At 39.4% G+C, this 72,089-nt stretch overlaps 2 protein-coding genes across 3 annotated transcripts; both read right to left on the bottom strand.

The window, feature by feature from the left end:
* Window positions 1–33,009: 33,009 nt before the first annotated feature.
* On the bottom strand, window positions 33,010–41,764 carry tmem200b (transmembrane protein 200B). Its single transcript, XM_082186925.1, has 2 exons — window positions 41,102–41,764; window positions 33,010–35,416 (listed from the first exon to the last, which is right to left on the bottom strand). The coding sequence occupies exon 2, from the start codon at window positions 35,378–35,380 to the stop codon at window positions 34,169–34,171; it is 1,212 nt and encodes a 403-aa protein (XP_082043051.1). The 5' UTR covers window positions 35,381–35,416; window positions 41,102–41,764; the 3' UTR covers window positions 33,010–34,168.
* Window positions 41,765–42,454: 690 nt separating this feature from the next.
* On the bottom strand, window positions 42,455–48,711 carry srsf4 (serine and arginine rich splicing factor 4). Of its 2 annotated transcripts, XM_082186923.1 has the most exons (7): window positions 48,547–48,711; window positions 47,332–47,474; window positions 47,038–47,100; window positions 45,541–45,653; window positions 44,077–44,285; window positions 43,806–43,871; window positions 42,455–43,645 (listed from the first exon to the last, which is right to left on the bottom strand). In XM_082186923.1, exons 1-7 carry the CDS (start codon window positions 48,651–48,653, stop codon window positions 43,150–43,152), a joined length of 1,197 nt encoding a protein of 398 aa, XP_082043049.1. In that variant the 5' UTR covers window positions 48,654–48,711; the 3' UTR covers window positions 42,455–43,149. The 2 variants fall into 2 exon arrangements, with proteins under 2 accessions (XP_082043049.1, XP_082043050.1); XM_082186924.1 differs by lacking the exon at window positions 47,038–47,100 and having other exon boundaries at window positions 48,547–48,710.
* Between the last annotated feature and the right edge of the window lie 23,378 nt (window positions 48,712–72,089).

Here is a 72,089-nt window from a genome sequence, read left to right as displayed (position 1 = left end):
GACTTTTGACTACGCTCCCCTGTCTGCCGTGTACATAACCCGGTTTTGTTAATTAAATGATCTGATCTGCCGTTGGTTTTTAGTTGGTTTTTTTTGGAAGAATGTATGACTTTTGGAAGTGCAATTTGATTGCCATATGTTATTTATTTTTTTATTTTTTTATTTAACCTTTATTTAACCAGGTTAGTCTCATTGAGAATCTCTTTTTCAAGAGAGACCTGGCCTAGATAGCAGCACAAATTTGATCACACAATCACAAAATAAATACAAAAGAGGCAAAGACAACTCAAGTGCATTTCAAATTAAATAAAAAGTGACATTAATTAAAACATTTGCACTTGTGGATGGACTCATGTTCTATAGTTTTAACACAACGTTTAAAATCATTTAAAGGACAAGTTCGGTATTTTACACTTAAATCCCTGTTTTCAGATCGTTTCTGATGAAATAGAACGGTTAAGATTGAAATTTGGACACATGCTGCTGGCCCGAGAATTAAGTCAATGGAGTTGGACAAAAACTATGATAAAACCTGTTTCGCAACCGTCTGAAAACAAACCAGTCAGCATCAGTATCTGATCTCCTTGCTTTTGCCCAGGCTACATTTCTCCCGTCGAGCAAATTAGAAATCTCAGAAGTAAACCAGGGATTGTCCCGCCCCTTAATTCAAAATTTTACGAATAGGTGTATGTCTGTTAAGAATATCAAGCAAATAGTTTTGAAAGAAAGTCAGGGCTAATTCCACATCATCCATCAAGGCAATTCTACTCCAGTCAAAATAAAATGAATCATATAAAAAACCCTGCTCAACAAACATTTTCATATTTCGCCTTTCAACAATACGAGGTGCAGACTTGGGCACCTTAGTATCTCTAACAGCAGCAGTCACACAGTGATCACTCACATCATTAGCAAAAACACCTATTACAGAGTACTTAAAGGGGGCATTGGTCAGGGGCAAATCAATGAGTGATGATTTCTCCGGACATTTAGGATTTGGCAGAGTAGGAGTGTTAATTAATTGAGTCAAATTTAAATTGTCACACTGCTCTTTAAAAGCATCTGATATCGGCCTTAGCCAGTCCCAGTTCAGATCACCAACATCAATAGTGTCATTACAAATAACTTGACTTAACAAATTTGATAGTGTAGATGAAGAGTCATTTGATTCAGACCGAGTTCTATAACAATCAACCAACCTGATATTGTGGTCTTTACAGACTTCAGGGTTTAAGGCCAAAAACTCAAATTGTTTACACACTGATTTTGAGAGCACAAAAGTAGAGTTGAATTTGCATTTGATATAAATAGCAACACCTCCGCCTCTTTTTGGGCGATCTGAACGATACACATTATAACCATCAATGCCAATATCTTGGCTAGATTTATTCAGCCAGGTTTCAGATAAAACAACAATGTCAGCATCAGTTGACCCGACCCATAAATTATCCATATCCAGTTTGGACATTAAACTCCGAACATTGTATAATACCTAGGCCAGACCTTGATTTAAAATCTTCAGGTGTATCACATAGCTTAAGGCTATCAGGGCCCGGATTAGGCTGAATATTTCCAGAGATTAGTAATAAAATAATAACAAGGAGTCTGGACTTAGCTGATTTGCAGCAGAAAGTGCCAGATCTAGAATTTAATGATATAAAAAAAGCAGGAAGTGAGTCTGGATAGACAATAAACCAATCCTTCAAAATGGAGAGGCAGTGAAGGTGGAGTAGATTTGTAGCCTTGTAAACAAACAGAAATGAGTGACTTGCCCCCTGGGATTTAAGTTGGACAGTGGAAAAGTTTTCAGGCCTTTAGACTACATAAGGGAACTGCATATGGATGGACTCATGTTCTGACTGCAAATGGACAATCCCACTGTTAAGGGAGATCAGAAAGATAAACAAGGCTAGATAAAACTTCATTTTTAAAACACTAGACAGACAGCTTTGTGTAACAAAAGGTGAAAATAGATAATGCAGTGAGTAGTTAACAGGAGACCGTTAAAGGAGAACTCCGGTCAATTTTAACATTGAGCAAATTTTTTTGTAAATTTGGAGTGCTGTCAGTACAGAGAACAACTACAAAAATCGGTGTTGCCTACACCGTGTTATCCTCTTTTTAAAATTTGCACCCTGTTGACTTAAATGGGGCAAGTTTTAAACCTGCTTTTAGCCTCTTAACATCCTTGATGTGTTATTACAAGTGCACAGCCATGTGAGTGATTCCTTCAGAGTGAACACGGTGAATCTGACTGCAGTAGATGTGAAAGATATGAATAAAAGTGATGTTAATTCAGCCAGCGCACATACCTGTATTTACTTCCTGTTTTCGGTCGAAGTCCACAGTAGTCGATTGTCGAGTTCACAAGCGTGATCATAGGTCGTGATCATACTCGACAATCGACTACTGTGTTCAATGTTAAAATTGACCGGAGTTCTCCTTTAAGTTGAGGCAAGTGATGGCCCGATTGTGGTGGAGGCAGCTGAGGCTGAAACAGATGACCGTCCAGTGTTGGAGACAGCTGAGGCTGTGGCCGGTGACAGCCTGGTGGTGGTGGAGGCAACCAAGACCTTAGCAGACGACAAATGCGGTGGTGGAGAAGAAGGCAGCTAAGGCTGTAGCTGATGATAAGTCCGGTGATGGAGGCAGCTGAGGCCGTAACAGACGACAAGTCCAGTAGTGGAAGATGCGGCTGAGACTGTAGCAGATGACAGCCCAGAGATGGAGGCAGCTGAGGCTGTAGCCGGTGACAGCCTGATGGTTAAAACAGCTAAGGCTGTAGCCACTGAGGCTGCAGCAGACGATAAACTGGTTGGATGGAGGGAGCTGAGGCCGTAGTAGACAGGCTCACTAAGGTGGTGGTAGTGAGGAGGTTAGAGCCACAGCTGAGGTAGGCAGAAGCCTGATAAATGGGTTTTAGGCAGGCAGCAGCTTGGTTGTAGAGGCAGTAGCTGGTGGCGGCAAGCAGTGAGGGCTGTAACTGCAGCTAGTGGTAGCTAGCTGGTAGCAGCTATGAGTAAGCCACCTACTTTGCTGCAAGTAGTACTTAAAGTAGTGCTTAGAATTGTTGCAGTTGTTGCCTGTGGAAGATTCTAGTTGATTGTCAATGGCTAGTAACAGAGTCTAAGTTTAAAACAGGTGGAAATTAGCTGTTTAGTAGTGGAGTGTGGATTAGGCTAGAGGTGGATGAGCCAAAATAAAAGTCCATGTAGTGTAGGCCAAGGCACAAAAAGGCTACTAGCCCACAGCTAGCTAAGCTACACAAAAAGACTCCAACAAATCCAGTTTGAAGACAATTCACCAATAAAACACAGTACTGTGCCTCAATGTCAATCAAGGACTTTTTAAGGTTTCTCTCACCCATCCGAGGCAAACACACAGATGTAGTGGTGATGTACCTCTTGCTGTTCCAAAGAATGATGCAAACTGTGAGTCAGTAGTGCAGAGATCCAGAGGCCCAAAAGTACCAGGAATCAAGCGAGTAAACTCCACAGCGGAACACAGTAATCCACTCAGTATGCTTTAAAAGTCCATATGTTGTCATTTTCAAGGTTAAAAATTATATTTAAAAGAGATGCCATTTCCAAACAAGAAACAAACAATACAGGACAAACATAGTTTCTGCCATCTTGGATTAGGGGCGGGGCAACCATATGCAGTTTTAATAAAGTTGAATTAGCTAACCTTCTATGTCATTGTTACTCTTCAAAGTGTACACTTGCATGTGTTGATTATACAACGTTACTACAGCCCTGTCGCGTCTTACAATTTTACGTTGTTACAATGTTGAGCACGTAGACAGCGACGTTGCCATAGTAGGAATTCAACGTGCCACAGACGTTGCCACAACGTAAATGTGTTTGCTGAGCAGTCCCGTTCTGGTGTGTTGGAGGATAAATGGCAGACAAAGACTAAAGAGTCATTGACTGAAGCTTTGTGGCAAAAACAATTTAAAAAGCGAGGCTCTCAACGGAAAAGAAAATAAACTGAGAGAAGAAAGAAAACTAAGACAGACAAGAGACAAGAGTAGCTTGCATGAAGCTGTTCGGTCATAACCCATTTTCATATGATCTGATCTCAACTAGATATTGGCTATCAACAAGATAGCCTTTATCACAGTATATAATGCTATAAAATAATATAATTTATTTTTTAATTGATATTTGACTGATAGCATTATTTATTTATTTTATTTTTCAAGATTTCTATAGATATTGCAATATATTGTCATCATGAATTCTTTTGGCCACGGTAGTGAAAAATCTGGTATCGTGATCTAGTTGGGACCATTTTTTTTACAAGCATGCATGGTCTTAATCCTGGTTAGCTAGACTGGCTAATGCCCAAAATGACAGGGTCTTTGGATTTAGGGTCCTGAGTGTTGACTGCTTCTTTGTCAGTTTGAACAAGTTATCTGTCTGATTCTCTCTTCGTTCCTACACTGGAATGCTGTTGAATCAAGAAACATGTCTATAACTATACGTTTTATAAAATGAATTGTAGTCTGGTACCTTTTGAAATAGAACAATGAACAAATAGCGTAGCTAGAAGATTTTGCATTCACAGTATGTTTTGGGCCTAAAACCTAACCTCCCACTTAGCTGCCTCGTTGGATCCAGTGTAAGGTAAGTGAAGGAGGATGAATGAACTGTCCTCCTTCTCTCTGAAATGTAGGTGGCTGTAATAAAGCCATGTCATAGCCAATGATTCCCGGGAAAGAGAAAAATAAACAGATTATATTTGACAGGAGGTTAGAGGAACAGAAAGGGATCCTATGATTCTATTGTTGCCACGAATGGGCAACTTGCTTTTTCCCTATGCTAAAAATACAAGCCAAAAAAATTAAGAAAAAAAGAAATAAATAAAAAAACAGACTCCCTTGGTGTCTGTTTAATTTCACTGTCAGTTGCTGCATGGGCTGAAGGATTGTTAATGGTGATTCACTTCTAATGACCAATAGCATGGCACCCACTGACTCCTAAAAAGCAAAACCACGATTGCATGACTTTAACGTCACCATCACTGAGCTTCCACCGACTCTTTCATCCTTTATTTAAAAACGTTTTCCTGAAAGTTTGAGTTAGAACGGTTTGCAAGAACGGGTTAGTAGATGAGTTTATCTATTTGGTGTGATGACATTTCATGTCCCTTTTTCAAGATAAGTCAAAGCTTTAAAAAAATCACTTGTGTTTTTTATGTCATAGAATGAAACTTGATACTATTTTGAAATCGAGTTAATCACAGACCTTATTTCAGGCATTCACCCATTCAAAAGAAAAAAGAAATGTGCTAAAATGCTAATTTCTGGGATTTTAGCCTACACAATTATGATATTCTTGCAGCACTCTACTGAAATAAAATAAAATAAAATATAAATATTAGATTAAAAAAAACTTACACTTAAAACACTTGGCAACTAAATGAAATAAAAAATATATACTAAAATTACTAAAACTAAAATGGTAATAAAAATAAAGATAAATAGAAATATTAAGAAAAACTAATAAAAATGATAAAATCACAAAACAAAATGAAAAAACTTAAACTAAATTGTAAAAAACACAACTTGAAAAAAGTTGAAATGACTGATTTTGTTGTGTTGGTTCAGCAAAAATCCACACTGTAAAAATCTCGTACAACAAAAAAACTCTTAGTACTAATTTCCCCTAGCTTTTTCTTGTTGACTCAACTTTTGTAAATAACAGTTATATGAACTGAAAATAAGTTGTCTGTGACACACACACACACACACACACACACACACACACACACACACACACACACACACACACACACACACACACACGCACAAAAAAAAAAAAAAACCATTTAGTTAAGTCAACTTGACATTATTTGTTTTCTGGAGAGGTGCAACTATTCTGTAACAAATCTTTTGTAGTTGAGCCAATTCAAAACAAAATGTCTATTGGAAACAGAAGTTCTTATTAAGAATAAGGTTCAGATGTAGATTTTTTATTGAAAATGTTTGGTCCCCATTTTGGTGATGAGCGTTTCCTTGAGTTGGGCCGGACTCTTGGCATTTTATGTGAGTTTGTGGTCTTTGTAACAGTGTTTAACAGAACACATAATTTGTTGCAAAGAAAGCCATAAACAAAAATGATCAGCTGATCTAAATAACAGCATCATAAAGGGGGATAGTTCACTATTCTTATTCCTGAAAAGGAATTATTATTATTATTTATTTATGAATAATATATTATATTTACCAACAAAACTTTAATGCAACAGATCAGACATTCTGAATTTTGATTTTTAAATACATTGTATGTGCATGAAGCATGTCACCATTGTTGAGATTCATATGCTGATTCTTGATGTCTGTGTGTGTGTCAAAATACATTTTTCCCTTATAATGTATTTTAAAATCAGAATTCAGAATGTCCGATCTGCTGCAAGAAAGTTTTGCTGGTAAAATATTCATAAATAAATAATAAATTTTGGTCAGAAATAAGATTAGTGATTTATTCTAGTTTATGAGGCTGAAAATTTGATAATCTTGGTTTCTTTTTTCTTAGCAACAAATTATGTGTTTTGCTAAACACTGTTACAAAGATCACAAACTCACACAAAAATCCAAGAGTTAAACTGCCCAACCAAAGGAAATGCTCATCACCAAAATGGTGATGACCAAATGACCAATGATTTTTTTTGTATCACAGACAACTTATTTTCAGTTCGTATAACTGTTATTTACAAAAGTTGAGTCAACAAGAAAAAGCTAGGGGAAATTAGTACTAAGATATTTTTTGTTGTTCAAGCTTACTTTTTTTTTACAGTGTAAAACTGAAAAGCTAAAAAAATAAAAGCTAAATAAATATATATGTAATACTATAATAATATAAATAATACTAAAAGAACCCTATTTATCTGTAATTTCTGCACTACAATGTCACTAAACATCACTGATTTGAATTTAATTTAATTGAAATGTGATCATGTGACAATTTATAGTATCATACTGCTTCAAATGTAAACTGTTGCATAATGTTTTACATACTGCGACAGTGGGCAGTACCATATTATTGCATTCGTATTACATACGTTTCCACACCTGTCACCAAAACTCTCCCTCTGTCTTCCATTGCTTGAACAAACAGACAATCAAACTCACACCACTGTTTGAGTCACAAGTTGACATGTCAGACTGACTTAAACAGAGCAATGTTTCAAAAAATCCACAGTGCTTGCACTTTTCATAAGTCAAACTGCGAATGGCTTACATACAGTTTCCTCTGCACGGTCACAAAAGAGCATCAAACAAATTACACAGCTCACATTAAGCAACATGAGCAATTCTGACTAAATTACAAACACGTAAACACTAAGGTTGCTGGCTCAGCCTCTCAGATCATGTAAAGTGTTGATGTAAGAAGAGGAACGTAATCCTTTCTGCCTTTTAAGGAGCTGAGGTAAGTGAGTTCCTCTTTTTAAGCACTAAAATTCAAGTGTGACAAATGATGGTTTGGTTCGAAAAAACTCAGCAGTTTCACTCCAGTGTACACAATGACATAAGTTTGATATCACTGCTGCCTCTCTGCTTGCCAGTACACTCACAGTCTTTCTTTAATCTTTTGTCCTGTTCAGTGTTTTTATCTCTATGTATTTTTAGTCCTACATTCTGTTGGCTTCGGCAAAGTGAATCAGCAGCCAGTACAAACACAAATACTCAATGGCCTGTGGTGAATCAGACTCCAAGATAGCTTTGTGTACTGGGAACAATAACAGATGTTCCAACTATTTCTATCCATCTGCAGTATGAGCAGATGAAGATATCCAGGATGAAAAGCCATGACCAACTCGTGTTATGGGTGTTAAAGATCAATGACCTTAGGGAGAATTCTGGATTGAGATCACAGATTTTTTAGATGCAATCGTGTTCATTTTGCTTGAAAAAGATAAAAAATTGGACACCATAGGCTTTAAAAGTTATCAAGTATTCAACTAGCATTTATGAAAAACCTAATTTTACATTTTACATTGTTATGAATTAATATGTCATGGGATGAAAATATCCCAAAATATGTAAAAAGCTGCTTTATTCTGCATAAGGTGAGTCAAATCCTCAAGGGGTGCCATGTTGAGGTCACATAACCAGTTGAATACAAACTTTTTTCTCAGTAATTATTCAGAATTATTCTGAGTGGATTAGTAGCTATTCCAAAAAAATATTCCTTTTGCTATTATTTTTCTGTACTGATTTTGGTTATTAAACATAATAATTACAATAGTTATTTTTAGTGTTTGGTCTTTAAGGGTTAATATATGTTAACACTTTATTTTGATGGTCCCACAATAGACATTCTACTGACTATTGTCACTAACTGCTCCGAGACTTGGGTGAAGATCCAAACGCAGCTTTTATTGGGACAATTCAGGACTTTTTAATGATTTGTAAAAAAATAAATATAAGAATAACTTTTATATTGTTATTAATATTTCAAGGTGAACACTGAAATATTTCTATTATAAAAGTTAGTCTTATGTTTACGTTTTTAGTTTTCTAAAATATTAATGATTTAAAAAAAAATAAACACAAGAATAACTTTTATATTGTTATTAATATTTCATGGTGAACACTGAAATATTACTATTATAAAATGATTCTTGTGTTTACTTTAAAAAAACAATATATACTATATATAATAACTTTTATATTGTTAGTAATAGTTCATATATATATCATCTTTAGATTTTTATTTAATTATCATCTTACTAAGATATATTATTGGGAGACAGAGAGTGACAACCATTATTTAAATTAATTTTATGTAATTACTAGTCTGTTATTCTATTAAGTCTTAATAAGGATCTCATTTATTTACATTACAAGCGATCAGAATTTCCTCTTGCTTTTTGGCCATATAAATAGCAGCATCTGCACCAAATTGCATCATTTTTACTCAGTTTGGGCCTCTGGGGTTGTTTTTATTCTCCTCGAGAATGAACTTCATGTTCTCCTATATCATACTATATGCAAACATTTATTATTATTTAAAAAAAAAAAATTTAAAGGTTCAATATAAGGTATTTGATATATATATATATATATATATATATATATATATATATAGAGAGAGAGAGAGAGAGAGAGAGAGAGAGAGAGAGAGAGAGAGTAAGTATGTTCATTTACTCATCATTACTGCTTGAAATACTTTAAGCATAAATGCTTTCATCATATTGCAAATAATTCAGGTCCTTTTCCAAACTTCTTTCACTGCCTCGGAAGTAGCGCTAGTTTATTTTAAAGGAATGTAAATTAAGATATTCCACTAATGTTCTTATCTCAGTGGAATGATGTGTCAGGGGATGGCAAATGGCATGTTGCTTCCTCTGCTGTGTCTGCCTGCTGCCTGCGGACCACCCAAAACACATGCAGATCACAGATGAGAGGCTGATGGCTGACTTCCGACCTTCTGAACGACCACAGCACATTTTTTTTGCAGAGCAGGCATTTGTGGCCTCCGTAAAAGGAAAGTAGCAATGTTTCTAAACGCATATTCACATCCAAACAGTTTTAAGTCTAGTATAAAATGAAATAAAAAATACATTTATGTATATGTGTCATGTTCCCTTTTGGCTTAAATGACAGGCTTACTGCCTTTGCTCATGCTTTTTTATTAACTCATTATGCAGTTAGTGTATCTGTATGCATCAGGGTCTTGTGTCACAGTGAAGGGGGTTTTACCTTTCATTATCCCATTTATTCCATAGCTACTTGCCAGGTAAATACATGGCCATGAAATATTAATTTGAGAATTATTTTATTATTTGAGAAGAAAGAAAATATGAATGAAATACAGGATAAAAAAAATATAGGAAAATATGAGCAATGCTAAATAAATCATTAAGGAACTTTTTTGCCTTGGTCATTATCACAAAATAAACCCTGACAGGCTGATCGGGACTCCAACATGAAGCAGGATTAAATGCTATATAGTTTTACTTGATTGACAATTCACATGAGCATTCTTTGGTTTCTGTGGATTAAACAGTATAATCGCATTAAGCCCCAATGGTTGTTTTTCAATGGTTGGACTTGTTCCCAGGATTAAAAGTCTTTTTAAAGGCTCACTTAAAGCTTTTCTAAAAATGATCTGCTTGCACAAATGCATGCTCATATTGATTTTCACATTATCAGATTTTTGCTCTAGATATATAGATAGTGCTGTATCTGCTCAGTGAGACAATAAATGTGGGTGCCATTAATACATTTTATCATAGAAATGTGCTTAGAAATGTGCTAATTAATACAGCAGAACTCAATGGATGGGCACATCTGCAATGAATCCTGTTGTGGAAACATGTAGGCCTAATATTTCCCAGGAACACTGATCATACTTATTGTTGGTAGACATTAGCTGTTATCCAATCATTAGTTCTTGTTCTCCAAGAGTCCCGATACAACAGTTCACTGTTTGGTATCACTCAAATTTTCCAGTGGATATTTGTCAGTTACTCTTTTTGCATGTTATCATTATGGAATTCGGTCCCAACAAGTGACTTTGTATAATGAGTAAGTCATCATTGAATCTTTCACTCCAATTCTTTCAAAAACACTGATTCTGTTGTAGCTTAATTTAGAACTGTCTACATTATTATATTGTATATACAATCTAGGTTAAATTGTGTTGCATACTGTTATACTCAGACATTTAAAAAAGAGGATTCCAAGTTGTTCGCATATTTTATGGACACTGTTTGTGCAAAAAGAGTGCTGCTACTGCCAGGTACCTCAACAGGGCAAATATCCTTTGAATTAATATTTGCATCATCTAGGTTTAATTTTATCCTCCATTTTCAACCCAGGCTCGTTGCAAAATGATATTACATTGCTTTCAAAGTGAAATGTCTAGTGAGAGGTGCTAAAATTGTTTTTGGTTTTATCTGAAACTGATTAACGTGAATCTGGAAATGTTTTACTACTTTGGTTGTTGTATGTATTGCAGCAATTCTAATGTGTTTGAAAATAACAAACCACCTACAATAAACCCCACCCTAAACCTAACTGACAGTATGAACAAAAGCAAACATGCCATTTTAGCTTGATTTTGCAAGTCTTCAAGCTATATTATTGTGACTCGTACTGGAGCCTCTGCATCCAGGTGTAACAGGTGAGCTACCAAGCAAGTTCAGTACATCAGAAAAGCCATATGGTTTACAAGCTGGTTATGTGATGTAAACATTAAAATGTATTCATTTTCAAATCATGCACTATGGTAAAAGTGATTTGCTGTCCTAACATAGCATTATGCAAGGAACTGTGCAAAACTAAGTCTTTACTAATCGATAATCTGCTACACAATCATAATTTGTGTGAAAAGGAAAAAGAGTTGGTGGTGTTTTACTGCCACTAGTATTCATTACAGCTGGAAGGAAATTGCAGTGAATTGTATAGTTTTTGGAGTTTTGCAAAAATTTAAGTATAGAGCCTAATTTTCCAATTAGCCTATGTGTCAGTTTTGTCCCATTAGTCTTGTTGTATAGAGTACACAAATCTTTCATATCCTTATTTGTTTTTTTAATTAACATGTAGTGTGTTTTGGAATAGAGCTAGCAGTTCACTGATTCACTCTTCCAGCTCAGGAGGGGATGAGCCATTCAAACACACGCTGTCAAAAAGCATTTCTGCCTGGCCAACAGCTCTCTGATATGACAAGTCAGCGTTTCATGCTCCCATTTCAGTGTAGCCCAGATAACATGCACCAAAGACTCCTTTTAGCCAATCAGCCACTCACTGACAACCTCAGCACTAAAGTGTGATTGTTTTGAAACCAAGTAACAGTCATTATGCTCCAACTATCCTCAATTCGATAATGTATACTCATTATGAATTGTTGTGGTTGGACAAGAAACAGTGCTTGCAAAATAGTTTGGCTTACATCTACATTTCCCCATTCTGTCATTTTCCCGCTGAGATTTGTTTGATGCTTAATTTCAGATGGAGCGTGAAGTTCTTTGTTGGAATTTGTTGCAGTTGTGTAATGGTTTCTGGAATGGTTGGGGGTGGCCTCTTTTGGTTGGGTTGAAATGTCACACTGGTGGGGAGTTAAACGGGGTAAACCACTGCATGTAATGATGTGGGCTTATTCACTCTAACTTAACTCATCAGAGTGAAGACCACAAAGGCTTGATTTCCATTAAACTCAATGTGAATGGACAGATCACAGGAATTGCAGATGAAAGCGATTGCATGGAGAGAATCATGAGAACGGGATGTTGGGAAGAAGGCTAAGAGAGATGGTTGAAGTTGAGAGGGAAGATATCAAAGAAGGAGAAAGGAAGCCTAAATAAAAATCTTTTGCTTTATATAATGATAAACACAGATACATAGGCTATGTTCAAAAACCTATATCTGCTATAATTAAGTAAACCTAACTCAGAAATTGGGCTCTATATGAGTTCAGTGATTCAGGTTTAATAATTGTAAAATAAGAATTATTTTAAAACACAACCATCACCATCAGATCACCTTTTCTATTTGTTCATCTGGCTGTCATAACTCAGGTACAGCAGGCAAACAAAATCTAAAGTTACTGATTTAAGGGTCAAGAGCCCAACTAAAACAAACACTGATCACAATAATGGTGACTTAAAGTTACCGTTTCTCCTTCAGTGACTCTGCTTGTTAACATCAGGTGTCTTCAATGTTGGCAATAGAAAATAAAGAGTTCTTAATTCATCTTTGATGTCTGTTTGTTATTCAGATATTTTTGTTTAAAAAAAAAATTTGCTAAATTTTACTCATTTTAAATGGTTCACTTTTAAGGAATTAATTTGATTAATTATTACTCAATTCTAAGTTGTTACATTTAATTAATAATATTGCTTGTAGTCTGTTGCCACAATTTTATTGAGTAGATATAGCGTATTCATTTTTAAAGTGTAGGACATTTTCTACATAGGCATAGAACTTGTTTACATGCACATTCTTATCCTGTTAAATGTACCGTATGTAAGTTTTTGACTGTACTAAAGCATAAAAATAACATAATATGTTTGCAGATATTTAGTAAATATGCTGAGTTCATATACTTGTTTCTCTGAAAAACTACAGCCAGTTTTTTTATTTTGAAAATGTGTGTTCCGTGTCGGAATGTGTGTTTTTGTTTTGGTCTGTGTGATACCGCACATTGCCAGTTTACCCTAGACCTTATGTAGCCCCGTCCCTTTTCAGCGCTGCGCTCGTTGTCTTTTGTCTTCCGATCTGTATTTTCACAGCGATCTTGCGTATTTATGAATGAATGGCTCGTTTTAAAATCTTCCCGGTCTACTGACATTTGTTAAGACATCTGCTTTAAACATTACAATCCTCATGATAACTTTCGTTAACTTCACATTAAATACATCCACTTCAACAGCTAATTACTCCTGGACAGCAATGCCATAGAAATATACAGAGCGACCGCAAAAACGGAAGTTCAAAGACAATATTCTAAAGATGGTTGAGCCCTCATTTCTCTGGCGCATAAGGTCTATAGTATTTTCTCCACCACAGGTTGCCAGTTGGCGGAAAAAAAACAGCGTATTGCAACCATGGAAGCCAGCGAACAAACAGGGTCAGAGATTCTACCCCACCTAAAAACCCTCCACACCCATCTAAAAATCTCTATGAGTACGGTCATGAACGGCTTAAGCATAAACCAATCAACAAACATTTTTGCCCCATACCCCGATTTCGCCTGGCATGTAAACACCTTAACCTTCATTCTGTCGGCTTATTGAAGTGAGCATGTGTGATATGTAACAGTAAAGCATCATTACTGTGAATTTAAGTGCATCCAGACAGATGTCCATAATTATTTAATTGAGTATAAAATTTGACCCGCCAAAGTGGCTAGTGGGAATGACTGTGTTACATGTCACTGCTGAAATCCACCCGCATTTGGCTGGTTGGCAGGTGTTAATGCCAAGCCCTGATTTAGTCATAAACTGATCAGCCCCAACATTAACACTACCTGCCTAATATCGTGTTGGTCCACCTTGTGCTGCCAAAACAGCTCTGATGTGTCGAGGCATGGACTCCACAAGACCTCTGAAAGTGTCCTTTGGTATCTGGCACCAAGCTATTAGCAATAGGCCATTTGAGTCTTGCAAGTTGCGAGGTAGGGCCTCCATGGATTGGATTTGTTGGTCCAGCACATCCCATAGATGCTCAATTGGATTGAGATCTGGGGAATTTAGAGGCCAATTCAACACCTTTTAACTTTTTGTCATGTTCCTGCTGCGTGCATTATCCTACTGAAAGAAGCCACTGCCTTCAGGGAACACCATTGATATGAAGGTGGTGTATGTGTTTCTGCAACAATTTTTAGGTAGATGGTACGTGTTAAGGAAAGATCCACGTGAATGCCAGGACCCAAGGTTTCCCAGAAGAACATTGCCTAGAGCATAACACACTTCACAATGCACACACACAAGTTATGTTTGTTTTTTTAAATATACTTTTTTGTATCCACATTATTAGAGTCCAGTGGTCTGCTGAATGATATCAGCATCATGGAGAAAATGGAGAATAGCAAAGGAAAATTTTGAAAAAAGATTCTCTTTTAAGTTGCTTCATTTTTCCATTTAAAATTGATAATCTTATATAAGAGCATATGGAAATGAGACTGCAAAGTTTGATTTGTCTAAAGAGAGAGAAAGAAAAAAAAGGATAGACTTATAGAGGCATAAACTAACTTAGTAAGGAAGTAAAACAAGCTGCAGAGGGTTTGATTATTCCGTTTGAATAACAGAGTAACTTCTCTCTTCAGCTTTGTGAACTGAAAGATGATAAACAAACCTTTGAGCTAGAGAAACCCCCTACAGCACTGTTACACCATCCATCCACACACACACACATACACGCACGCACGCATGCACACACACATTTTGGGTTTCATGTCTTATGAGGACTTACCATTGCCGTAATGGTTTTAATACTGTACAAACTGTATGTTCTATCCCCTAACCCTACCCCTTCTCCTACCCTAACACTATCCATTACCCACTTCCCACAACTTTATGCATTTTTACATTTTCAGAAAGCATCATTTGGTATGATTTATAAGCCGTTTTCCTCATGTGGAACAAACAATGCCCCCACAGGGGCAAAGATTTCTGGTATTGACATTTTGTCCCCATAACATAGAACAGTGGTTCCCAACCTTTTTTTGTCTGAGACCCCCTTTTCCCCAAGAAAATATTTTAGGGCCCCCCTTCACATTTAATGATATTATCGCTCTTGTAAGCTTGCAGCAAGGATGACAAAATATGTTGTTTTTAAACAAACGGTATGTTTACTATAACCAGATGTTTATGCACAAATAATAGCCTATAATATTGAAAATACAATAACAAAAACATCAGTAGGCCTTTTGTAATTTAAAAACGTAGGCTTAGGAGTAGCCTATAAATTGGCCCTATTTGAAATGCAATAACAAAAATATTCAAACTGGTGTGTAGGTAAAAAAAAAAAAAAAAAGTATATAGGCTATTACTAAATGACTGCTGTCTGGGGCCTCAATACTTGCATGTTATTTGTGAGGCTTTATCAATGTGAGGCTTTATTTTTTACGCTTTTGGCGCTATAGCGAGCGATAGTAAACTTGCGTTTATTAACAGAATAATGCGTCTTTCGGAAGATCATTGTAGCCGGAACTACTTCTCTCTGTGTAGATCTATGACGAGTCACGCAGGTACTGGGCAGGTACCGCAGGTACCGCAGTGGCAGCGATCCGAACCAGTGTTAAATAGTCCCAATGTAATCACTTATTATAGGTGTACCATAGTGGTTCAGGATAAGACAAAAACACGGATTGGAAAATGGATTCATGATGAACTCGCTCATTATATAAATTTTGTAAATTTTTAACAGAAAAAAGTTAATGATTTTATTTAATGCTGATTGCTCAAAACTTTTCAAAATATGACGCCACCCCCCACAGAGCTCGCTGAGGCCCCCTTGTGGGCCGCGACCCCCCTGTTGGGAACCGATGACATAGAATACCTGAACCTACCACACTCACACGTAATGGGGAGTTTGGTCTCCACAATGTAGGCAAGACATGACCCACACACTGAACAATATCATACTAATTCAAAAATGGCCAGAGAGTGTGTGAGCAATGTGAGCAGAATAACACAACCAATTCTCAATTATACAGACACACTCACAAGTTTACGTAAGCTGAAGTTAGTAATAATAATACTGATTTCCAAGAGGTTTATTGAACACTCCCTCCTTTGTCTTCCACTGGTCAGTCAAACAGATTTTCTCACCCCAATCACATCTTTGGCTGAGTTAGTTTTTCTATGTCAGCTCAGTATATAGTTTGTACTGTTTTTGAAAGACGTCTCTGATGCTCAATAAGGCAACATTTATTTGATCAAATAGTAAAAACAGTAATATTGTGAAATAGTATTACAGTAAAAAACTTTTTCAAATTTAATTTATTCCTGTGATGCTGAGGCAGGATTTTCAGCAGTCAGAAATGATTAGAATATGCTGATTTGCTGCACAAGAAACATTTATTATTCTTATCAATGTAAATAAAATTGTGCTGATTAATTTTTTTTGGTGCAAACTGCGGTACTTTTTTTCAGAATTCTTTGTTGAAAAGAAAGACAAAACAAACAAACAAATCATAACTATAGCATTAACCTAACCATAAATGGAAACGTTTTGCATTTTTTAAACATTGTTTACTTCATTAAGGGCATCAGGACATCAGCCGGACTAAAGTTTTTCACATGTAGCTAATTTGCGGAGAATTTTGAGACAAAGAACAGCACACAAACACAAACATCAAGCAAAACAGTGACAACACATGGACAATGACTGCAGCACACAAACACACTCTTCTTGATTATAAACACATAAACCATATATAGACCTGTTTTGCTACTTTCACATCAAAACACACAGATACATTTTATTTACTCCACATCCCTATGTTCTCATACACTATTAATGTGACATTTGAGTTCATGACACAAGAAACCATGTGCCAGCTAAAACACACTCACTAAACACACTTCAGCATGCCATGTTACATAAGCATTGGACAAATCCTTAAAATCCTAGCATGACAGATTTCTAGAGCAGAATCATTCTAAGCATAACTCAAAATGTGAGATTATAAGCCTTCGTGCAAAGTGAACACACTGACCTCAGATTAAAAAAAAGAACAATCACATGTAGAATGTATCTCAAATATAGACAGCATTGAGATTAAATGAAGAGAAAATGTAAACATGGTGAGCTGCTTCTCAGTCTCATTTATTTCTATTGTCATAACAACTAATGCATTTTAGGAAAATTTAAGTCAAGTTTAAGTTAAGCTGAAAGGGTTCTCTTCTTCAGCCCTCAAATTGGTTTTGACACTCAAGAACCAATGCCTGATTGATTTGATTGATGGATGGATGGATTAATTGATTGATTTTATTACACTTTACACAATTCATACACACAGTAAAAAAAAAAAAAAACGTGATAACAGTTAACTTAATGCTAGAATGGGACTAGTCTCATAAGATCCACAAATGAGTGTGGAAATCATGTTAACTGTGACTAATGAAAGTTTTCATGTCTCCATTTGAAGCTTTATAGCAGAAAGATTTGCTATAAGAAAGGCTTTGGGGGCTCGAGCCCCTGCCCTTTTTCAAAATTAATCAAAAGTGCACCTCTCAAACAAATATCAATGATAATATTGTGGCCAATAAAACAAAATGCATTTGATAATAATCAACATGACAATGTGTACAAAACTAAAGTAGCCCATAATGCGTTGCTATGACTTGACTTGACTCTTGTTTCGGACTTTACTGATGGGGTCTGCAGTATTTTCAAAAGTCTCGAAAAAAAGGTCGAAAACTCCGGAGTAGTGTGGACGGCAGGCCTAACCGTAGCAAAAGTTATGATTTTTAAAACAAAAAAGCACTATTGTAAACATATTCCACAGCCTGCTCGGGAAACTGTGCTCTCGAGTCAAATATGGTTCTTTCAGTGAATACCTATGGCTTGACAGCAGGAAAAAATAAACCAACTTTTTTTTTCAATAATAAGGTAGTGTGTTGATTCAATTAAAAATCAACATATTACATATTTTAAAATATTTAATAATTCACTGATGCATGCTAATCGTCATCACTGATGCCGACTAATCGTCATCTGGGCACAACAAGTTCAAATTGTATTGCACAATATGAAGCGGAGTGGTAATTTTCCGGTCATTCATAAATCGGTTGAAAATTACATTGACAGACAAATTCACATTTATGAAACGATCTGAATCTGCGTCGTTGAAACAATGGATGTTAATTGACTACAAAACACTTGTAGTCTATATTTATTGACACACCGTTTACCATTTGATCAAATTATCATAGTTGGTTAAATGATGCCCATGGTGCATTAGGCGACAGGCCTATTATATGAAGTACCGGTCAAAAGTTTGGACACATTACTATGTTTAATGTTATGAAAAAAGACTCTTTTGCTCATCAAGCCTGCACATATTTGATCAAAATATATATGGCCCTTTTTTACATTTGAGCCCCTGCCCCTGAGGAACACTCTGCACATTTCTGATTATAGGTTTAGAAATCAACTCAGCAATGGACAGTCCACAACAGATTGTTGTAAATCCAGTAAGAGGCGGGGTCACACGGGTTACTAATCGGGTTACAATCAGGTTTGGCAGATTCTGATATCTGTAACCAAATCCTCAGCTCAGATACAAAGAGACTCCTTCTCTTTCTTCACCCCTGCTGTCTCAAAGGGAACTCATGAAACATGAAAGGTGTACGTTGCCAAACAGCTCTCTCCAAATGATCGATGGAGACTTGAGAGATAACTTAAAATAACTATAGCAGTCTATTGGAAGTGAAGATCTGAGCTGTCTGCTGGGAGATAAATGAGGAGTGAAAAAATTCTGGCTCAGACAGTTCTGGATATATATATATATATATATATATATATATATATATATATATATATATATATATATATATATTTATATATTGGTGTGGATCTGAATATTAAGTCATTAATCATTATAAATGCAGTTCAGACAGAAAAATGAATAGGCTTCTATGATAAACATGTTTTCAGTTTTGTTTATTAACTGTAATTTAAAAAAATGTACATGCAAAGACATGATTTCATATTATTCTTGAAAGTAATTGAGTTCATAATTAATTTATTCATGTATAATTATGTAAAAAGATCAAATTTAATGTTAAAATTAAAATAAAGCTCCACTTCGCTGGTTATGTCAACGTTTCCCTCTGGATAAAGTAAAAAGGATGTTCAAATGTCTTTTATGTTTATTTAATAGCATCCTGATGCTTGAGGCTCAACATGTAATGATGCAAAACAGTACATTATGCAGATAAAAAGGTCTAACCAGTAAACTCCAGTAAAGCCTGGTTTACAGCTATGTTGAGACCCAGCCCTTATGAAAAAGATATATTTAATAAAGGTATTAAAAAAAAGGGCTTAAAATGAACATAATATGCATAATTCAATGTAACTTGTCAATGGAACCAATGGAACTTCAATGGAACTTGTCACAACTTAATTTTATTTAAACTTGATTCCTTAAAGGTATTTCACAAAAAAATGAAAATCCTGTCATCATTCACTCACCCTCATGTCATTCCATCCCAAACCTGTATGACTTTCTTCTGCAGAACATCCATACAGTGTTGGTTCAAACCAACAATAAAATAAAAATGTTGCTAAAAAAAAGTCGTTGTTGTATAGTAACAAGGATCAAAATTTAAGATTTTTTCTTTATTGTGATGTGAAAATAATGTTACATGCAAATGCAATGCAAAACATACCTTATCTAATGTATTTTATGTTGTTACATGCTCTCAAATTCAAATAAGAACGTTCCCCTCATTTACCTGATAATATTTCAGGTCATCATTCTGTATTGTTAGAATATTGATAAACATCCTTCTCACTTAAAGTTCAGATATGCTCATCATGTGAACGGTGATTAATTGAGGAGTGTCAACAGACCTGTGGGACTCTCTATAAGAAACATGAAGCATCGTTCTCCTGAAGTTCCATCAAATACTTTCTCCTTTATTTATCTTTTATTTTTATTTTTTTTAATTTACATTTATTTATTTATTTTTGTTCTCTCTTCTGTCAGATTTGCATAGATTTGGAGATGTGTGCTCAGAACTCCTTTATAGAAGTAATCTCATGGGTATAGAGTGCCAGAGTAGGTTTCTGGAAGTAAAAATCTCATTCATTTTCTATACAGAGATATGAGCCTTTTAACACAGACATGAGAGAGACCTGAGCTCAAAGATTTAAAGAGATGATGTGTGCGTCTGCAAAAGCCACAAGTCAGTGGGATTTGTCCTTCATTTAAAAAAATAAAGTCATGTTTGATAGCACAATTCCCAGGATAGCACAAACAGAGAGGGTGATGTTACCCATGACTGAAAAATCTGGTCCAGGCTGGTTTTATGTTGGTTAGTGCTGTGCTGCGTTCCAGTCCAAAATTGTCATGCCCTTCACTCGCTAACTTCCCTTCGTCTCGTTCACTCGGATGTACGTCATTGCGAGTGTCCACTACTGGCGGAAACTGCAATGGGCTGAACTGGAACGTCCTAAGCCCTTGATCACTTGGAATCAGCTGTGGAGTTGATTTATTATTTAAATTTTTTTCCCTGTAATAATTTGTTTAATGCAGCATCCAAATGTTTATAGGTGTGTTTGGGTTGTTTTAAATTTAAAACATTATAATTAATATATCATAGAGTTGTCTGTGTGGTGGTGATTAGACGAGATATGTGGTGACGTCACAATCGCACTGCATTGTGGGACATATAGGTGCCTGAAGTGTACATTTGAAGCAGACTCGCTCCCTCTGTCAAAATCGAGGGAACGAGGGTCTGTCCATATAAACTTCCCTCGTCCACTTCACGAAGTGGAACGCACTTCAAAATGGCGGCAGGGATTCCCCCAAGGGGAAGTGCTTAGGGAAGTTCGCAAGTGTGTGTCTAAAAGTGGACTGGAACGCAGCACTGGTCTAGCTGGTGTTCTTAAGCAAAATGGAGCTTGTGGGGAACATTTTATTTGTTTTAGCTATGATTATATTATTAATCAGTGTCATCTGAATAACAAAGACAAAAAGGTTTCAAAGGATCAAATTATTTGTGTCCAGTTTGAAAGGATCTGTTCACAGATCAGTTAAAAACGAGCTTGTGCACACTGCAAAACAAAAGCATTTAGAGATATATGTATAAAAAATAAAAATGCAAGTTTGTTCAATAACAGGGGTTATGAGAAGAGCTTTTTCAATGGTACAGTTAATAACAACTTGATTATGAAAGTTCAAAATTGTTTTTAAAGACTTTCAGAATCAGAATCAGAATCAGAATCAGAAAGAGCTTTATTGCCAAGTATGCTTGCGCATACGAGGAATTTGTCTTGGTGACAGTAGCTTCCAGTACACATACAATACAAAGTGACAAGACAAGTGACAAGTAACAGGTATAAATAAAAAATAAAATAAAAAAATAGAAAAAATAAAATAAAAAGATTATAAATTATAAATATATATAAAGTTATAAGGTGCTATAATGAAATGTCTGAGGGAAGTATTGCACATGTTTGTTCCACAGTAGGGGAACATTTAAGTGTTCATGAGGTAGATGGCCTGGGGAAAGAAACTTTTCCTGTGTCTGGTTGTTTTTGTGCTCGGTGCTCTGTAGCGTCGACCAGACGGTAACAGTTCAAACAGAGAGTGTGCTGGGTGTGACGGGTCCAGAGTGATTTTGCGAGCCCTTTTACTCACTCTGGATGAGTGCAGTACTTTGAGTGTGGGAAGGGTAGTGCCAGTGATTCGCTCAGCAGTCCGAACTATCCGCTGTAGTCTACGGAGGTCGGTTTTGGTAGCAGAGCCGAACCAGACGGTGATGGAAGTGCAGAGGATGGACTGGATGACAGCTGAGTAGAACTGTACGAGCAGCTCCTGTGGCAGGTTGAATTTCCTCAGCTGACGCAGGAAGTACAGTCTCTGTTGGGCTTTCTTCACAATAGAGTCTATGTGAGTGTCCCACTTCAGATCCTGAGAGATGGTGGTGCCCAGGAACCTGAATGACTCTACTGCAGTCACAGTGCTGTCCATGATGGTGAGTGAAGGGAGTGCAGGGGGGTTTCTCCTGAAGTCCACGATCATCTCCACTGTTTTGAGCGTGTTCAGCTCCAGGTTGTTATAACTGCACCAAAGAGCCAGCTGCTCCACCTCCTGTCTGTACGCAGACTCGTCACCGTTCCGGATGAGTCCGATAACAGTAGTGTCGTCTGCAAACTTCAGGAGCTTGACAGAGGTGTCTTTAGAGGTGCAGTCATTTGTGTACAGGGAGAAGAGCAGTGGTGAGAGAACACATCCCTGTGGAGCACCGGTGCTGATGGTGCGGCTGTCGGACGTGATTTTGCCCATTCTGACTAGCTGTTGTCTGTCTGTCAGAAAGCTGGTGATCCATTGACAGACGGAGCTAGGGACAGAGAGCTGGGTCAGTTTGGTCTGGAGCAGTGATGGGACGATGGTGTTGAAGGCAGAACTAAAGTCCACGAACAGAATCCTTGCATAGGTCCCTGGTTTGTCCAGATGTTGTAGGGTGTAATGCAGTCCCATATTGACCACATCATCCACAGACCGGTTTGCTCTGTAGGCAAACTGCAGGGGGTCCAGCAAGGGTCCAGTGATGTCCTTCAGATATGCTAACACCAGTCTTTCGAATGACTTCATGGCCACAGATGTTAAGGCAACAGGTCTGTAGTCATTGAGTCCTGTGATCTTTGGTTTCTTCGGGATTGGGATGATGGTGGAGCGTTTAAAGCAGAAAGGGACTTTGCACTGCTCCAGTGATCTGTTGAAGATCAGTGAGAAGATAGAGGCCAGCTGGTCAGCGCAGGTTTTCAGACAGGCTGGTGAAACACCGTCTGGGCCTGGTGCTTTCCTTCTCTTCTGTTTCCTGAAGATCTGACGCACATTATCCTCACTGATCTGAAGTGCAGGGAGGGAGGGGAGGGGGATGGCTGGAGGTGTTGATGGCTGTGTAGAGAGATGGTCAGGGCGGGTATGGGGTGTCTGATCGGGGGTCTCAAATCTACAGTAAAAGACATTCAGCTCGTTCGCAAGATGCTTGTTGCTGTCGATGCTGGGGGATGGTGTCTTGTAGTTGGTAATGTCTTTCAGGCCTTTCCACACTGATGCAGGGTCGTTGGAGGAAAACTGGTTTTCCAGCTTTTTGGCATAGCTCTTCTTAGCCACTTCAATCTCCTTTGTCAATGTGTTCCTGGCCTGATTATACAAGATCCTATCCCCACTCCTGTAGGCATCTTCTTTGACCTGACGAAGCTGTCTGAGTTTTGGTGTGAACCATGGTTTATCATTGTTGAATGATAAGTAAGTCCTGGTAGGGATGCATAAATCCTCACAGAAACTGATGTATGATGTTACAGTCTCTGTGAGCTCGTCCAGATCGCTGGCAGCAGCTTCAAAAACACTCCAGTCAGTGCATTCAAAACAGGCTTGTAAGACCTGCTCTGTGTCGTTGGTCCATCTCTTTACAGTCCTTATTACTGGCTTAGCAGTTTTAAGTTTTTGCCTGTAAGTTGGTAGAAGATGAACCAGGCAGTGATCGGAAAGTCCTAGAGCTGCTCTGGCGACGGAGCGATATGCATCCTTTGTTGTGGTGTAGCAATGGTCCAAAATATTATTGTCTCTGGTGGGGCATGTAATGTGCTGTTTGAATTTAGGCAGCTCACGTGTGAGTTTTGCCTGATTAAAGTCTCCGAGAATGATAAGAACAGAGTCCGAAGAAAGATGTGCATGAAAGAACTTTCATGCACATTTGGCAACTGACTTGTCAAAATGCTGTAATTTACTGATTCCAAAAAGTGCACACAGTAAGAGTTGTCATTGCAGTCGGGAGCATGAAATAGACAACAATGATAGCATGCACTGTCAACAAATTGCTGAAAGAATTAATTTAACAATTAATTTTCCTCTGGTGAGATATTGATTTATTTGCAGTTTATTTAATAAGGCTGTGTGACTGTGAGTCAGTTGTAGTTGCGTTTCTGATCGGCTCTGTTCTTGTTGTTTCTCTTATCTTCAGTGATTCTGCTTCTTAACCACATGTGTCATCATTAATGGCCAACCATAAAATAAAAAAATAAAAAATCTGAATCAACTTTTTCACTAACTGCAAATCTGATTCATTGTTTACTCTCTATAGACTGGGGCCATATGAAAACTGAGCAGTGTTCGTTTAACACTGAGGATTTTGCTGTGTACAAGTAAACATGTAACCTGCAACATGCATTTTCTTTATTATTATTATTTTTTTTTTTATTAATTGGAAAATTGTCTTGGTCTTTATTTAACTATGAGCACACACTATAGAAATGTGATATAACACATATTACTTTTGTAATGGTCTTGCTGGGATGATACCAGCACTCAAAATATAACATATCATGCTCGGATCAAGCAAACCAGCAACCAGTAGTATCCCATACTGGTCCCAGCGTGCAAAACAAAACTTATGCTGGAGACCTGCAATGCTGGATATTTTAGCAGAGGCCATGGAAAAGATATATAGTCATATTTGTATACAGTATATCTGATAAATTAATACAAAATATATTGCATTTTATACTAATAATAAATTACTACAAGTCAAAAGTTTTATATTGTGCTGTAATTTTTGATTCATGGTCATATGCTTCATGGGATGAGTAGTTCATTCCCTCTTAAACGCATACCTCAGGTCTTTAGTGATGTGGAACGTCATTCACTACTTTCCTCATTCATTTTTAAAGTTAGGCATCAACCTTCTTAATATTCCTCAATCAATTCATTATAAACAATATAACAAGTAAAAATTATAATATTATCCGAAAAATCCTGTTTTCCCATTCATTTTTTGTACAAATTGTATAGGGTTGCTAACGACCCGTGGTGTGTGACAGTGTAAGTTTATATTTTCTGCACAACAATAATTTAATCTTTGATGACTGACTAAGTGCAATTCACAATGTCTGATAGACAATGTTGAAGTGACGTTTCACTCATAGGCTACGTTCACACTGCAGGGCTTAATGCTCAATTCCGATTTTTTGAAAAAATTAGATTTTTTTGCAAGGCCGTTCACATTTCCAATTAAATGCGACCTTTTGTGATCTCCTGTGTGAACGTGAAATGACCCAGAAGTGACTCGCATGCGCAGAAGAGTACTCAACGGTCAACGACGTCACTTTTTGTTTGCGGAAGTAGCTAAACTTTAACTGTGATTCTCTCACACACACACACACACACACACACACACACACACACACACACACACACACACACACACACACACACACACACACACACAGCGACCGTTACACAAGAGCCAGACAGCAGCCGCTGACATATCTAATATCAGATTCAGCACAAATTAAGTTAACATAACGTATATATAATGGCCGTGGGCTTTTTTTTTATTTATTTTTTTTATTAACGGGCTCGTCGAGGTCGACCCGTTCGGCAGATTTACCTCAGCTCGACGAATATGCAGTCCGTTTTCAAACCGACGACTACTTCAACGCAGGATTATGACGTTTTTCGCGTATCAATGACGTGCGGGTCGGATAAATGCGACCTGGCCGTTCAGACTGAAGTCGCATTTGAAAAGATCGGATATGTATCGGATTTGGGACCACATACCCAAGTGGCCTGGGTCGCATTTGAAAAGATCGGATCTGTGTCGTTCAGACTGTCATGAAAAGATCAGATACAGGTCGCATAGGGGCAAAAAAATCGGAATTGGGTCGTTTCAGCCTGCAGTGTGAACGTAGCCATAGTTACCGCAGGCACAAAACAAAAGAATAGGAAGTATCATCAGCGAAACTTGAAATGGCTCAGCAATGTATTGCAGAACAAGTACTGAACGCAATCAAACATTAGTGTCACAGTCACTTAATGGTGGATCTGGTGAAGAGGCTGTCAGCGATAAAAATATTAATTTTGAAGATGTTGAAAATTATAGTTTTGACAATATGTTTGAGATGGTGAATATGAGCCAGATGCTGAATGTAATGGGAAAAGGGCTCTGACGAGGACAGTGATGATGTTATAAAACATCTTCTCAAACTGAAACCTTCCAAGCTCCATAAAGTAAAAAAATTTATTTATTTTATTCTTCTGTAATTGTTACTCTAAAATCAGGATAGTTTTATATTATCACGACAGGTATAGATCCAGGTCGCTAAAGTAACGAATATGTAATAATGATTGGCGAAACATTCATACATTTAAAGGTTAAACTAATTACATAGTCCTGTTTTACAAGTTTTTTAATTCAATGTTATGAGGTTGTGATTACTCTCAGAGCTAGTTTGTTTGTTAGAATGTGTTCACATGTAACTGGGGAAAATGAATATGAAAAATACTTCCAGAACGATGATAAAGTGTACGATCACTGTAGCGTCCCATTAGCGAGGAATGTAAGCAGTGTCTTTTTTCTAGTTGACTTGCGGCATACGTAACCATTTCACAAGATGGATATTTCGTATGAATTGGTAAGATGAAAACACACTATTTTTAGAAAAATGTAAGCAAGATGATCCACATCTAAACCTAGCCGTCACTGGGGTGTAAGCAGATCGTACAAAAACATACAAATGAGATCATACGAATTAGCAACCAATGAGCCAAAACATAAAATAGTTATGAATTGCCGTGGGAGTGTGTTGTCACACCTGGATCCCATTGACTGCCCGCACACAAGCCAACGAGACTGTGCCTCGGGACACGCCGCAGTAAAAAACAATTACATCCAGGCCGTTTATACAACCCTCCTGCTAACATCCTGAACACACACATATTAACAAACTGAAACAACATGCTCTAACACAAAGTTTTGAGTTACATGATGTATTGTTCAAAACTTTAATCCACTTTAATACTTCTGTGACAAGCAGTTCTCTGCATAGGGTAAACAGGCTGTATTATGGCTCACAATTTTTTCCCAAACTCTGCATCTGGCTGTGTTTAGCGCAAAGAGGTGATGTTTTTAACAGACTTCTGTCACATGTTAAAGGTGCAGAGAGGACCTTTGATTCTGTGCAAGCTTTTACTAAACTTTTTTAATGCACTGCAGATGCTGATGGCGGCTAATAACCGTGTGCCAGAGGATAATATATCTGGTAAAGCACAAGCTGCAATGCCGTGCCAATTTGTCTAAGATGAAGACCATGGTCCAGGACTGCCATAAAACTCATCAACTCTGCAAAATTTAATGGCTACGTATTTATTCATGCTGACAATGAATAAAAGCAAGACGACTAGGTGAGGGTGGTAACGCCAAAATCATATATACCAGTTTACAACGTTTAAATAACAAAGTCATTAAAAAATGGGTTTATAATATAATAGTATATAATTATCTAGAAATTAAAATTTTTAATAAAAATAATGAAATACTTGAAATTAAATTAAAAGGATAGTTCAACCAAAAATGAAAATGTTGTCATCATTTACTCACCATCATGTTGTTCCAAGCCTGAGTTTCTTTTTTCTGTTGAACACAAAAGAAGATATTTTATAGAATGCTGGTAACCAGACAGATGACGGTAGCCATTGACTTTCATAGTAGTATTTTTTACTATGGAAGTCAATGGCTACTGTCAACTGTTTGATTACCAACATTCTTTAAAATATCTTCTTTTGTGTTCAGCAGAAAAAAGAAACTCATACGTTTAGAACAACTTGAGGGTGTACAGCCTAAGCGATGACAAAATATTTAAATTTTTGTGTTAACTATCCCTTAAAAATGAAATGAAATACTTCAAAAATTAAATGTATTTGATTTTCTTTCTTTTTTTTATGTGGAACTTGCTAGAAACAAACCTAAACTTAGATGTATTCATAACAAATGAATTACACATCTGTCTTCAGTGCATATACAATTTTTAAACATATACAACAGTTTAAAACTAATATTATAAAACATATAGTTCTGACTGTAATTTTTGATTGGGTAAGTGAGTCACATTAGCTTGTGACACATTAACTTAACATTAAAATAGCACAAGTTGTTCAGTAGCCACAAACAACTAAATTTTGCCAAATAATCACACTGTTCATCGTGGTCTTAACTTATTTGGAACATGCTCTGAATTTTTCACATTGCTCTGTGTTTCTGTTGCCCTCACATGTAAATATCATAAATCAGTCCTGCCCTCTGATTTGTGCATATATACCAAGAAGCTCTATAGAAAAATTTCAACCAGATGACACATTTGTTCTGTGCCTGTATGTAACGCCTAGCCATTGTTAGAAACATCATATTCAAATTCACACACACAAAACTGTTTACGCGTTAGTTCTCTGCTCTGCCCCCTCTCCACCTACGGTACATACAACTCTTCCTCATTTAATTTTTGGCAAAAAAGGCTTGGGTCTTGCCTGCTAGCTTTACAAGCTGTTAGAATTGTAGAAGCCATCTTGTAAATGACCAATTAAATGAGAAGAGATCACGAGAGACTGCATACCTGCCCGGAAGGAGCCATAAAACCTAATAAGGGGGGGAAAAGTTGGCCCCTGGCAAACACTGCTGAGGATAATTACAGCAGGGGAATTATCTCCCCTATTCCTTCCTCTTCCATCACAGAAACTTACTGAACCAAATTCACCAAGATTTTTTTCTTCTTCTCATGTTTTACGTTTATCAGTTTTGCAGTTATATACAAAGTGGGTTGTTACTTATGAAGTTGGGGTATAGTTGACAAACCAGGGTTGTTGTATTCAGCCAAATCATCAGACACACACAAGTGTATATATATATATATGTGTGTGTGTGTGTGTGTGTGTGTGTGTGTGTGTGTGTGTGTGTGTGTGTGTGTGTGTGTGTGTGTGTGTGTGTGTGTGTGTGTGTGTGTGTGTGTGTGTGTGTGTGTGTGTGTGTGTGTGTGTGCGCGCGTGTGTGTACGATTTACAATTTTCACTCAGAAACTACAAGTAAATATTACAAATATCACAAAGAAACAGCAAGTAACCTATTGTATTAAATGTGACATTTTAATTTAGAAAGGCTGACATTTTCTTGTAAAAAAGTACTCTAATAATGTTTTATAATATTTACAGTTTCAAACAATAAGTATTTTATTTTTATTTATTTTACAGTGAAGATGACATTTTATGAAATTTTAAGGATGCAAGTGGTATTTTCTGTCTTGTGGGAAGTGCTATGGATTAAACTGTGTCAGCACCAATTCCCAAATGAATGTGGAAAATAAAGGTAAAACAAATAAATAATAATTCATATCAATTATAATTCATATAATAATTCTTGATTCAGGTCATTATAGTGTTGATAATAACAAAAGAGCACACAGTACCATAGTGAATGTGTTGTAGAAACATTAGGAACAGTTCACTTAGACTAATGTTAAAAGCATTATCAAATGAGGCTTTTCTCTCAACCAAGAAAAGTGTTTCTGATTTCAGTTTTTTATCATGTTACTTGCTTAATTTAGAAATTGCTTCAAGAAAGGAACAGATAAAAATGCATTGCAATGTCACACTTCATTGAAGCCTATATCGTTTTTTAACATATGGTACTAAAAGATCATATGAAATTTGTGCTGTTCACAGAAATCTTGTGTCTGTTTGGCTGAGCTTAACAAAGTGTCAATTATACAACAACAACAACAACAACAACAACAACAACACAATTATTAATAATAAAACATTTACAATTGTTTTAGATAAAGTATTGCATGTCACATTGCTTGAAATGTCATGTCAATTAGTGTGCGTTCCTTCAGAAATAACAAAAGAACGGAACATGGCCAGTATATCTACAGGAACTACATTTTATGAGGAATCATTATTGCTGGCAAAACTAAAATAGAGTGGGACTAAAAATTTTAAGACAACTCTAAGCCAAAGCTGTAGTCTAGTACAGTGGTACTCAAACCTGGTCCTGGAGGAATCTCCTGGAGGAATCAGCAGTAAAATCAAAAGGAGAAATAAAAAATGTGCAGTGCCGGGGTAGTCCAGGACCAGTACATGCTCTGATAGAAACTTGTGTAAGTACCTCTTCCATTGTCCTTATCAATAAAAGCCAGATATAGACCTACTTTGCATTTCCTGATGGAAAAGGCAGCAAAATAAAAAAGTAACATGATGGAAAGGTTGTAAAAACAAAAAAAGAGTCTGTGGATATAAAATGTCTACACAGGTTTGCTGTTTTTTGTGATGTAAAAAATAAAAATAAAAAACATAAAAATAAAGATAAACCATATCAGAACTTGTCGCTGAAAACCAGATTGGCATATTTTAGAGAAAAAATTATAAAAACTTGGAATTACAAACTGCACAAGAATGGACACCCTGAAATAATACTTAGTTGAAGCACCCTTTGATTTTATTAAAGCACTCAGTCAGTGTGAATCAGCTTGGCATCTTGACTTTGGAATGACTCTTATTTGCAAAAACATTCCATATCTGTTGAATTGTGAGGGCATCTCATGTGCACGGCCCCCTTCAAGTCCCCCTCACAGATTATTTTTTTAAATTATCTTTTGTTGATTTAGATGTGTTTTGGATCCTTCTCAAGCTGAAAGGTGAAAGTTTTAGTAATTTTCAGCTTTCAAGCAGACGCCATAAGGTTATGTGGCAAAATCGACAGGTACAGCTATTCATGATTCCAGCTAAAGAAAAGCAGCCTCAGAAGAACAAGATGCTGCCACCACCATGCTTCACTGTGGTTATAGTGTTATTCTGCTGTGCTGTGCTGTTTTCGTGCCAAACATACCTTTTATTATTTTGTCCAAAAAGTTACATCGTGGTCATTTAGGCGAGCTTGGATGTTTTTGTTTTGTTTTTTTGTCTGAAAAGTCTTGCGTTTTTCCACCCTGCCCCATAGACCAGAAAGATAAACAATACTGGAAAAAGCAACCTGCCAGACAGAGCTGCAATTCTATTAATGCTGTTGTAGGCCTCTTCACAGCCTCACTGAAGGCATTTCCATTAACCGATGTTATGCAACTAAAACTTCATTTTTTCCTCTTGCGATAAGTCATTCCAAAAATCATGGCAACGGGCATTGGTAGGCTTATGCCACTGCACTGGCCATTATTATTATTTGAAGGAGACGTATGTGTGTTATCCAATCATTATTGGCAAGGAAAGACTCATATAGGTCTTGATTGTGGCATTTCTTTAAGGTTAAGGCACTCTGGGTTCGGGCCGAACTCCGAACTCCGAGCTCGGAGCCCTCACCCCGGACAGCACGCCAAATACGCATTAAACTTTACTCCCTCTAATTGTATGTAAGTGTGAACTCGTGAAATCAACAAAAGAATGGCTTCACCAAATAAAGAATAATGTTTTGAAATGGTCCAGCCCAAACCTGAATCCTATAGAAAATCTATAAGGACACCTGAAGACAGCAGTGCAAGGAGATGTCCTTGCAATTAAGCAGATTTGGAACATTTTTGCAAAGAAGAGTGGGGAAATATCCTGAAGTCAAGATGTGCCATGCTGGTAGACTCCTATCCAGAATGAGTGCTGAAATCAAATTAAAAGGGGGCTTCAAATAAGTATTAGTTCAGGAGCGTGCACACTCATGCAGTTAGTTATTCCAAGTTATTATTTATTTTGTTTATTTTTCTCTCTGAAATGTGTCACTTGTTTTTAAAGGGACTGCATAGGTTATATTTGTTAATTAACTAAAGTGTATAAGCTCTTTATTTCATTTTTTACATCACCAAATACCAGCTGTTATAATGGTGTATACACCTTTTATATCCACTGTAGGATAAATAGGGAGATAAACGTTGATAGATATATGCAGTGAAGACAGTAAAATGATGTGGCAACAAAAAGACCAATCATAATTTGGTATGCAAATGCTACAGTGACATTACCGTTTGCTAGATTTTCAATGAGTAACAATGAAAGGGATGAACAATGAACAATGAAAAACTTAAATCTTAAATTAGTTGAAAAGTATAAAGATTTAATGTCTGTACAATAAGTAGTTCAAGCTGAATTCATTTCTTAAACTTGGGTAGAAGAGAAATATAATGTCTAAGTAATATCAGTACAAGCACCATATTCACACTTATGAAAACAGTTACAATGCTTTCATCCATCATCACTGAAACAGACCTTGCTTTTAAGGTTGTATGGTTGAGTGGTTACAGCAGTTTTACATTAAACATCCATAATTCTTGCACATATAACAAAGCACATCCCTGAGCTCTGCTTCATTACAATAACCGTATTCCTCTCTGCACCTTTAAACAACAGGGATTCCTGTTGTAGGATACCAAAATCAGGTGTAGTCAGATGTTTAGCTTTCTTCAAAAAAAAAAAGAAAAAAAAGAAAAGCCATCTTTACTTTATTTATGAATTAATATAAATGTCCTTTAGAGTTTAAATAAAATAGTAAAGTTAATCATTTTTGATACATTTAAAAAAAAAATGTAAGCCAAGGGTCAATGTAAATTAAATACGACATCAAGAGCCGCTTTGCCCGTCACACCTACTCCTACTCCTTTATTGACTATAGATCATTAAAATGATTTTAAAAAATCACTCAGTATGCAAATAGATATTAGAAAGAATACCACAATGCAATAAGCAAATATTACAATGCCATTATTGTTTGTTAGATTTAACAAATAGTCAGTGGGTGATTTTCCTGTACACTGGCACCTTCATGTGCTCTCAGTTCTTTTCCTTTTTTTCTTTTTGTAAGACAATCTCTATGCTGAAAATGGCATATGAATGACCATTGAACACTAAAACTAGAAAAAAAAAAAAAAATTTTCATCTTGCATATGAATGTCTATTGATGGAGAAAAAAGCTTTTTGCCTGCATCTACCAGCAAGGGCACAACACCACAACTTGACCCCCTGATGCTACCTTGAAAAATCACGGACAGCGAAAAAACACTTACATTCAAAGTGGTTTTGTTTTGCCTTTTATTTGCAACACAGGCATAGAATTCAGTTCAAAGGTGGTGGTAAGTATCTGATTACTGATTGGTCAGTCTGTGGATATTGCTCAGTTTACATTGAGAACACACAGCAAACAACACAACGTACCAAAACAGGCTACACAGACAAAATAGAGACAGGGTGGCAGCCTTGTTTTTGTAAACAGAGTGAAGTTACACATTCTCACTGCAAAGAGGAGGAGCTCTGTCAAGCTCCACCCTTTAAAGGGAAAGCAATTATATACCCGCATTAGTGCATGCAAAAACACTGATCACCTTGGTTAATGAAGCCAAGAGGGCACTGCACCCTCATCATGAATGCTTCAGGCAAAGATGGAAGAAAGGTGAGATACAAGGAGAATAGACACTCTGGGAAACCATGGACACAGATTTACAGACATTGCAACTGAGGTTGCTCTACCTTAACTTGTAACCATTTAAATGAATTATAATAGACAATTCAATAGTACGCACACTGTTTGGATTAATCCATTTTTTGGTCAAAGAACCAGCATTCTCTATTTTTGGCTCTTATCTCTATCAAATCTAGAGTAATGCTTTTGGCTGACCTGAATTCGGAAGTCAGAAATGTGTTTACTTTGAATCTAGTCACTGCCGAGGTCTTAGTTTATTCTACCGCATAGATTAAGAAATGCTGCTTACTGTGTCCTAGAAACAAATAGGACTTTAGCAACAGTAACAAACTGATCCCACCAACTGGCCTTTTACACATAAGCCGTGGGATCCATCCAATCATCTGACATCACAAACTGTTTAGCACATTCTCATGACTGTAAAATACCTCCATCCCTAGCTTCCTTCAGGACGCATATTTATATTCCCATTCCGTCAAGGGCAGCAGAGACCATGTTGCAGGTGTTAATGTTCTTTTAATTTACATTTCCATACTCCGCAAATCTCCAAACAAACTAGTTACAAAAATTTGTCAAGTGAGATAAATGGCCAGATCTTAGAAATTAGTTGGCCTCAAGGGATTCCAGAAACTGTGCAAATAATATCCACTGGAAACTGCCAATTTGAGTTATTCCAAGTGTATGTCACTTAGTGATATTCCTCCTAATGACCATGGGAACTGCCAATCCATTAATGTAATGATTAAACTGCAGCTCATTGGAAGGGACCTGAGCCATAGATTTTGTTCATCTGTAAGCATTGCTGCTCAAGCTGGTCCAGTAACTTGTCCACAGAGTCCTCTTTGTTCTCTAGCTTGAGATACCTCCTGGCGCTTCCGAGGTCTAGCCGAGGCCAGCTGCGGTGCCTCTGCTCTTCCACAGGTATAAGGTCATGGGTTGTAACGCCAACTCCAACCATGTTCACACACACCTCTGAGCTGGATTGTCCTGGAAGCAGTCTATGGTGACCCATAGAAGACACAGTCTTGTACTCTGGATGAACCAGATCCCTGGGTAGTATATGTGGTTTAGTCCTGTGGCTCATGCTATAGGAGCGTCTGGGTGGGATGGAGAAGATCTCACAGTCCTCCCCACCTAGTGTGGACATAGAGGATGTGGTCATACAGTTACTGAGTCCAAAGTGACTTTCTTGCCGCAGATCCAGTGCAGAGGTGGCCCCCTGTTCCTCTGTGCAAAACATCTCTTTGCTGTTGTTGCAAGAGTTGGAGGACTGAATAGAGGGGGAAGAGGAAGAGTCGTGATGATGAAGAACCTCAGTGTGCACTGTGTCTTGCTGCTGAATGCTGTCCTCCTCATCCATGCTCTTCACTTGGAGTAGAGGCTCTGAACTGGACATTTCATTCAGGCAGAGGATGTTCAGGTGGGCTGCAGGCAAACTGCTGACCCATTGGTAGTGCCTGGCAAGAGAGTTCACCTGCAAGAGGTCAGCCGAAGGCATGGCTGCAGAAACAGAACAAATGACGCTCCGCATCTGAGCCAGAAGCATTTGAGTTTCCCTGTCCCGATTCTCATAGAGTACTGTATTGGCACAAATAAGTATGAAAAGTCCCACTCCCATTATGACAGGTCCTAGAAGTTTCATCCTTTCACTATGAACCAGACTTGCTGCAGAAAGCAGTCCTTTGGACGCTATTCCCCATCCTGATGCGGTTCCAGAGGATCCTTCCTCTACTGTGTCCACTGATGATCGATGAGCCCTGTATGGCCAGTAGCCCGCCACGGCAAGTGCAGTGCCAACAACAACAACCACCACCCCAAGCACCAGAAAGGCACCTGGCATGGAACGGATACGCAGCTTTCCCTGGATTACACATTCCTTCTTTCTCCTGGAGTGAAGACTGAAACGTGGCAGGCGTTGACGGGAAGGTGTGCCTGACGTCCGGCTGCAGGACTTCTGAGTCCTCATGGCATAAGCTGGTCTGTAATGATCCCTTATGGGAGTCTGTAAAGGTGAGGAGGAAAGGGGATATCAAGGTTGAGGTCAAGTGGTGACATGCATTCAGTAATTTATTCAAGTCAAGAGGATTTTAGACTTTTAGATTTTTACTCTTGGCATTAACATGCAATCACCGTGATCTGATCAAACAGATCGGATCATTAGCCAAAAAGGACACGGTGAGTTTACATTTGTTCACATTAAGTGGCCTCTGTATCTGGATAACCAATCATATTTCCCACACAATATTTAAATTATTTATGTGGCGCGTTTGAAAGGCAGAAGCTTCAAATGGCTTTGTAGTGTAAAACAACTTTCACTTTAGCCTCTATCAATGACAGAGCACACAGCACAGTATTTGTGTGATTTATTCAACAAAAGAACAATTGATCACAAATAGAGTACTTAATCTACCAATCAAAGTTTCCCAACATTAATCTTGTATGTTGAAAAGAATCATTTCATGATTAAAAGGAGAGTATGTGTATGTGTACAGTATGTGGACAACATCTGGATACAGGTCGCATGTTAATGGCAAGTTTAAACACAGCCTAATCATCTATATGTTACAACTATTTTAATCCCTTGTTTAAACTGTGTGATTGAAACATTGATGCTAATGCTTCTGTTATAATTTTTTTCTTTTTCTTTTAGTCCTACTCAGACTTAGTTATAATGGCTTATATTAATATTTAATCCATAGGGGCTTTTCTTGTTTTAAATAATTCAAGAAAACAAGTGCAGTGATTTCTCCTTCACAAACTTCAAAAAGCACTTAATACATTGTAATAAATTACAGGAATGTTCCAGGTTAAATACAAATCAAGCCCTTGACTCATGGACTGTGTAAAGAAATTAATAAATTGTTAATTTACCCCATGGACTTTAATTGTAATTGCATAACATTTGTGAAGAACACTTAAAAAGACAAAAGGCTGCCCATTATCTGAACCAGTGCATCTTTAATGAGCACAAACAAAGAATGGAATGGAATTCTTCTTCGCCAGTAGATGATCAAATTATTTTCTTGTATTATATAATGAATTGGAAATCATAGTTTTATCTAATTGAGTTGCAAAGGTTGTTTATTATTGTGGAATGCATATGACAATGCCAAAGCAATAGTCTCCAGAGTTCAACAGTCTCCCAGATTAGAAGAGTCTTTCCGGAGTCTATGACTCACCTGTGACCCATACCGAAGTTTATTATGTATATAGAACAAAATGTGTCAAAGATAATGTATTTAAATGACCTAATTTGCATAAAGAATAGAATACTATGTTCGGATGCTGCTAGAATTATCTGTACTGTTAACCTATCCGAACAGGTAGAAATGACTGATTATCCATATGACTAGTACTAGTGTTTCTGTATCATAAGTTAGCTCTAAGCCAAATCCTCTCACTCATTTTCATGGCCTTTGGAAGTATATGGAGAAATGTATCTTCTTCAGTAAACTCTCTGTCAACTGACTGAACTTCAACTTTGACTCCTGGTCTACATTGAGCATATTGGTCTTGTTATGGGGTCTAACTGTAATTCCACAACAATTTAGTTAAAATTTCAGAAACATAATAAATCACAGCAGATTGCAGAGATTTTCAGAGATGTGTACAATTCTGATTCCTCTGATCAAAATCACAAATCATAAACTATATATTTTAAATCTATTTAAATAAATGGTATATGCTCTAAATACAACCATCCTTACAAGTAAAGTAGCTGATGCTGTGTTTTATTACAGCAAGAGTATTCCCAATTAGATTTGAGGCATGACATATTTCTACACTGACAGATAAACTACCCAGCTGGACTCCCAAAGGGGAAACCTTGTGCTGATTGTATAGACATTGACCAGGGCAAATATAAATGAAACCACTTAAGAATCTCCAAAGTCCATAAATGAGAAATTTGATGTGGCAAATTCACTCTGGAATAACAAACGCTCCATTGGTAGAGGTTTCTCAACAACTCTGAAAATGTCATTTACAATTCTGCCAACTCGCTTGGTTTGTTTAAACTCATAGGAAATGCTCTGGATGTTCTGCTAGAGTAGCCTACTTATCAGATAGAACTTGAAAGCAAAATGTCAGTATTTAAAGATGCAAAGTAATATGGCCAATGTAAACAATGAGGCTGTTGCCATAATTGTGTATGATAATACTAACAATAATATGTCATTTTGGTCAAAACTGTCTTTTGAAATCAATGCTGCATCATACAAATTAAACTTATCCTTTTACAACTATGAAAATGTTCAACTCTGTAAGTTAAATGAGATCCATATAGAGAAACAAAGTATAGTGCCATGTATCTTGGAGCATATGTTTGGACTGATTCATCAACCCAGCAAACACATTTACGTTGTGGCAACGTATGTGGCACGTTGCATTTCTGCTATGGCAACGTCGCTGACTACGTGCTCGCAACATTGTAACAACGTACTATTGCGCAACAGGGCTGTAGCAACCATAGATATTATATAGAGACTAGATGCCCTATTGGCCGCTGGGCACTGAGAAATGCGGCCGACATCTTAAACCGGTCGTATTCCTAGTTTCGTTGCGTGGCAGCAGTGAAGATGCTAGAGCACTGTGGAGTATTTTCCTGTTCTAATCGGCGGACCATCGCAAATAGGGCCCGGGGGATTACTTTTAACATTACCGTACTATTGGTTGTATTTTGTGAATAGAATATTAGCCTACCAGATAATTGAGAAGGAGCAAGGATCTTTGATATTACTATACTGAAATCGTAGCCAGCTAACGTTAGCTAGGCAATGTTTACTGCACCAGTCAGTGTTCACCTGACATGGAGAGGTGGGGTAAAGTAATAATTACAAGAGCTTCTCGGTTATTTTAGTCCCGTCCGAATGTGCATCTCAGTAATCATTATGGACAATGTCAGTAAAGATTACGGCGACTTTTACCTTCTGTAAAAAGGTCCAGGAAAATTACCTCATCAGGTAACGTTTATATTAATAGACGAGACGTGCGAATAGACCCTCTGTAAATCAAGTAATTTCGTGTTTAAAAGTAGTTTCCTGTGGTTTTTCCAGTATTGGGACGCTTGAAAAGGCATTCAGTTGCGTTCTGGACACTAGGAGAAGTCTTCCACAAGTGTTTTCTGGCTCCCTCAACGCAAGTGTTTTCCACATACCATTCAGATCAGAAAGAAGTTCGAAAGCACTTGTAAGAGGCACGAAACTTACTTTTAGCGCAATCCAATCTGAAGTTAATTCATACATTTTTCGACCGGACATAACTGTTTTATATTATAGGTTATTTGTGTTTGCGCAAGTGATATCAGGAAGCAATGTAAATGTAAAACACACGTTTCTTCAACTTATTAAAATATCTTACTTTACTGCAACTATCTGTTTCTGCTTCTTTATCATATTTATAGTGTGTGATTTATAAAATACCTTATATCCTACATCACATATTTTGATTTTGGACGTCTGGTCACTTTATATCTTAAATCAGAATATTATATTAATGTTAAGCCTACTATGAATATTAAAATATGCCGAACCATGTGTCCTGTATAATAGCTACATGAATGACCTTTGCAGCAAAAAAACCCGCATGAAAATCAGTTCGGTATTCAGTGAGGTATGATTAATTAAATGCGCTGACAGCTCCTTGCACCTGCCATACAGATTACACTGAGTGGAGCGGGTGACCGGTCTAAGATGGCGGTCCCACGGCTCGCCCGCGCCAGTAGGCAGTAGCGGTCGATAGGGCGTCTATCTATATTATGTCTATGGTAGCAACGTTGTTGCGCGACATTCAGCAACTGAGACACAACATTCAAACTTTTTTTTAATTTTTTTTTTATTTTTTTTTATGCTAGATAGGCATATCCCCCATTTAGCATTTTATGTTTTGAGGTTAATTTTTAATTAGTCAGATGTTAGATAATTATATACTTTTTAAATATTGTTTATCCTTATTATTATTTAATGGGGCTATCAGTAAATTAGTCTAATTATAATCAACACCTGCAAGTGTAGTTACACTTTGAAGAGCGAAAATGACAGGTTACATTAACACAACTTTATTAAAACTGCATATGGTAGCCTAACGTTAATCAAATTGCACTTCCAAAAGTAATACATTTGTGTGTGTGTGTGTGTGTGTGTGTGTGTGTGTGTGTGTGTGGGGGGGGGGGGGGGGGGGGGGCGGGGGTAATTTAGGTTAATACTAAATAAACGAATATAACGCTACGTAGATTTCTTTTAAGTATAATAAATAAAACATAAAAAGCAAAGATCAGAACATTTAATGAACAAAACCGGGTTCTGTAACTTAAACCGGAATCAGTCCAGGAAACATGAACAAATCCAGAGGAGCAAAGAAATATCAGACAAATCAAGTGAAAAACTAAACAGTGCGAGCAAGGCTACATTAGTCACATTAGAAAATGAAGTTGTAGGTTGTGTTTGAATAATTACGTATCTTATTTAGCTGAGGTAACGTATATTAAACGCAATAGGCTCACGTAATGTTATCCTTGCTCGATGAAGAATGAGACAACACAATGAGCCCAACGGGCGGTTGAAATTTAAAAGGCTGATTTTCGCGCTTCGGGGCAGTGACGAGTATGTCTTCCAGTGGTTGTCCAGACACACTAGACTAGACACAACCTTAATGGCAATGGCCAATGGCCCTGAACGGTGGATGAATGTCAACATTGTGACAACGCTGTAACAACCTTCACCACACAACGTAGTTATAGCAACCTTTTGGCCATGTTGTTAAAACGTTGTTAGAAGGTTGGGTACGATATGCCAACATTCTGTGTTTGCTGGGAAAAGACTTGACTGATGAATTCCAGACCTCCTTTTTTCCATTACAAATTGCAGCTTTACTTTTAATGGCTGTTCACTCTGGTTCCCAAATGGGTGAAATTAATTATACAAGAGTATACAATATAAACAGCAGATGTAGATCAATCGTTAAATCCAAATTGTGTTGAATGTTTCAAATTATTGCTTGATTATTTGTACAGACAATTATTTATGCATCCAAGACATCCCTTTGTAGTTGAACTTGACTGTCGCTTACATTCATGTCTGAACACTAAATATTACTGGCATCATTAGCATTGATGCATGTACAGTCTAAATTGATTCACTGTGACACCTCTGCTGTATTTACCACTTTTCACATCACATCACGTAGAAAGTGGTATTCACAATTCACGAAAATGTCTGACATTGCAGTAAGCCTCATTCAATTTTTTATTTTTTTTTATCTCACTATAGGACTCATTCGCCAATTTATTTGTGCATGTTAAATAATGCACCACATAGAAAATGTTCTATAAATTCACCAGAAATTATCCATTATCTCATGGCAATTCGTTGCCATTTTACACATAAGAAGATTCTCAAAGAGTGTCTAGTTTGTGCTAATAATATGACCTTTTTTTCTTAATAGTGGGCTCAATCTCAAATTCATGCATTCTAATAAATACATGCCTTTCTCTGTATATAACATGAAATGAAACAGCCCGTGTTGAAGGCACAATTTCTCGATTTGCGTCCAAACTTAAGATTCGACTTAAGATAGACCTAACATTTGAAATATATCGACCTCTAATAAGGTCAAGATATTGACATTGGCGCTTTGACGTTACTAGTAACAAAGTATCAGACGCGCCTCAAGAGACAATGCGTTTACTTGCCTTTGTTACAGTGTATTGCGTCCGCGTTCCATCGTTCTACCGCTCAGGACTCGCGTGTTCGTGATGTTTTTCATCCACTGCGAAGTTTCGCGGTTCTCCATCAATAATCCAGACGCGTGCGAAGTGCCGCGCGTTTCCCATGACAGCTCTTCCTCTCCAGAAAAGGGCACTGAAGGGTTAAAAGAACTGACTTTCTAAAGAAAGAGAAGGTAGATATCGCTTTTTCATCAGTAGTTAACGTCTGTCCGTTCTCCAATGTCCACATTTCGTGTACTTCCCTCAGTAAAGTGTTGAGGAGAGCGCCTCCTTCGTCGTGTCTTTTTATGAGACTCAATGGAGTGAGTGACCGGACTTCAGTTCGCTTTCCATTTAATCAGACATGGCACATAATACATTCATGCTACATTACCCCCTTTAGGGTTTTGAGAAGTAAAGCCACAAAATGTGTTGGTTGATGTGTTTATAAATAGGTTTGTCATGTAATATTGAGGGAAAAGAAGACGAAATGCCTGAAAGCAGGCACACAGATGGAAGTATAGCAGACACATTTTTTTTTTTTTTTTTTACTGAATGTTGGCGACATCTTGTGGAATTATTGTTACATGGAGAGGCGGATAAATTATTGTCCGCAAATGACTTTTATATATTAGGATATATTTAAGAAAAAACTCTTAGATTATGATGTACACTGTAAAAAAAAAAATATTGTTTTAAAAACGTAAGTAAACTGGTTGCCTTCAAATTTTGAGTTCATTGAAATAAAACAATTGAGATAATACAAAGAAGGAGATTGGTTTATTCAACAGAAACTCAAAATAGTATGTTATCTGAACCACATTAATGATCTAATTTGATTTGACAAAAGAAAAAAAAGTTGTAACAATCATGAAAACAATTTTTTACAGTGTAGTTAATCATTGGATTCATACACTCAGCAATGAAAATTCTCTTCATTTATTCACCCTCGACCTATCATTTCAAACACATGTGGCCCAATTTCCTTTCCTCACTGGACAAATTCAGCTCTGATTTTTCATTCGCACTTACACATTCCCTCCTCAAAGCATCAGACTAGGTTTAAGGTCAATGATGACAAAATTATGTTAATATTATTGTTTTGAATCCACAACAAAGACTGAGATTAGAGAGAAACAGGGAAAATTAAGCTTTTTCTATACTGGTACTTGAACGGTTTTTCATTGTCATTGCATGGTAAAGTTCCACAACATCATATAGGTTTGAATTGACATTAAAGAGTCTATTTCCTTTAAACACTTTTTATACTTTTGACCAACAATATTAGGAAAACCCGCCACAAATCACCTTTGTAAATGAACTGAATGACACAAAGTATTGAGAGGCAGTTTTTTATTTTGTATGGAGAAATGTGTTGTAAAAAGACCATAAACTCTGCCCCATCTTAACAACATTTATGGAACATGTCTAAAGTATACAATCCAAAGGTTAGGACATCTACTGTGGGCTCAATTTTACTCAGTTTTTATGAATAAAATATATGCAAGCAGTTTTAAAATGAAAACACTACTAAAAATAATGCATAAGGTTAACAATACCAGAAAATACTGAACTGTGAATAAGCAAGCATTTTCCCTAATACCTATCTCATCTATTTGACAAAAGAAAGAAAAAAAAAAAAGAAAAAGAAAATTGTGGTTTGCTTCAAAGAATAGAAATGAAGGGCAGAACAACATTTAGACATCGACTGCAAAACATAATTTTCAGTCTTTTGTCATCTTATTTTCAAGAAATAACATCTAAAAACAAGATCGTTTTTCTTAATTTAACGTATTCAGACTTGTTTTCAGACAGGATACCTTGAATTAAGTTTATTTTCTAACCCCAACAGCAAATAATTCTCTCGTATTAAGCAAAAAAATAAAATTTAGTGACAAAAAAAAATCAGCGGGGTATTTAAAAAAACAAACATTAATTTAAGATACATCCTTGTTTTATAGATTTTAGTTAGACTGGAAAACAAGATGAAAAATACTGATTGAGAAAAATCTTCTTTTTTTTTTTAAGTGGACTTAGGAATGAGACCTTGAGTGGGATCGAGATCGAGAATACGATTTTGAGCGTGAATGTGAGCGAGATTTGGATCTGGATCTAGATTCCCTGCGCAGATCAGCATCTGGTGGCGTTTGTGATCTAGATCGAGAATGAGCTCTAGAACGGTGCACTCTTTCAGCCACTCTGCCTTCATCACTGCCCTTGGTTGCCTCCTGAGATTTAGACCCAGACTCCCTGGAGAGATCCCTGTTGTTACCCGATTTGGACCGAGATTTAGACCGAGATTTGGACCGAGATTTAGACCGAGATTTAGACCGAGATCTGGATCGAGAATAAGAGCGACCTCTCTTGTTCTCCCGTTTGCTCTTTTTGCTCTGGGGGCTGCAGCTCAAGCTATTATCCCTGGCACTTTCACCTCCCCTGCGAGCTCCATTACTGCTCTCCTCCATCCTACTGCTCCTGCCCTTTGTCTTCTTGCTGGTTGACCTGCTGCGTGATCGTGAGCCTGAAGGTCTGGAAAGGAGGGGCAACAAGAAAAGTGTAAGAAAAATATATCAAATAAATATATATTGACAAGACTGAAGCCACAGAACTTATTTTTATTATAGCAATTACTGCCCCCTAATGGACTCATCGAACATCAAACTGTGACAATTCACTTTCATTCGCCTACCTTGAGCGGCTACTGGTTCGACTGTGGCTTCGGCTCCTGCGAGACCTCCTGCTCCTGGATCGAGACCTGAAGGATGTGTGCAAGAAGCAATACACTTTACACATATTCACTGTGAACCTCTAAAGTAGCTTTTATTACAAGCAGTTAATTTAGCTAATCCTTTTTGACACCAAATTACATGACATTTATGCAAATGCAAAATCTAACTTAATTATCAGTTATAAGTCTCCCACATTTACAATATAATTCAATTATTAAAATTAATTTGCACCTGGAGGCACTGCGAGAATAGGAGCGTCTGCGTCTGGCACCAGGTCGGTCCTCGATGAGACGAATTTTCCTTCCATTGACCTCAGTGCCATCAAGTTTCTCCAGGGCTCTTTTCATGTCTGAGTACTGCCTGAACTCTATGACCCCTTCGTTCTTGCGGCCCTTATTAGTGTCTGCATACGTTACCTCACCAGCCTGACGCATGTAGTCCTGAAATGAATCAATGACACAGTGACTAGACAAAATCGTTGAACACGTTTACAGAACAGACTTTCAAAATTACAATTTCCAAAATGCCTAAAGTCGGAATGAAACTGAAGTTGTGATTGTCTTTTCTTCCCCATTACATTTCCATTATATTTATGCATTTATCCAAATCCACGTACAAAAGAGGAACAAAGCTTTCATCAAAGAGCCAACAATCCAACAGCCAGGTTTATTAGACAACTATATTAGGAAACCAGCTAGAGAATTTTTGTAAGTGCATTGGTTTAAGAGTGTGGGGGGTTAAGTGCTTGCGGAAGAGGTGTGTCTTCAGCTGCTGCTTGAAAGATGTGATGTTCTCAGCAGTTCGGGTGGAGGTTGGCAGCTCATTCCAACAGAGAGGGTGAAAGTTTTGGAGAGTGACTGTCTCGTTGTGAGGGAACCACAAGGTGTTGCTCATTAAGTGACCCGTTGTCTATCTAATACAGATTGGAACGTTGTGGTTTGCTATAGCTATGATCTTGTGAGTGACAGGTTGTCCTGCCTCATCAAACAAGAGATGTCTTTGCAAGAGGGAGGGGAAGTTATTCTATTCGATCAAAGATTAGAAGAGCACATTCATTTAATTTTGCACAGATAAATCACTTTAATAAATCCTGCAATATTTCATAAATTGTGATTTTGATTTCATGGTGATTTTAAAAGACATAATAGTTTGATATGTAGGGGCAAAATGTAACTTGGCTAGTGGCAGAGATATCTGATTTAAAATAATATTTTTTTGCTTTAAGGAAAAAGTGAGTGGTGCTTGCTTGTGCAATAACTCTCCACAACAAAGCTAATGTGTTTTGGGTGGTTGCTAAAAAAATTATTCTAAGGTGTTTAAATAGTTTTAGCATTTTGCTATGTAGTTGCTGGGGTGCTCCGAGTGGTTTCTAGAAAGTTACTTACTGTCGCAAGATATATATAAAAAAAAGCCCATCTTCATATCTCTGTATTACTCTGGTCTCTAGAATTTGCAATATTCTTGATTCAGGTCACTTTCGATGCAAGTCTGTGGATTTTAAATCCGTTTTATCATCTGCCAGGTGAAAATCTAAGTCTGATCACACTAAAAACTAACAGCACACCTCTCCTCAACAAGTGGAGTCATTCAGGTTTTTGAGTGAGGGGTTTGTTCAAATCCCTAAGCATAAGGAATAGTAACATTGGTTTTCGCCTTAGCAAACAAAAGACAACTAAAACTAGTGTGTTTCTGTACCTTCAGGTCCTGCCAGCTGCAGCGACTAGACAGATTTTCCACAATCAGCCTGTAATCCGTGCGTGTAGGTGGGCCGTACCTGTCCCCTCCTCCACGCCCATACCGATTATTACCTTCAAAATGACGAGAATAAGATGGATACAGTTCAGGATTGGTAAAAGACAATGGAGTGTCCACACAAGCCTTCAAGACTGTGTGGATTTCACACACAGAAACACAAAAAGATTAAACTTATAACATCGACAAAAATAAAAAACTAAAGTTTTATTTATGGTTTAAGAAACTGGATTTACTTCTAGTGTAATACATTACAAACTGAATTCTACCCTCTAACTTAAAGGGACATTTCACCCAAAAATGAATCTATCATTTATTCACCCATATGTCATCTGTGTAACACAAGAGAAGACATGCTGGAGATATGTCTATAAAGAATCTTGTTATATCAGTAGGGTCCAAAACTGGACAAATTGTTTGGACAAAAAAAAAGAAAGAAATAAAAGTGAATCATATTTCAAAATATCTTGTTTTCTGTACAAAAAAAGTCATACACGTATGGAATGACATATGGGTGAGTAAATTATGACAATCATTATTAGGTGAACTATCACTTTAATATAGATTTATTCTTCAAGAACTGAAAATATTCCACCAAATAACATACTTACGCTGTACTTAAATTTTAAAGATTATTTAACAGGGGAAAAGGAAAATGTGAAAATAAATAAAACCAAAACATATTACAGGCACCTAAAAGAGCTCAACCCACATCTCCTAAACCCAATGGTATCCTCACCACCCGGCTTAATGGGAAAAGCGGTCCTCATTCACATTGGCTCGCTTTAATGGTCTGCCCAGGGGCCCAGTTTGGTCAAAGAGCCACACGCATGGAAAGGGGGACACCATGGCCAGCAAAAGGGGCAGGCGGTCAGACTCTTTTAATGAAACATTGAGGGTTAAATTTCTAGCTTTGACATTATTTTGAATTAAAAAGTTATTTCATTTAGAAAATGAAAAGAACTCATTCAATTATATTGCAACAATAGATATCTGCATATAGTGAAGCAGAAATTACAATATTAAGAATTACTAAAAATGTTCAGGGTGATTCTTCATTTAGGGAAACTTACTTGAGGAGTACTTACTTACCTTTTTTTTTTTCTCTAAAAAGTGCACTATTTGTTATATTGCTTCAAGGACAGAAATATTCTCCCATCTGAAGAATCACCCATCAATAACATTGTAAAGATTACCATCCAAACAATTTTGCTCCCTACAAAGTTAAACAGTAACTACATATGATGTTACAGAAGAAATTAACAAACATACTATTTTCAGGCTTCTCATACAGAGACTGGGCACTCTCAAACATGCGGTTTCATTCTGTTTTTAGATCAAGTGAGTCAATATGAAGATGAAAAAACAAAAACAAATCAATGATGACATTAACATGCCTAAGGACAAGTGATTCACTGTTTTAAACCATCAATGTCTTACTCAACAGAGTTGTGGATGGAACTGTTGAGACCATGTCAGAGCCGATCTCCTTTACCTGAAGACCTGCGGTGACATTAATGGAAACATAAATTCTGGAAATACCTAATTCTGGTATAATGATTAAAAAAAATCATAATGGGCATGTTGAGCACCAAACTCTCCAGCTGAGAAGCCAGAAAAAAAGAAAAAAAAACAGTTTTTGCACAATCCAACATCTACCAAAAAAATTAGTTCATATGAAATAGAAATAGTGGTATATAGTATTCTAGAAGAGCAGATAAATGGATATCTTACTTCTCCCAGATCTGTTGCCTCCATCACGGCGCTGTCCTATGGTGTGCTCCACTATCACTCTCTTTCCACAAAGATCTTTGCCGTTCAAATCGTACACAGCATCATCTGCATCACGGGGGTCATCAAACTCTACAAAGCCATATCTAAAGAGATAGATGAGAGTTATGAGGGAAAATATGCATGTTAAATATGTACAAAAAAATGTATGAAAAAAGTTATCTAAGAATCAAATGAGCTTTTTCAGCTATTCCCTTGGTTACTCTTTGTTACCCTATATGGTCTAATTTAATGGTTAAAGTCATGAAATAGCTTGATGAGCAATTTTATGTTGTATCAACTTATTTCATCTTGAAACACGAAGTTTAGGCGGGACATATCAAAAGGTTCGTAAAGTTAGCTGTTTTTTGTTTTGTTTGTTTTGTCTTTAACACAGTCAATTTAGCCATTAATTAAATCCGTGGACTGCGATTTCCTTCGATTTACGTATTTTTATAAATAAATAAATAATATATAAAACATATGAGCATATTTGAGCAAGGTTCAAAAGCATATGAACCCAAAGTCTTACATATAGACAAAATTAAATATCACCTATACAAAAAGCAGTGTCAAAAAAGAGAGACGTGCAAGAGAAAAAGAAAATGTGCGTTTAAACTCCACACGTTTTGTCAAATCTGATGATCCTGCAACTCGAAGGAGTTTCAATTGACGTTTTTAACTAAATTCCTCACTCAAATTGTTGGTTATATATATATATATATATATATATATATATATATATATATATATATATATATATATATATATATCCAAAATATAAGCATTTTCACGAGGACATCAGACCCTGCTGTACCTGTATAATAAAATAAATAAATATCAACTACAGTTCTTTTTTAGTGAATGGAACAAAAAAAAAAAAAAAAGAAGACAAAATGAAGAATTCAGTCGAGGCCACCCTGGAAACAATGGGGGTTAGCAATAGCATGGTGTGCTAAAACAGCAAAAAAAAATATTAAAAATGACCGATTAACAGCCGAAAATATTTCCAAATATTTTCTAATGCGTAATTAATTAGTAATTCTGCTAATGAATTCATAATATAGCTCTCTTTTAAATCACAAGGAGCAGAAGAACAAACAGTTTATCCTTCTTAATGACTCAATCGCTGTTCCGGCTGCACATTTAATTTGCTTGTATAAAGAGAATATTACTTACCCATTTTTCAGGTCCACTTCCAGTATCTTCCCATAGCCTTTAAAAAACCTTTCAACGTCTTTCTCTCTGGCGCGATAGCTCAATTTTCCCACGTAAACTCGAGACATTTTCCCGGTGCAGTAGCTAAGCGTGCAAAACCAGCAACAACATATGTGAGATTTAAAATAAGGGACACGCATTCATGTTTTCCAAAATAAAAGTTCTAAAGACTAGTCAAAATAAGGGACCCGGTGTTTTCCAAAATAAAAGTCATGAAGCCTGTAGTCAAAATTGTTGCAGTTGTGAAGATTTTCAACCAACATACGTTATTGCTTACTTTTCTCGCTACCGACCTTTAAGTAGTATTAACTTTAAGACATGTAAATGAAGTTTCACATTTCGTAAGTTTCACAGACAAAAACACGTACTTTGTCATATTAAGAACACTAGAGAAGATTCACATATTATAGTATCAATTTTATATCACTTGTAGGCCTAAACTATATTTTTTTATGATTGTATTCAACCCATAGCCCTGTTGAGCAAGGTCACCACAAGCTATTGATAGGTAAAGGAATAGCTATCAGTAGCTCACAGTGACCTTGCTCAACAGGGCTATGGCGGGTTGAGTAATGCCAGAGTTATGCTTCAAGTTTTAAACAATTAATAAAAATCGCATTCATTTTTAATACACTGAATTTGTTATCTTGTGCATACTATAAATCTATTGCATTAATATAATATCTGTGTAAAACAGTTCAAAATAGAACTGTAAAGAAGATTGAAAACTGATTTGCACACGACACCTCTTGTATTAGACTAGCCTACAGAAAATTGCATTCATATTTGAGACATCTTTGTTGTATTGAATTGATTGTCTTGTGCATACTATCCATTGCATTAATGTAACAATATTCTTTGTAAAAACATTCAACAACTTATCATTTATTAAGACATCAGTGAATGGTCACTCTCAAAAAGTCTGACACAATGGCCAGCTACTCTTCATGACGGTCACAGTCAACGTCGTTCGTCTGTGACTGAGAGAGTGCATTGGCACTCACACCAATTTCAGAGAGCAAGTTCAGCACATCCTTCCTTTTTGCTTCTTTCACTGTGCTTTCATTGGGAAGCTGACTTGACTTGAAGTTTGCCCACTTCTTTCCTCTCTTGCGTCGTGTGAGAACAAGCAACAGCCGACATTTTTCCTCCTCCCGAGTGGAGTAAGGGGAGGCTGCAGACCTGGAGCCGGTAGATCTACGCCCCTAGCAGTTTTACGCCCCTGGCAGTTTTACGCCCCTGCTGTTCCTGATGCGTCCAGTAGGGGGAGGCTGTACATTGACACGAATTGATTGAGGTATAATAAATAATCCGCTAAAGTTATTGTTGTTTAGCAATGATGCAACATTTATTATTTATAAACGAATAGCTTGATAGAGCTAGGTAGTTATCAATTCATTTCTTTATATCAATGGATAGGTCTATCATTTATTTCGAGAGACAAAAAGTTCTGGACGGTCAGGTTGATGTTCTGTCTGGCTTAAATTTATAAGTTATAGCTTACCACGTGTAAGTTTAGCTGCCCCTAGTCTTCTCTACTCACTTTCAAAATTAATTTTCTTTTGTTGCCCGTCTTTATCTTGCCTCTTCTGGTAAGACTCCTTTACTTTCTGGTTTGAGTTGTTTCTTATAAAATGAGATGATCTAACTATCTAATTTATATCTAAATATAAATTTTTCTTAAAATAGCGTACTGATCTGGATTAAAATGTAGGCTGTGTGCACTTAAAGTGGGATTTATCACACTCTGTCTTTGCCAAGTAACTTGCATGATGCATCCCATAAAGGTGTGTGTTTGCTTTAGCTATGGAAATCTCTCTCTCTCTCTTTCTCTCTCTCTCTCTCTCTCTCTCTCTCTCTCTCTCTCTCTCTCTCTCTCTCTCTCTCTCTCTCTCGAAACTTTTATAAACTATAAACACCCATCTCTTTTTTAACTGCATTCCAAACCAATAGCTTCTCTAGTAAATAAATGACTTACAGAGACATACAAGGACATGTTTTTAATGTCATTTTTTACATTTTCTCTGCACAGTCCATCATCAGTGGCCAAAAGAAATCAAAGTGTCTTGACACTTTTTCCAAAAGTGTTCCACCAACAAGTACCTGTGCCGTTGTACTTTGAAGATCAGGAGCAAATTGATGCAATCCACACTCATCTGACATAAATTCTGGCACACACACACACACACACACACACACACACACACACACACACACACACACACACACACACACACACACACACACACACACACACACACACACACACACACACACACACACACACACACACACACACACACACACACACACACACACACACACACACACACACACACACACACACACACACACACACACACACACACACACACACACACACACACACACACACACACACTGTGACTAGATCAAATTCACCATGGATGTCCTTTTTATATTTTTTTAAAGTTTAGCTTTTTTTTAAATGAAATACACACATGAAATGCAAATTAAAAAGGCAGTTTGTGTTCTCGTAACACTTTCTTTTATGTGGTCTGTGACTCATGGGGTCAGTGATTCTGCTGGGTCTCCAATAAGTATTATAGTTTATCTCAGTTGCTTTGGTGCATTTCTCAGATCACACCTGAAATCACATCATCTTTCACTTGTGCACATCATAAAAGCAATTTCTCATTTTATACAAATTGCAAATGCTTTGGTACATTCATGCAATTCATAATGTACAACTGTCTGCTGTTTCCTACATTATCAACTCTTTATGTCATGTTGATCAAAATATAGGCCTATTATGCTATTTCTCTGTTGAATTGTCATACTCAAAACATCTAGGCATTAGTTCCTTGCATAAGTCATTAAATGCAAAATGGCTGACCAGTTGTCATAAACTGTTAAGCATGTTTTCAATACATTTCTATTACACTTTATTTTGTAAATGTGTCCTGAACTGATGAATTGCGGAGGTGTATTTAGAATTTCACTAATGAAGGAAAAAATGAATTGATATAATGAATAATGATGAAATGTACAAAAGCAACTGTGATAAAAAATTAAGGATTCAGGAATTTTATACAAAATTTAACAGTGAGTCCTGCTGCTTTTGAATTTGACAAAATCAAATTCACCATGGAGGTCCTTTTTACATTTGTTTGTTTAATTAAATTTTATTTTTTTATCAGTGAGCAGAAGCACTTTGACAGGAGGATAGAAAAACAGTTAAAGCAGAGTGGCAAGCCATAGGGGAGTCATCATAATTCATAAATGGTGTTGATAAATAATGTTTTTGTGAACAAAAATATTGTCTCTTTCTTATAAATGGCCCTTGGAATTTTAGAAAAGGGATAAATTGTGTTTGTCTTCATAAAATGCTATGTAGGACACTGTTTTGTAGCTGTATGATGACTAAGTGAATATACAGCAGATATTTAATCGAGAATCCACATGATTACACGGTGCTGTATGTCTAATGGGCTAAATATGTTTAATATCTAATTGTAACTTTATATAAATTCACAACAACATATTTCACTCAGTCTCCTGTATAAAAACATACAGTGAATATTCTATTATTATTAATTAGTATTATTATTATTACTATTTATTCAATATTAATGTATTCAATATTCAATTAACTATTCTATAGTAGGTCATATATCATTACTTGTCATCTGATCCAACTATGTGTGTTATTTTTTAATTCATGAAAACAAATAGTCTTCTGTATAGGCTGAGTGAAGCCCAACCTAATATCTAGAGATTTTTTAATCCATAGTGCAGTGCAGATTTATACTAAAACGTTTAATATTTAAATTAACAAAAACCACAAATTCGGGCAAAATCTATGAACTGGACGGTTATTATTGTGTACGTTTTGAGCATCGATTTAATGGTGTTATTTCGCAGCATATCCCCCTACTGGACGCATCAGGAACAGCAGGGGCGTAAAACTGCCAGGGGCGTAAAACTGCTAGGGGCGTAGATCTACCGGCTCCAGGTCTGCAGCCTCCCCATATAGCCCGAGTGTCTCATCTTCTTAAAGCGTAACTCTCGCCAAAATGCAACCTACCCATATAGTAGGGTAGGGTCTTTTTGTGAATCTACCCGATTTTGATGTTTTACGTTATCCACCGCAGAAACCACCACAGCCACAGGTGCCGTCAAAATTATTCATTTTTTTGTTTGTTTGTTGATCGAAAAGTACAAAGTTTATAAAGTACTTATAAAGTACAAAGTTTATAAGAACTAGGAAGCCTGTTGTATTTAAAGCGCCGCCCTTACTGCTTACATTTATAATGCGTGGAATGGTGCGCTGTGATTGGTTGAGCGGATGTATCGCATTCTGCTGAGAAGGGAGACATGGCGTTTTGTCTATGGTTTTGTCGCGGTTTGGAAAGAAAGGGAGAAAACATGACAGAATAACACGGCGGATATCATACAAATTTACTTTTCAATACCGACCAGACCAGATACAATACTGATATTTGCAGTAACTCAATTTTTTTTATTTATTTTTTATTGCGTTTTGGAACTAAACTCTTCAATAATGATCAACACTTTATTTTGCAACACAGTAATGGGACAAAAAAGGTTCTCTTACGAGAGGTTCTTTCGTATTGCATAAGTAGCTTACGCTGCGGGAAAAGTCATCTTTCTCGAGATATGAAGCCAAAAAATTATCCTTAATTTTTATAATCTTGTCAACGCAGTGCAGCAGCATGCAGACCTAGAGCAGGCTATCTAGCGTGCTCATTGACTGCCCTGCCGCAAGTGCAGCAGCCTACCAGTGAGCCTGGCGTGACGTCACGCCCAATGGGGGCGCTCAGCGCCCCCACGCATTACGGCCCATAAGAAGGGGCGTGGCTTAGCTTATAAAAGGAGGCTTGGTGGCTGCTTGCTCAGATTTTTGTCTCTTCAGCGAAGCTTTCCGCATCGCTGGACTCTGAGGAAGCCGCCGTCGAATCAAGCGACCTGCAAGCCGAGGATTCGCCTGAGGAAGCCGACCGTCTTCGCCGCCTTCAGCATCCCTGCCTGCTTCGCTATCCGGCGATTATATCCTTTCATTGCATTACTTTAAAATGCCTTGCATTTCCTGCAAAGCTCCGCTCAGCGACAGAGACCGCCACATTATCTGCGCTCTATGCCTGGGTCCGGACCACGCAGCCATCGCCCTCTCTTCGGGCGGCTGCAAACTGTGCGAAGAACTACCGATGTCGATCCTGCGGGCTCGAGTCGCCTTGTTCGATGCCCCCGCTGTCTCTCCGTCTGCCTCCACCGGGCCGCGTAAGAAGAAACGCCGCTCTCAGAGGCCACCGGAACCTGCAGCAGTAGCTGAGCGCTCGCCGGAGCCCCTCCCGCGAGCCTCGCTATCTCCTTCTCCTCCCCTCCTTCCCGACGCGCAGCGGCCGGCCTTTGCCCGCACTGCCGTCGCCTCAGAGGATGAAGGGGACCACGCTGCTATCGCAGACAGCTGCTCTATCCTTGCCTCGGACAGCGAGGAGTGGTCGGGTTCCCACCGCTCCTCATCCTCAACACAGGAGTCTAGCCGGTCCCGCTCCAGTGTCGACGCGGAACTTCTCCGCCTCCTCACCAAAGCGGTCGACCAATTGGGACTCGACTGGTCCCCACCGAAGGCGCCCGCGCCCAACAGGCTCGACGGGTGTTTTCTGCCTAGCCGCCGCCAAGCGCCTGCCTCTAGGTCAGCACCCTTCCTGCCCGAGCTCCACGCTGAGCTCTCTAAGTAGTGGAAAGCCCCGTTCTCCGCTAGATTCCGCTCTCCGGCCTCTTCGACTCTCTCCCAAGTGGACGGAGCCGCCGAGAAGGGATATACGCAAATTCCCCCGGTTGAGGAAGCTGTGGCAACGCACCTTTGCCCGCCATCCGCCAGATGGCGCTCAAAGTCTGCCCTGCCGTCCAAGGCCTGCAGGACCACATCAGCCCTCGTCGGCCGCGCCTTTGCTGCCGCCGGCCAGGCCGCTTCCGCCCCCGCACTCCATGGCTGTGCTTCAGATTCTCCAGGCCGATCTCCTCCGCGAGCTGGACGAGAAAGGCCCGGATCCAGATGCATTGACGGACCTGCGCAGCGCGACGGACCTCTCGCTTCACGCCACTAAGTCCGCTGCACAAGCCATCGGAAGATCTATGGCCTCGCTCACCGTCACCGAAAGGCACCTTTGGTTGACGCTGGCGGATATGAGCGAATCCGAGCGCTCCGTTTTCCTCAACGCCCCGCTCTCTCCCTCCGGTCTTTTTGGCCCAGCGGTCAGCGGGATCGTGGAGCGTTTCTCGGAGGTACAGAAGGCGTCGCAGGCTATGAACCTCTTCCTGCCCCGCCGCTCGAGCTCCTCTGCAGGCCGCTCTCAGCAGCCTCCTGCACGCAGCTCGTCACAGCGCTCTGCTCAGCCTCCGTCTTCGCAGCGACGCCAGGGCGGCCGCCCTAGATCGCGCTCAGCCAGCCGCTACAGACCGCCTCCCCCCCGGGGACCCCGGCCCAAGATAGCGCTGAAACCTGAGCCCGCGAAGTCCTCCTAGCAGCCGCAAGGAGGAAAAGATGGCTGAGTCCCGCCGCGGCCGGACCGCCATCAAAGCGCCCAGCTCTGTCAGTCCCCTTAGAAAAGGCTACTGCAGCAGCTTACATCGCAGCCAACGAGCCAGTAACACAACTCGCTCGCCTGCACACAAACGCTGTTTTCACGGCGACCCAGAGAAATCTCAGAAAGAGTATTGTTTCGGGTTTCCCGGCTCACGCCGAATGTGTCATGACTGTAGAATATGTGCCCACACCCCTGTGTTCACCACTACACACAAACACGATCTCCCCGGTAACGCTCACAGAGCGCACTCTCATAAAGCGGGCACGCGCCGCTCGAGTGCTAAGTGTAGAGAATGTGCCCACAATTCTGTGCCCACACCTACCCACTGCCCGCTCTGTCACACAGTTATCCCGGGACGCAGATCCTCTAAAGCTCCCAAACACTGGCGCGCGCGCCGCCCCATCTTCTCTGATACAGGTTCCCCATCCCGCGCAGCGCGGCAATCCGAACCCAGAGACCATTCGACCCCTAGCAATGCGTGCGAAAACATGGCAAGCTATCCAGGGCGTGTCAGAATGGGTGCTGAATACTATAATGCACGGCTATTCGCTTCAATTCGCTCGCCGTCCACCGCGCTTTTTAGCACGGACCGAGACGAGAGTGAACAAAGAAGTGCCGCATCTGCTTCAGGCAGAAATAGCAAAGCTGCTGCACAAGGGGGCTATAGAACAGGTGCATCCTTCTCTGAGCGAGTCGGGCTTTTACAGCCTTTATTTCCTCGTACCCAAGAAGGACGGAGCGCTAAGACCTATTTTAGATCTGAGACATTTGAACAAAGCTCTCATGAGACGGCCGTTCAAAATGATTACAACCAGGCAAATTCTCGCGCAAATTCGCCCGGGAGACTGGTTTATCTCTCTCGATCTGAAGGACGCATATTTTCAGATCCAGATAACACCCTGTCACAGGCCATTCTTGAGATTCGCCTTCGACGGTCGGGTTTATCAGTACACCGTCCTGCCGTTCAGTCTATCTTTGGCACCCCGTACATTTACGAAGTGCATGGACGCGGCTCTCTCTCCCCTGAGAAGACAGGGGATGTGGATACTGAACTATCTGGACGATTGGCTAATTCTGGCGCAGTCAGAGACAGAGCTTTTGTCTCACAGAACAGTGCTTCTCAGCCATCTGGAAAGCTTGGGTCTCTCAGTCAACTGGACCAAGAGCTCATTACTGCCCCGTCAGTCAATTTCCTTTCTCGGGATAGAACTGGACTCGGTGGCTATGATGGCCAGATTGTCAGAGCAGCGCGCGCGCCGCATTCGACATCTCACCGTGTCTTTCCAGACGGGCAGTCAGGCTCCGCTGAGGACATTCCAGCGAATCCTGGGGCATATGGCTTCAGCTGCAGCGGTGCTCCAGCTGGGCTTACTGCGCATGCGCCCGCTTCAACGCTGGCTGAAAGCGCGAGTGCCTCACCGAGCCTGGACTGCCGGCAGCTTACGAGTCAGGGTGAATCAGGGCTGTGTTTCAGCCCTCCAGCCCTGGCTGGCAGCCGAATGGTATCGCACAGGAGTGACGATGGGTGTTGTCTCGCACCGGAAAGTTGTCTCGACAGACGCGTCCAACCTAGGTTGGGGAGCGCTCTTCGAGGGCAGACCGGTCTTTGGCCTTTGGTCAGACCAGGAGAGTCGCCTTCATATAAACTGTCTAGAGATGCTGGCGGTCGAGAACGCGCTCAAGCACTTCCTCCCATACCTACAGGGTCACCATGTACTAGTCCGTACGGACAACACGTCAGTGGTGGCCTATGTGAACCATCAAGGCGGTGTCAGATCCAAAAGGCTCTGCACCCTAGCGGAACGCCTCCTTGTGTGGGCTCAGCACTCACTGCGCTCGCTGAGAGCCGCGCACGTGCCGGGTCGCCTGAACGAGGGTCCAGACAGACTGTCCAGGGACAACGTTCCCCCGGGGGAGTGGTCTTTGCATCCCCAATCAGTCCAGTCACTGTGGCGCCGTTTCGGCAGAGCGAAAGTCGACCTCTTTGCGTCAAAAGACAACGTGCACTGCCCAAGGTTCTTTTCAAAGAGCGAGGACGCTATACGCTTTTCCCCCGGTCTCTCTGTTGCCACAAGTCATCAGGAGAATCAGGGAAGCGCGCCACACGGTGCTCCTCATAGCCCCGTATTGGGAGAATCAGACATGGTTCCCGGAATGAATACGGCTGGCAGACACAGCTCCCTGGCCGATACCGGCGAGAAGAGACCTTCTCTCTCAAGCCCGCGGCTCGATCTTGCATCCTCATCCAGAGCGCTGGTCTCTGCATGCTTGGACTCTCAACGGATACCCGTTGACTTGCCAACAGGGGTTGTGAACACGATCACACAGTCTAGAGCTCCCTCTACGAGACGGCTCTACGCGTCTAAATGGTCTGTGTTTAATAAATGGTGCACCGCCAAAGGGCTGGATCCACAAGCATGTGGGGTGTCGCGTGTGCTTTGTTTCCTCCAAGAGCTGCTGGACTTGGGCAGGTCCCCATCCACGCTCAAAGTGTATGTTGCGGCCATCTCAGCTTTCGCCGACTCGGCGCTGGGCCGCGCATTAGGGAGAAACGAATGCATCATCCGCTTCCTGAGAGGAGCTAGGAGGATGAACCCCCCGCGACCCCCTTCGGTTCCTATTTGGGATCTTTCCCTGGTCTTAGAGGCCATGAAAGCGCATCCCTTTGAACCCATGGAAACTGTGGATATGAAATACCTCACGCTCAAAACCGTTTTTCTGATAGCTCTGTCTTCAGTCAAACGTGTGGGTGACCTTCATGCGTTATCAGTTAACGCCTCATGCCTGGAGTTCGGACCTAATGACTCTAAAGTCATTCTCAGACCAAGGCATGGTTACGTCCCCAAAGTTTTGGACACACCCTTCAGAGCACAGGTCATTTCTCTCTCAGCTTTGCCGGCAACCGGCAGCGAGGTTGACAGTAACCTCCTTTGCCCTGTCAGAGCACTGAGAAATTACATTATGTGCTCCGCCGCCGCCAGGCGCTCGGAGCAGCTTTTCGTTTCGTTTGGTGGGCGCACTAAGGGTCTCGCCGCCTCGAAACACAGTCTGTCCAGATTGATAGTGGACGCTATCGCAGCTGCTTATGCGTCTAAAGACCTGAAGTGCCCACTGGGCATCAGAGCCCACTCTACTAGAGGCATGGCCTCGTCGTGGGCTTGGTCTAGCGGAATTTCCATTCATGACATTTGTACGGTGGCGGGCTGGGCCTCCCCCTCTACATTTGTTAGATTTTACAATCTGGAAGTTCCCGCCCTGCAGGCTAAACTTTTATCAGTCTAAATCTCGCGTAGGCCGGCCCACTTCTGTGCGCGGGCTACTGCTGTTGATTTAGCTCTCCTGGTTGAGCTGTACCATACAAGGGTTTGTCAGTCAGACCGGCCGCGCCGCTCTGTACGCCCTATTGTGTGCTTATGTACTTGCGCTAGCCATCATATTGGCCGCCTGGCTCACACTCTTTGTGTTCCCCGGACTTCCCTGGGACTCATTCAGTGGATGCTGGGCGCGCACGGCGTTGAAAAGGGAGTTCCCGCAGCGTAAGCTACTTACGCAATACGAGAGAACCTCTTGTAAGAGAACGTATCGGTTACCTAACGTAACCTCTGTTCTCTCTAGAAGAGGGAACGAGTATTGCGTAACCTGCCGTGCTCGCGCCACAAGCTCATTCGCTTCAAGCGACAAAAACCAGAGAAAGCAGCCACCGAGCCTCCTTTTATAAGCTAAGCCACGCCCCTTCTTACAGGCCGTGACGCGTGGGGGCGCTGAGCGCCCCCATTGGGCGTGACGTCACGCCAGGCTCACTGGTAGGCTGCTGCAGTTGCGGCAGGGCAGCCAATGAGCACGCTAGATAGCCTGCTCTAGGTCTGCATGCTGCTGCACTGCGTTGACAAGATTATAAAAATGAAGGATAATTTTATGGCTTCATATCTCGAGAAAGATGACTTTTCCCGCAGCGTAAGCTACTTACGCAATACGAGAGAACCTCTTCTAGAGAGAACAGAGGTTACGTTAGGTAACCAATACGTTTTCTGGTTCTTCTTTGAAGTGGTCAAAACTGCACACTGAGGACATCTGCTGTTTATTTGATTTAAAAAAAAGTTTGTGGAAAAACCTAGTTATGGTTTTGGCCTATAGGCTATCTAAAAGAGAGGTGCAGGTATGATGACCCAGAAGAATAATGCACCTCTCTACTGACCAGATGCAGCTTGTTCTTCTCTGCAGAGAACAAGATTTTATAGTCCCTGTGAAATCAAAATTGAAGTTTTGGGGGTTTTAGTATGAATATGTTAGCCATACTGTTATAAGCTGTGCTCCAAAACAATGACAAAATTCACATTTAGAAGATATAAGCATTCAAAACGTACAGTCTCTCACTTCTGCTAATATGGATCAATAGGCTTGTTTGAGAAGAGCAAAATCTGCACAGAACCGACTACCGGTGATCAGCGCGAGATGCATGCCGGTTAGAAATGTGTCCGAGTTCGGTCCGCCTTGCTCTTATGTCATGCTGGCGTTTGTCAAAAATCTCTTTTTTTGAGGGCAGGAAAATTTGAGGGGTGGCAACATATGGCAGACGTATATATACTGAATTTAATCACAGTTTGATGAGAAATAGTATGCACACACTTACAAAAGGGCACAGGCTGCCATTTACAAACTCATACAGACAAACTTAATCTCATGCAATCAATGTCTTGCATTTGAGGTTTCATGTGAAACAGTTCATATTAGGAATAAGTGACCATACAATGTGATCTCACTTAATAGGAGATAGAAGTATATGATAGAAGTTAGGGGCATTATCACAGGAAAGGCATTAAGGTAAGACACAGGTGATGAGTGGCAGATGTGTGAGAGGGGAAGCAAACAGTTTTTGACTGTGTCAGAGAGGCAGCGTTGCAGGCAGCATTTGTACAAGAAGAAACTATACAAAAAAAAACTTACCCATGAAGATCTATGGACTGAGCTGTACTAAAGTGAGCATAAATACACTGTGGAAATAAATGGGTCACGGCACTCAAACAAGGTACTGGACATCGCTTTTATTGTTTACTCAGAACACACATTCTCCCCATTTGTCCCTCAGTAACTTGACTTTTTTTTTTTTTGACAGATGAGGTCTTTACTGAAAAAGTGATGAGAAATACTAACAGTACAGTATATACAATATTCACAGCAGTTAAGACGACATGAAAGGGACATTTCATTCATGTAAATACGAGCTGCTGTATCAAAAAATCAACAAAAAGGCTCACAGAGTTACAAAGGGTATCAAAATCTCCACAAACCTGAAAAGAAGTCACATAAAAATATATTTAGCTCCCAGTCTGAAAAAGTACAAAAACATTTTGTGAGTAGGTTCATACAGGCCATTTCTGGACAGTTTTATACTGTATATACAAAAGAAGAAACATTATAAAACAACAACAATAACAACATGTTCAGCAGGATTTACACCATTTACACCAGTGTCACATTTTAAACTTTGTTTCTCACACTTTTGGTTTTCTTAAAGGTTCTCAGTTGCCAAAACAAAGATATAAACAGAGAAAATTAAAGTACAAATTCTGTTGAGATCATCATTTTAAAAGCTTTGTAAAGGCTCACCAGTGAGCATAACATGAAGTTGTCATGCCTATAACAGCTGAATGTGGCGATTTCCATGTTGCTCAGCAAAACGCTTCACACATGTATCTAGATCTAATGCCCTTGTGCGTTTTGATTCAATGCTGAGTACAGCCAAACTCGATAGTCTCTTTTCTGTCATAGTTGACCGCAAATAAGTCTTTATGAGCCTAAGAGATGAAAAACTTTGTTCACAGGATGCACTGCTCACATGTAAAACAACCGCTATTTTACACAACCTGAACAACTCATAAAACATCCTGGTATGGGTCCAAAAACTGAGTGAACTCCATTAGAGTGGTAGGACTCTCCTTCCCCCCCCTTTGTCTGTCTAGTACTCTCCTCGTCTGATGTAACTCGTTTTTGAGATCCTCAATATTTGAATCATAAGCTTCAGCCAATAACAGAACAGCCTCCTCTCTCAAAAAAGTTGGACTTGGGGGATTTAGTGCCTGGACATCCTGCATAATGTTACAATTTGTGTCAGAAAATCTTCTTCCTATTTCTCCAATCATGTTATCCAGAACTGGATAGTACACAGAGACACAAAAAGTGTGTTTGCTATCTGGAACTACATGTTGTCCCAAGGTGCAGTGGATGACAGTATCCTGAAGCACCTTTGCTGTCTGTGTTGGCCTCTTTGGTTTTCGCTGAGTTGTATCAATGTTACTTCGTTGACATAAATCAAGTGTTTCACTCCACATTTCCTCAAAAGAGGCTTGACTACGGTACTGGACCAGTGTCTCTTTAAAGGGATACTTCACCTCTGGAAAGATGAATGTATATTTAAAATAGGTAATTTATGTAGAAGAAATGTGAAATTATTTTTGAATTTGGAGCTTTCTAGACTGAGAAAAGCCAGAAAATGTATTTTTGGCTTATGTGGATGAAAGACAACAACTCCCAGAATGCACTTGCTTCGCTGCCCTAGGAGGCCACTCCCAAGCCACGCCTACCGTAAGAGAGCGCAGTTGAAAACAACAAGGCTAGGCTACTAGTGAGTCTCCGTGATGAGTTTGCCCGGGATTTCGAGATCGCCCAAAATGTCCGGGATTCGGCTTTTGCGTTTTACAGTCGCCATTCATTATGTTTACTGTGGCGAGCAGGATGAGGCTGAGGGCCGCGGGAGAACGGCGCGAGGCCGGTGGCGTGATTACTGAGACGCACCGGTCTCGTATCTCTCACGGAGGAGCGGGAATTTTCTTAGCAATGTTAAAACGCACATCAACCGATCACTTGTTTAGCGTTCATGTAAACACTACATTCCGATTCACCAATCGGAATGAATTCAGTTAGATTGAAACAAAAGGTGAGCATGTAAACAATGAATGGCGACTGCAGAAAGCAAAAACTGAATCCCGGACATTTTGGGCGATCTCGACGGCCGGACATGTCCGGGAAAAAGAGTATGGTAACCCCTACTACTCAGCTTTCTCCTACTACTCAGCTTTCTCCACAGAACAAGAGCCTTCTAGCTTAGCTTCCAAAGAAAGACGGCTGACACTGTGTACATTCTGTGAGTGAGATCCCACCTCCTATGGGCGGGTTGAAAACATGCGGGACAGCCCCTACTACTGGCTGTTGTCTTTAGCCTCTGGCCAAAAAATCCTCCGATGACGCAAAATGCCGATTTTTGCGTCATCGGAGGATTTTTTCCAGACAAAAAATACATAAATCTCTCATCTCAGGGGGATATGAGGGTCGAAAGCACGGTCATTCGAAAATACTACAGGTTTTCTACTAATACAAAGCTTAATGCTAAATCCTGAAGTATCCCTTTAAGTGCTTCAATAAGTTCAACAGCCTTAGCATAGTGCACTGTTTCAGACTGGAACATGTCTGATAAAAACTTGGAGTCACTCAGGACCTTTCTGAACAGAACAAGAGATCCAGCAAAATTCTGATCAATTTGAGCCAATATCCCTCTTGCTTCTACAGCTCTTTGTGGATGGTTCTCAGATGCAATCTCTTAAAGCACCTGTACTATTGCAGGCAACCTGTCCATAACATTGTGGCATGCTATGTGCCTACAGGCCCAACGTGTATCACTTAGCTGTTGGAGTTCCCTTGGTGCACCATCAAACATCTCCCGCTGCACTTCCAGCCATTTGTTATGTACATAAGACCCAGACCTGAATACATACAGTCGTTCCAATAATGAGAAGAAGTTTCCTGCATCTGCCACACTTTTTACAGCGTCTACTATAACTAAGTTCAAGCAGTGTGCACTACAGTGAACATAAGGCATGTTTGGCTACTTCTTTTATTTTTGCTTGAACACCTGCATGTGCCCCGCGCATCACTGCTGCGCCATCGTAGCCCTGGCCTACAAGGTTTTTCTTGTACTCCAGCCCATGCTTCTCAAGGAAGAATATAATCTTGTCACTTAAGGCGGCAGCATCCAGGTGTTCTGCCACTTCAAACTCCGGAAAGCTTTCATGAACCACACTGTTTTTTCTGAACATCTTTAGTTTCATCAACAATAACTGAAAACTGCATGCTCGTTTTAACTTCCTGGATGATTTCTTCTTTGACCATTGCAGCCAAGCACTCAAGTATTTCATTCTGTATTGCTTTACTCGTGTATTTTGCATTTTTAGCTTGTTGTTCAAGTCTTTTTTTAATGATGGGGTTATGGTTACCCAGCAGGTCTAACATAGACAGAAAAACACCTTTTTTTTCTGAGTCGAGAGACTCCCTGTGACCCCGCTGTGCTATGTTTTCTGTGGCTGTTAGAACAAAAATTTCAGCTAATGTATTAATTATTGATTTTCAGCCACCTGCTTCTTTTTTTGCTGATCCATTAGTCCAAACTGTTCTTATGCAGTTTGGTATATACACTGCCTCTGTTAGAGGCTGTGTATAATTTACGATGGACATCTACGTCTATAAATATATAATAATTTCGTGAATATTTAATATTCTGTGTAAGTTTTATTTAACTGCCGCTATTATGTAAGTTCCTATGTGAGGACTTTTATTTTGACGCGTTGCTCAAGCGCACTCAAGAATCGCTTTCCAAGTCGAATCTTAAGCTCCATAAGATAGCTTCAAACAGTGTCAAAGTGATGCAAGCTTTCCCACCAGAAGACTTGGCTTCTGGCCTCCAATATAACAATTTTGGAAATGAGATTTGGCCCACTCAAAGAAGTCTGGGTTTATACTGGGACATAAAGACAGATACCTTCACCTTCAAAGTTGCAACTAACGACCAGCCCTACACTCACCACGGAGAGCTCTCCACCGTGAACAGCATCTTCGACCCTTTGGGCTAGAGGTGGGCGATACTCCAAATTTCGGTATCGATCCGATACCAAGTAAATACAGGGTCAGTATCGCCGATATCGATACCGATACCAATACTTTTTCGTTTTAAAAGCATGCACTTGAACTTATGCACTTTCCTGTGCTAGAGCAGTGTGTCATGATTTATGAGGTGAATGCATCATTAATATGCTAAATCTGAATACGTTTTCATGACTACTAAATATTTTGTGATTTGTGCTCTCAACTCGCCTGTAATTATTAGTCAGTGACTTTTACAAAACTACCCTAATTATAGTAAAAGTACTATTGTACACTAGCCTACTGTTTAAAAGTTTGGGGTCTGTAAGATTTTTTATTCTCTTCTGCATTTATTTGATCAAAAATACAGTAAAAACTGTAATATTACAATTTAACATAGGCTATCTGTTTTCTATGTCATACTAAACTGTAATTTATTCAAGTGATCAAAGCTGAATTTTCGGCATCATTACTCCAGTCATGATGATAATTCATTTTAATATGCTGATTTACAGCTCAGGAAACATTTCTTATTATTATCAATGTTGAAAACAGTTTCATATTTTTTGTGGAAACCATGATGCAGAATTGTTTGATGAACAAAGTTGAAAGAACAGCATTTATGAAGTAGTTTTTTTTAACAGTGAAAAACCCTTGACTGTCACTTTTGATCAATTGAATGCATTGATCCTTGTTGAATAAAAATATTAATTTCATTAAAAAAATCTTACTGACGTCAACATTTTGAACCGTTATATACACTTTTGCTTTGTTTATTAAAAAAAAATACCCGATTGTTTCTCTGTCATCTAAGCAAGGCTTTGTTTCCCAGAGCTCAGCGAAGCACCAGCATCGAACGCTCTGTGATTGATTGGTTTCGTCTTGTATCCAGATGACTAGGAGAAAAAGTTCTAGCCTACACAATTGTCCGCTAACATTTGCTTATTTTTCCACTTAGAAGCTTATTTTACGCACTGAATTGCGTGCTAAATTAATAAAAATTACTGGTAAAAAAAAAACACACATTTGGATCGATATTTTTATGTGAGGATCGATCCTTTTCGATACCACGTCAGTATCGATATATCGATACTCAAGGATCGATCTGCCCACCTCTACTTTGGGCTTGGTGACACCAGTGACGATCCAAGGCAGAGCGCTAGTACGTGAGTTGGCTAAAGAGGTGCATGACTGGGACACAGCCCTTCCTGAAGAGAAAAGAAACAAGAGGGAAGAATGGAGAACCTTACTTCAAAAGCTAAGTAACATTCACATCACACGCACATACCTACGTCATTCACTCTCTAACACTTCATACACAGAGTTGTGTGTCTTTTCAGATGCCTCGAACTGGGCCATAGGGGCAGTGGCTCTGACTGATGAAGGCGAGGCCAAAGTAGGATTTATGCTGGGCAAAGCAAAGCTATCACCTCGTCCTGAGCCTTCCATCCCTCGCCTAGAGTTGTGTGGAGCGGTGCTGGCTGTAGAGATGGCTGAACATATCCTTGATGAATTAGACTACAAGCCGAATGCTATGAAATTCTATTGTGACAGCAAAGTAGTCCTGGGATATATCTACAATGAGTCCAGACGCTTCTTCGTTTATGTGCACAATAGTGTTCAACAGATACGCCAGTCGACTTCTCCAAATCAGTGGAATTATGTGCCTACGGATCAGAATCCAGCTGATCTAGCGACGAGATCTGTGGTTGCATCACAGCTTAATGACACTATATGGTTCACAGGACCCAGCTTTCTCTACAAACTGTCCCAAGCGCAAGAATGTGAGTTCTTTGAACTGGTGAATTCTAAGGCGGATGCAGAAATCAGACCTTGTGTGACCAGCTTCGTTACTCAAATTGTCAGAAGCCACTTCTCAGAACGGTTTCAACGCTTTTCAACCTGGGAATCTTTGCTAAGAGCCGTTTCCTTTCTGATTCATTAAGCACCTTCTCACACATCAAGTTCCATCAGCACATCACATGCGTGCAAAGGATGGCATCAGTGCAGCGAAATACGCACTCCTGAAGAGCAGACAACTGCAAAGAGACTAATTCTTCTACATGTCCAGAAAGACCTATATCCAGAGGAGTATGCTGCTCTACAGAGGAACGAACAAGTTTTCTGTTCAAGTGGCCAGCGTAAATCTCGACCCCTACATCTCGATCTTTTGAGGGTTGGTGTATGTCTGAGGCACCGTCCACACTACTGCGTTTTCGTTTAAAAACTGAGACCTTTTGCTACGTTTGCACCTCCCGTCCACACTAAAATGGCAAAAACGGAGACCCAAAATGGAGAAGTTTAGAAACGCTGCCGACCCGTTTTTCGTTTTGAATCTCCGGAGGGCGTTTTAGTCTGGACGGGTCAAAACGGAGGACTTTATAAACGATGACGTAGTAGAGGCTCACGCTCGGCTCTATGATTGGGTGTCATCAGTCATGGCGTATATCTTTGCTAGCAGCTGTTGTGCAAGTAAATTCTGCATTTTACAATGCTATAACTGCCTACATGCGCCGGAGGCAAGCTATTATTCGAGCGATCTGTGACAATTCTCGTGTGGAGCGGCGGTATCGACCGTACATGGAGCGTCGGTTTTGGGTTAACCCGGGAAGAACCAGCGCATGGTGGGATAATTTTATCAATGAAGTTGTGTTTACACCGGCACGCGCATGCCCAGTGTTAATGAATGGTCACGTGAACCGCGTTTTCAGTCGTTTTAATGTGGACGGAGATCAATTCTAATACGCAGCTAAAACGCTGGTGTGGACGGAGATCGTATTCGTTTTAATTCTCCGTTTCTAAACTAAAACGCAGTATTGTGGACGGGGCCTGAGACACTCTTCTCTTGAATCAGAGGGGAAGAATCCAATCATCCTCCCAAAGCAAAGTCATGTTGCCAAACTGTTGGTGAGTTACTACCATTCCAAAGTGCACCATCAAGGCCAACAGATTACGGAGGGAGCAATTAGATCGGCTGGCTTGTGGATTGTTGGAGGGAAAAGACTGATAAACTCCATTCTTCATCATTGTGTGACATGCCTCAGACTCAGAGGAAAGCAGGAAGTCCAGAAAATAGGACAGATCTACCTCCTGAGCGCCTCAGTACATCTCCTCCATTTACCTACGTGGGGTTAGATGTTTTTGGTCCATGGACAGTGGTCACTCAATGCACCAGAGGTGGGGTAGCTGAAAACAAAAGGTGGGCTATACTCTTCACGTGTATGAGTATACGAGCAGTACACATAGCAGTTATAGAATCCATGAACACTGCCAGTTGCATCAACGCTCTGCGACATTTTTTTGCTGTAAGGGGACCAGCAAAACAGCTCAGATCGGACAGAGGAACCAACTTTGTCAGAGCTAGCCAGGAATTGGGCATGCAGCCAACAAAATGAGAACCAGACTAGTCTTCTGAAATACCTCCATGAGAATGGCTGTACGTGGGAATTCAATCCTCCACACGCTTCCCACATGGGGGGAGCGTGGGAACGCATGATCGGCGTGAGCCGCAGAATTCTAGACGCAATGCTGTTTCAGAAGAAACATGCTCACTTGACTCATGAGGTACTTTGCACTCTGATGGCAGAGGTGTCCGCAATCATAAACGCTAGACCTCTGGTTCCCGTCTCTTCGGATCCCTATTCTCCATGCCGTACTCACTCCAGCAATGCTCCTTACCAAAAAGCCTGGAGTACCTGTCCCAATTGAGAACTGCATTGAAAAGGATCTCCTAAGATGTCAGTGGAGACAAGTACAAGCATTGGCCAACGAGTTCTGGAGCCGATGGCGAAAAGAATACATCAGTACACTCCAACCTCGACGCAAGTGGCACGAAACTCACCGAAACTTGCACATTGGAGATGTTGTGTTGTTGAAACAAGCTCAGTTCCCAAGGAATGACTGGCCTTTGGGCTTAATCACATCCGTCTTCCCGAGCAGTAACGGAAAGGTCCGCAAGATAGAAGTTAAAACAACCTCAGGTGGTAATGTGAAAACATTCTTACGACCTATTTCTGATGTGATCTTACTCCTAGCTAAAGAGGACTATGTAACGGAAGGCAGGTCACCCGGCCTGCGTGTTGATTAAATTACTGAAATTACCCCGTGATCAAACCCCCTCTCTAGTATGGGACCTAATCAACTTACTGGAATCCTCATTTACAAACCCCTCTATTGTCTTAAGACTCCGACGCGCAGAACGTGCAGACCGATTGGCGCCTACTATCGGCATAAATCATTGATCCCTGATCCAAAAGACCCTAATCTATCCCTGAGTAAACACACAACCTTCTGTTCGACTGTTTCGGCCAAGATTTGTGAACAGCAAAACGCCAGTCGGACTGGAGATGCTATTACCCCTGGGGATTCTCCACAGCACCTAACATCTCACAAACAAACCACGAACTGTTTAACAGATGTTCGACCAAAAGCCCATTGATTGTAACACGCACATACATACATACATACTGATTCCCCCTTGAGGGGGGAGGACGCGAGGTCACCCAGCGGACACAGCCGCGTGAACTGGAAATGACTTTACGCACACGCACAAAACACAGGCATCCTATCATACCCGACCACGGGTGCTCAAAATGATATTTTTAAATGTTTAAAATGTATTTATTGAGGTGTTCCATGGTCTCCATACCCAAAATACTATCTATATAAGCTTTATTGGTATGTAATCAATTTGATGTGCGTGTAATCACGAGAAATCATGTATCTTTGTGTTATTGGCTCACAGAATTATCATTCGCGGTATTGTTTTGTTCCAAAGAACCCAACGGTGTTGAATCTTTAACACAAAATATCAGAGGATGCATTCTTTCATTAATACCAGTTTTATAAATGTTCATGAAAAACGTAAGGAGGTGGCCACAATCGTCCTTCCAGACGATTGGGTCACGCATGTGAGAAGGCGTGACTTTATCCTCTTCAAAACACGGCGCCATATCTCTCGATCCTCGCAGTTCGCCAGAGAGAGAGAGACCCGCCTCCTTCCTTCTTCCAAGAAACCTTCGTTTGCTTTTTATTTCGTTTTTATTCTAAGTCTTTCTTTTCTTGATAGTTTATCTCAGTTTGATCATTTCCTTACAAACCAACGAAACCAACTTAAGGCTAAATCATCTTTGGCTAAGTTGACGAACGCTCTGAGTTACCATCGCAACGAACTCCGCCTTGACGACGCATCAGACCACGTGTTCCAGGCTCCTTTTGTCCACAACAGACGCACAAACGAGGGCCAATAGGCAAAACAAGTAAAGTAACGATACATTTCTTAAATTCGCAATCCGAAAGAAATGCTGTTTAAGTTGTCTAAGAATTACTAGAAACTGTTGGGGTCTCGGTGTGAAGGAATGTTTTAAACTGTCTTTGCCTTTCTCTAATTCTCTCACTCATTCTTTACACACACACTTACACTCACACACACACCCGCACGCTCACACACACACATACACGCACGAGTTGCTTAGACAAACACACGCACGTGCTCCCAAACCCACACATCCCCTTACACGCTACCATCTTACACACACACCAAAAACTCTCTCACTTTTCTCTCTCTCATTTTTCTCTCTCTCTCATCTTCTCTTTCCCTCTCATAAACTCTATTTTATTTTATTTTATTTCTTATTGCGATCGTTTATATTGTTTGTTTGTTATGCATATTTACTCCTGCGTGATTGAAATAGTACATGTAATCTTTAGCTTGTGTAATTAAAAATTCCATAATCTTTTTGAATTGAATTTGTCTTTTTGTATCATTACTGAAGTCCCTGAAGGTGCGGTCCAAAGTTACAGCTCTACCTTGATTTTACTATTAAATTATCTAAGCCAGGGAACGACAACTGGCCCGCCAGCAATATTTTCTGGCCCGCCGGATTATTTTGGAAGTTCTAAATGCTGCACAAAACCGCGCTGCGATTTCACCGCGGGATTACATTTTAAAGTATAACTGTGCGTTCACACCGGACGCGAATAGCGTGTCAAATTCGCGCCTGCCGCGTCTAGTTATACGCTTGACCACTTTGTGTCCATTCGCGCGTCAAAAGACAGTAGCGGCCAGAACTCTGGTGTACTTTGGACGGAGCGGGCGGTCTGACTGACAATAGCCCACTTCCGACATCTTTTGACTGCGTATCCACACTTACTGTAATTCTGACCACCTGTACACCTATCTCTGAGAAGCTGTTTGGTACTGAAACCATTGTCAGTCAACAACATTCTTTTTTTGCAAGGATGTTTGAAATAGTTCGGCAGAAAATAGCCTACTTCATTTGTCAGTAGGGCAATATGATTTCCGTTTATGTTGCTTAGAAATATGAGTGATAGGCTTTGTCCTATTTAATTTATGTTATTTATATTTCCTAAATTTTTTCTGTGGCATTTTTTTTCTCTGCTGACAGTACAATGTTAAAATAGCCTAATATTTATATTGACACGGACACAATTTTTGTATAGTATTTATAATTATTATAGGCTACTTAATCTCCTTCTTTCCGTTAGAGACATTTGAATGTGAGATTCTGGAAACGAGATCTAAATTTTGCGGACCCGTCAGGTCGGGAAATAAAGCGGATGAACACCGTATTTTAAGCGGTTGCTGAATAGAACCTTGTGGGAGCGGGACGGAAAAAAAAACAGTCCCGCGCAGACCTCCTTAAACCTTAGGTGTGTATGTGTGTCCCGAAAAAAAAATAATAATAAAAAAAGGAATAAAGTTGGACTGTAAGCGAATGAGGCATGATTGCTATTCACACCTTTATTAAAATGGCTGTAATCTGTTACCACAATAGTACTTGATCTGTTTAAAATGATTTCCTTGATATATGCCTAAGGTGTTAAATTAAAAATTAAAAATTTAAATTTGTCTAATCCAGTAATTCATTTTTTTCTATTTTTGATTTGAGCACAATCAGAAAATCAGAAAACCCGTCGTTATTCGTTTTTTCATTTTAGTTCAGGAAATAAATAATGGAAAAACAAGTCGTTTTTCATCTTTTTATTTTTGGTTTTAATTTGAAAAAAAACGATTGAACAAATGATCCACGGACGGTGACGGAGCCATCATATTCCGCGATTATAGGCCTATATAAGAGTATTTAATTTGTATCCATAGGCCTACTCCGTGTAGCTGGCCCGCCATCTACTGGCTAAAAAAAATATTGGCCCGCGGCCAAAGTTACTTGCCGACCCCTGATCTAAGCTGTCTAAAACACGAAAATAATCATTCCTCGTGGCCACAGGAAAATGATTTGTCGGTGTTGGAGACGATAGGTTTCTGTTCAGAAATTGTCCATACTATCTGCCGGACGGATAGTTTGCATGATAAATGAGAATTAACCTCTACCTAAATTTCCCCTAATTAAAATATAATTCTATCTACTTATATCAGTAAGTTACTACGAGTAATCTGGTTAATTATTGATATAAGCCGAGGTTTGACCTATTGTTATGCCAAGCCAGCAGAGGGAGCCATCACCCGAGTACTGACTGAGCGCTCCCTCTGCTGCTTCTACATTCACTTCCTGTTTGGGACTACTTAAGCTGGGACCATGTGCTTTCTCATCGCGAAGTATTGCCAGTTTACCCTGCCTTACCAAGCGGTTTTCCTGATATTCTGATTGTCTGCATGTGTATGATTCTGCCTCGTTCTCTGACCATTGATTCTACGGATTTCCCTTTCTGGATTGTTTGCTTGTGTGGACTGATCTCAAGGTTTGACTTCTCTGCCTGGTTTCTCACTAACGTTTCTTGGATTATCCCTTGGATTGTCGAAAGATCGGACTGCTTTACTGTTATCGACCCTCTGCCTGTTTCCACGTGTTTGTTGTTTGATATTTGCAATAAACTTCTGCATATGGATTCTAATGCTGCATCAGCGTCCTCATTACAGAATACTTCGCCTACCGTGAATCCAGCGGAGGTTTCCAACTTACAAGCCGCATTCGCTTACCAAAGCGAGGTTCTGAAGAATTATCAGGAACAACTTGCAAAGCTACA

Source organism: Leuciscus leuciscus, assembly GCF_965113295.1.
Source record: "Leuciscus leuciscus genome assembly, chromosome: 12".
In the NCBI taxonomy this organism is placed as follows: Eukaryota; Metazoa; Chordata; class Actinopteri; order Cypriniformes; family Leuciscidae; genus Leuciscus; species Leuciscus leuciscus.
The sequence above is the reverse complement of the archived record's forward strand: the minus strand, read 5'-3'. Positions and strand labels throughout refer to the sequence as shown.

What these genes read in the sequence shown, in the direction of transcription:
- srsf4 (XM_082186923.1), bottom strand. Translation starts at nt 48,653, where the DNA reads ATGTCTCGAGTTTACGTGGGAAAATTGAGCTATCGCGCCAGAGAGAAA. An exon ending in GCAGCTGGCAGGACCTGAAG is followed by an intron (nt 44,286 to 45,540) that starts GTACAGAAACAC and finishes GATTCATTTCAG; the next exon opens with GACTACATGCGTCAGGCTGG. An exon ending in TATTCTCGCAGTGCCTCCAG is followed by an intron (nt 43,872 to 44,076) that starts GTGCAAATTAAT and finishes CACATCCTTCAG; the next exon opens with GTCTCGATCCAGGAGCAGGA.
- tmem200b (XM_082186925.1), bottom strand. Translation starts at nt 35,380, where the DNA reads ATGAGGACTCAGAAGTCCTGCAGCCGGACGTCAGGCACACCTTCCCGT.